General features: G+C 49.3%; 1 protein-coding gene across 2 annotated transcripts; it reads left to right on the plus strand.

Moving 5' to 3' along the window:
- Positions 1 to 12,692: 12,692 nt before the first annotated feature.
- MUC4 (mucin 4, cell surface associated) lies at positions 12,693 to 60,588 on the plus strand. 2 transcript variants are annotated; one of them, XM_027587753.2, is made up of 24 exons: positions 12,693 to 12,774; positions 37,367 to 37,519; positions 38,817 to 38,950; positions 39,850 to 40,014; positions 40,255 to 40,410; positions 41,367 to 41,497; positions 43,088 to 43,176; positions 44,919 to 45,098; positions 45,286 to 45,411; positions 46,181 to 46,300; positions 46,618 to 46,826; positions 47,279 to 47,369; positions 47,805 to 47,972; positions 48,532 to 48,633; positions 49,016 to 49,246; positions 50,291 to 50,428; positions 51,879 to 52,060; positions 53,815 to 53,974; positions 54,895 to 55,074; positions 55,500 to 55,573; positions 56,739 to 56,803; positions 56,888 to 57,126; positions 58,945 to 59,107; positions 59,988 to 60,588. In XM_027587753.2, exons 1-24 carry the CDS (start codon positions 12,693 to 12,695, stop codon positions 60,181 to 60,183), a joined length of 3,534 nt encoding a protein of 1,177 aa, XP_027443554.2. In that variant the 3' UTR covers positions 60,184 to 60,588. The 2 variants fall into 2 exon arrangements, with proteins under 2 accessions (XP_027443554.2, XP_027443555.2); XM_027587754.2 differs by lacking the exon at positions 37,367 to 37,519.
- The last annotated feature ends 360 nt before the right edge of the window (positions 60,589 to 60,948 follow it).

The raw sequence follows: 60,948 nt of genomic DNA on the forward strand, positions 1-60,948 counted from the left end.
AAAAAGTCCAATGATTAAGGATAATATATCAAAATGCCAAACATAGTAGGCGCTCAATAAATGGTAGCTTAAAAAAATGACAAGACAAATGAGACAAGCAGCACGAAAGAGCAAGCACAGAGCCTTTCGGTGAGCAGCAGGTACACTTTCTCTCGGGGGGAACGTTCCCTTTAATTCTCCCCCCTGTGCACGAGGTGGCACAGGTCACCAGTCCTCAGGAGCCTTTGGCTGCCTCTGGGTGGGAGAGGGGGAGGGGAGAGGTTTGTGTGGCCTGGGGCTGCCTGCTGGAGAGACCTGCCCCACAGGAGCTGGCCGAGGCCCAGAGGAGCCAGAGGGCAGGGGGCAGGTGACAGGCCATGCCTGCACCGTGCACAGAGGCTGGCTTCCCTCTGCTCAAGTGGAATGGACGCTGCAGGCTGAGGCCTTCAGTGAATGTGAGTCCAGCTGGCCCTCAGCCTGCCCTGGTGGGCATTATAGCTTAATCACGGCTCCTCTCACCCCGCCAGACCAGGGTCTCCCCATGGCGGCAGCTGGGGCTTATCCTCTGGGTGTCTCTCCGGCACCCAGCACAGAGCCCAGCACACAGTGGTGCTCACTGAATGACCACTGAATGAATTTATAGATTGATTAATGAGCAAGGTGGCCCAGCATGGTGGCCTCTGTCCCGGGAGAGGGTTGTGTGTGTCACACTTTCATGAACCAGGGGGCTGGAGAGAGGATGACTTCAGAAGAGGCAGTAGAAAGTGAGGGCCTCAAAACCTGGAAGTAGAATGTGGCTAAGGAGTTGAGGAGGGGGCGGCCGCCTGGACTCAGGCGTGATGTGGAGCTGCCCTCAAACACCTGAAGTGCTGCCCGGGGAGGAGGGGGTCAGGGGTGACTGGGCATGATGAGAAGCCAGAGCTTGTTAAACATAAGGAAATCTGTCTAACAGTTTGTATTGCCAGGAACCAGCACCAAGGTAGCGAGCTCTCCATCACCAGGCTCAGTTAGGGCTGGGCAGCCCTTGATGGTGTTACTATAGAGTATTATGTCTCAAAAAACATTTTTTTTTTTTGAGAGAGAGAGTGAGCGGGGAGTAGGAGGAGGGGCAGAGGGAGAGAATCTTAAGCAGGTTCCATGCCCAGCGCGGAGCCCGATGAGGGCTTGATCTCAAGACCCTGAGATCGTGACCTGAGCAGATAACAAGAGTCAGATGCTTAACTGACTGAGCCACCCAGACGCCCCTCAAAAATTTTTTTTTGAACTACCACTTTTATAAAAATACAGTTCACGTTGCAGTCCTCTCTACACAGGCACACGCACAATTTTTTTAAGTGCTGGTGCTGCCCCACTCCACTGGCATGAGACCCCGCTGCCCCGCACTCAGCCTCAGCCTGGGGACAGCCCTGTGCTAGCTGGCCCGCTGGTCCTGGCAGGCCTGGAATCCTGTGGCTGTCTGCTCAAGGAAGTCAGACTCCTGTCAGCGCTCGCCTGACAACAGCTCATGGAGGAAGACAAATCTTCATTTAAGAAACGCACAAAATGTTATTATAAACAATACTTGTTGAAAATACCAACCACTGAGAAAATAAAAGGCACCCACTGCTCAGAGAATGCCAGTGTTATTAACATTTGCAGGTATTTCATTCCAGGCTCTTCGTCTTCTTCTTCTTCTTTTTAATTTGGCTCTTTTAAAAACTTTCGGGACATAGAAACTATTATAAACATATAAACCATTTTATAAACATTTTACTTCACAATGTTTTATTGACTTTTCCCTGATTGCTATATATTTTTCCACATGATCATTTATATTCCATTGTACTAACACATCATAAGAACTTAAGCAAATTTCAGTACTGATCCATTAGGCGGTCCCCAGCTTTTGCTACATACATACATCTGTGTAGACTTGGCCTGTGATTTCCTTTGGATGAATTCCTAGAAGGCATTTTTTTTTTTTTTTTTAAGAGAAGCGGTTTTGTTTTGTTTCTTAAAAGATTTTGTTTATTTGCTTTAGATGGGAGAGGGGGGAGTCACGTCAGTTCTGGTTACAGTAGAATTGCAAATACTCAACATAGCAAATACTCAACATATGTTAGTTGTCATTACTTCTGTGGTTTTTAAAAAAATGTTTTAGCCATTTTCAGGCTATAAAGCAGAAATTCTATAAAGACTCATTTATTCATCCATCCATTTGACAAACACTTATTGAGAATCTACTGGGGACTGGGCACTGTGCTGGACACAGAGACCTGGGGGAGGGGAGTATATGGTGCTAAATGAGTCACCCCAGCAAACCTAAGGCAGCAGAAAGAGCCAGTGGCCCTGGGTCTCCCCAGGTCTTGGATGTTGGGAGACAATTCCCCATCAGTCTCTTGCATTTTTTGTAAGTCTTGGGAGCAGAAATACAGACAGCCTTTTGTTCTAGACTATCTTTTCAAGAGTGTTTATATGGTGAACAGCTTCGAGAGACAGAGATAGCGTGTCCCTCTGGGAGAGAAGCAGATTTGGTTGCTCTCCAATATAATAAAGATAATGTTTACCTCTGGGGAAAGGGTGGGTAGGTTTGTTGGCAGCCTCTTAAAAAGATTGGAGTTTCCTAAGATCAGGGTTTCTCAGCTGGGACACAAGCCCACTGTGTCACAGAACCCATCTGGGCCTGCCTTTGTGTTGCCCCTCTGGGACTTAGGGGGCAAGGCAAGCCAGTGTGAACATGAAGTTCGTGCTGTCTGCTGTGTCTGGAGTAGTAAAGTCCTTTGTCTTTGACCCCGGAGTCTCATATCTTCTGCCAGCATCCATGATACTGTGGCAGGCCCTTCACAGTCCTTGACACCAGGTAGGTATGTCTTTTAAGCTCAGTAGATGGATCACGGAGCGATGGCGTTCAGGAGAGTCCGGGGGGAGCAAGAGAAAAGACAAAGCTGGGACTCCAGGCCCCTGGGGGGCCTCAGGCAGCCGCTGAGCAGGAGGGCAGGTGAGGAAGCTAAGGTTTGCCTGGGGGGGAGAATAAGCTTCAGCCTGTTGAATAAGCTTCAGCCGGACCTGAGGCACCGTACGGAGCCGCCAGGAAGGGTGGGAGACCGAAGAGCTGACTGCAGGGCGAAGCCAGCTGGGGCAAGAATCCCTGGGACAACATGAGGGCTGGCCCCCCCCCAGCAAGCAGGTGTAGGCGCTCTGGGGGCCTTGTCAGAGCTTTCTGAGGTGGGTGGGAGGTGGGCACAAAGCCAGAAAGGAAGGGCCTGAAAGTTTGAAGCATCTTTGGGTACCAGAGAGAAGCCAGAAGTCTCTGGCCAAAGCTATTCCTGCAGAAAACCCCTTCCCAAACTGAGGACTCTGTATTTTGGTTTCCACCCATCTTCTCTCTCTCACTCCCCTCCATGAACTCAGAGTCCTCCATCCCGGGTAGAAAAGAGAGACACCCACCCGTATAAAACCCCTAAACACAAGCGCCCTCTGCACAAAGCACCCCCCCACTCACCTCCCAGCATCGCAAGATGGATGCTGTTGTTTCTTACAAAGCAGGCCCCCCCCTGGCATGCTCCGCTGGCGCCTTGGGCTCTTCTGGCAATTTCCTCCTTTCTGGGGCTCCTCCACCCCAAGCAGGTATTCTGGATTCCAACCAGGTACCTAATAGATTTTACTCAACTTTGAAGGAATCCGGGTGAGTCAGCCACCGCTACTCTTCTCACATTGCTCATGGAACCACGCAGGTTGGCAGCATTAAGCTACTAATGCGCTGATGAAGATGAAGAGGCTCTGGTTTCCCCCCCCTCATTTATTCTTAACACCCCCTCCATCCGCACACCAGGGTTGCATCCCCAGGGGCTGGACTCCCTATCTGCCTCGATCAGAATGCCCCTCCTCCTGTGTCCCAGAGACCCTGCCCACAGCAGCCCTTTCCTGGCCTTGACCGGTCTGGCCTTGACCAGATGCCTGAATGGAAGCTGTAAGTTTGCTCAGCACTCCCCTCCTGGTCCTCCCATTTTCTTCTTGCCTTCCTCACCCCCTGTATTCATCTGATGAAAAGCCATACGTTAGACCCTGAGAAGGGTACAAGAAGTCGTCTTTTGTTTTTTGCTTTTTTTTGCAGTGCATTGGTCATTTATACAGAAACACAGACTCAGAGGTATGCACAAAATCAGCGAATTTTAAGCTTTCCTCTTTCTCCTACATGGGGCTGGTGGGAAGGAAGAAGAAGCTTGAACCAAACAGGGCTGGGTTCATGTTCTTAATACTTTGAGCAAACTGCAGTGATCTTTACTCTGATGGCATGGGGTTGGGGCGGGGGATTAGTCTTTTCCACAGCCAGGGTACTCAGAAAGCCAGGTCCTTGCAGTGGGTGCCTACCTCTTGGCACAACTAAACAAGGGACAAATTAAACAAGGGCGGGACCGATTGTCTCAGAGTGACCAGGGGTTTGGGGTTTGGCTGCGCACGCGTGCTAAAGGGAATCATATTCAGGGGCTCTCCAGGCAATAATAGTCAGGAAAACTTTTAAAGCATTTTTTAAAAACCAATCTCATATTTAACTTAGGCTAATGTAATAATTCTATACAATATATACTATTAAACCACGTATCGCAATATTTATTATACTACATATTCATTATTATAAGATACTGGAGCCTACATTTGAACTCCCAACAGAGGTTGCATCTAGGGCCAGCAGGTTTTCTATGAGATAGTCTAGTATCAGAATTAGAAGAAAAAAAAACCCTTTAAATCAAAATTATCCTTCCAGCACCCGCCTCTTCTTTGCCTTTGCATATTATGCTTTTTAGTAGATGGATTCAGTACCACTGGTTGTGATTCTCCAAACCTCATTCTTTCAAGCAGGCTCCTCTCTCCCAGCCTCTAAACCATAGTTCTTGACGAATTTACCAGCTTGCATGATCATTACATAAAATAAGCTAATCTGCATAGGATTAACATCAACTCACCTGATCTGGCCAAGCTGACCCCCTCCCACTTTACCAGGAGCCTGGTGAAGACAGTAGCCTCCTGAGCCCTATAGCCAGGCCTCCCCAACCTGTTTCCCTTCCTAAGCTAGCCACTCAGCACGAATTATACTGTAACCCCCTCAAAAAGCTAACCCTGCCACCCAGAACGACCCCAGGCTCTTGCTCCAAACAGCTCTTTGGGTCTTTTTCTGTGTCCACCTTCTCTAGGAGGTAGGGGGTAGGGAGAGGGAACATTGACACTTGTCCAGAATCTTCTATGTGTTAAGCTAATAGAAATTATTACCATTCCCATTGCGCAGATGGGGAAACTGAGGTTCAGCTGGGAAGCAGCTTGGCCATGGTGACTCCAAAGCCCCTGTTCTTTCCCCTGGAGCACTCCCTCAGTCTTCTGGGGCTTGACCGCAGCCCCTCTCAACATCCCCCCCACTTCCTCGGAAGGAGAACCAGCTGCTGACCCCTCCTGCAGGCTCACCCCTGGGACCTGGGACCTCACCGGCTAATGCAGTCTCTAGACCCCAGAACTTCATGCTCATCTCGGTGCAAACCTCATCTTGCAGTATTGCACCCCTATATGGGACATGGGACACAGGCTTAATGATCACAATCCTCCTGCCTCCTCCTCCCTCCTGAGCCCCAGCTCTCCAGGGCTCCAGGAAGTGTGGGTGGCAACTGAGGGCTAGGGGGAGACACCATTCCAGGCACACCTGAAGAAGTAATTTCAAAGGAGCAGAGCAAAGTGAGAAGTCACTTTTTCCCATAAAGAGAGAGTCTGGGATTGTGTGAGCAAAGGGGAAAATGTTTAGGTTCTTCCCCACCCTTGGAGAGCAGGGAGGGGTCTGGTGTGGGAGGTGGGGAGTTGGCTGCCATACCCGGCTGTGGAATTACCCCGGGGAACAGGGTAGGGTTTGTTTATGTTTTCACTGTCCTGTCCCTCTCCCCTTGCTTACACTTATTCTCTTCTCCTGGTTCAGAGGGAAACCAGGAAGTATGAGGCCTTCACTCAGCTATACTAAGTCCACCTTTGAAGGAGTGGGTTGAAATCACAGGTCAGGGGCAGGTGTGGTCAGCTCCAGCTGGGCCCTGCCCTCCTGTCTCCACCGCTTCTCTCTCGCCCTCCTGGGAAGTGAGGGGTGGTCTCAGCATGGACATAAGGAGGCAGGGTTGGGAGCTCCTGGGTTGGCTGCCTGCCCAGTCTCCTACCCCTGGGAAGTTTGATCAAGGGGTCAAGTATGGACATTTCCTTTGGTCACCCAGACTGGCTTGGTAGCTCAGCGGTGACTTGAGGCAGGTGTTTGGGACTTCCAGGGCCAGCCCAGGGTAATGAGGCTCACCGGCTAGGCTTCCCTGTAGAGGTCATCTATTGTAATGACTCTTACATTTACCCTTCCCAAACTTTCTTCAGAGGTTATGCTGGGTTGGATTAGTGTCCCTGCAAAATTCATGTCACCAAGAATCTCATTGTGACCTTACCTGGCTGGCAATAGACTCTTTTTTTTTAAATTTTATTTATTTATTTTTGAGAGAGAGAGAGAGAGAGAGAGAGAGAGTGCACGATCATGGGGAGGGGCTGAGGAAGAAGCAGTCTCCCCACTGAGCTCAATCCCAGGACCCCAGGATCACAACCTGAGCGGAAGGCAGATGCTCAACTGAATGAGCCACCCAGGCGCCCCTGGGGATAGAGTCTTTGCAGATATAATCAGTTATGTTAGACAGAGGTCATACTGGCTTAGCGTGGGCACTTCTCCAATGACTCATGTCCTTATAAGAAGAGCCAGCAGACAGACACATGGGGGAGAAGAGGACCACGTGAGGAGGAAAGCTGCAAGCTGTGGAACACCAGAGCTTCCAGCAACCACCAGTTAGAAGAGGCAAGGAAGGATTCTCCCCTAGCGCCTTTGGAGGCAGCATGTTCCTATCAGCACCTTGATTTAGGACTTCTGGCTTCCAGAACTGTGAGAGAATACATTTCTGTTGCTTTCAGCCACCTGGTTTGCAGTGCTTTGTTACAGCAGCCCTAGGAAACTAATACTGAGATCCTCTTGGATTGCCCTCCATGAGCTTCCTCCATTGCCCAACATAACCCCGAGCTCAGGGCCACAGACCCAGAGGGCCTGTCACTAAATGCCCCTTCACCCACATCTAGATCCCTCTAGACTGTGACCCTGTGAGGGCAGGGGCTGTGGCTTGCTCATCTCAGCATCCCCTGTGCCAGGCACAGTGCCTGGCCCACAGGCTCACAGATTAACTCGGCTGCTGGAGTGCCAGGCTAACGCTCCATCTGAGTTCTGTTGCCTCCATTGCACACTGGGGAGCAGGGCTTGCTGGGGCTCCCCTTCGCTCCCCTTGGCCTTCTCTGCCAGCTTTCTCCAGGGGAGCACCAGCCTGGTTCAGCTAGATTTTGTTTCAGGACTATTTCCATCTTCTGCTCTAACCCCTTGGCTAAGTACCACTCCTCCTGCCCCCAAACACACACACATTTCTCTTTCCAATTCCTTCTGAATCACTTTCTCTAGAATATTCTCCTGGGCTATGTATCAAGTCTCAGGTATTCAAATGAGAAGCCTGGCAGTTGGTCATGGATCATGGCTGGGAACCCACCCAGGAAGGCATCCTTAAGGGACTCTACCTGTCTCTCAACCCATCTGCTGTCCTTAATCCATCCGTCATTTTTAGCTCATCTGAGTAATGTCTGAGTAAGTCTCATTCTTTTGGTGTCACCGCTACCATTAGACTGTTAGCATTAGAGAGTTCATGGACCCCAAGTGTCCAAGGATACACCCCACATCCTGTAGACATAGCTAATTCATGTTCATTGACTTCCTGCTCTAGAAGGAAGGTCAGAGCAGTCTACAAAAACACGCAAGGCCTGATTCTAGCCTAAGGAAATGAGCCTAAATATGCAAGGAGCTCTAGGTGCAAGACTCTCAACTCTTCGTTACTTGTAATAGGACAACTGTAAATAACCCACGTCCAACATAATTAAATAAGATATAGTAGCAGTCCACTCAATGAAATTTTATGAAAAATATATGAATGAAATGTTTACAGTGACAGGAAGAAATGCTTGGGTTTAAAGTTACATGGTAAAAAGGGATCTGAATTTTATCTACAATGGGATAGATTAAGACTATGTATATGAACTCTTCGTGGGGAAGAGGCTAGGAAACTATCAGTGTATTAGGAGAGGTTTTTCTTGGTGGTGGATCATTGGGGATGGGTTTTTTTTCTCTCTACTTTTAAATATTTTCCCTATTTGCTATAATGGGCATGCATTACTTTTATAATGGGAAAAAACCCAACTGCTAAGCTTTATTTTAAAAGACTATTTTAGGCCTGGCCTGGACTCTGTCAGCACGCGGAGTTGGAGATGTCTGTTTGTTGGCTGTCCGGGCTGAGAGGACAGTTCGCCATTATTCAGTCCCCATGATGACAACACGTACCAAGTGTTGCCTGTGAATGTGGGTTTACATTAGGGGCAGGGATTCTGGTTGGGGGGCCAGGAATGTTCGAGAACAACTGGATAAACGTGGGAGGCAGGGCGGCAAAGCAGAATGAGCCCTGGAGCCATGGGGCCAAGGCCCATATCTGTCACTCACTAACTCTGTGAACTCAGACACTCCCTTCTCTCTGGGCCTGCACCTCTTCCCTGGTAGAACGGGGAGTGTGACTGCACCATCACCAAGGTCTCTTCCACTTCCAAAGTTAGGTTGAGTTCTCTTTCTCTTTCAGAATTTAGAAAGGGAAACCTAACTGTAGGACACAGAGAGCAAATCTGGGCCCCTGGGAGCTGGGCTTTTGACAGCACTGTGGCTAACTTCCTGGCCTTCGTTTTCTTCTCTTTAAATTTGAGTGAATGGGTAAATATAGATTTCCCGGTACTTCCCATCTGCCTCCGCCTGCACACTCAGGATGGGGCTTGCTGGGGCTCCATCCTTCTTCCTTCAGAGGGACCCCGGGCAGGAAGGTGCTGGTTGGGTAAGCATTATGCCCCCCTCTGCCTCAGAAGTAAAATGAGAAGGGAGATGAGCTAATAGGCGTGAAAATGCTCGTCACTTTTAAAGATATGGGCTGAGACACCCAATCTGGGGAGAATGACGGAGGCCTTTATGGAGCCCAAACGCCAGGGGCCCCGCTTTCACGGGGGTCTGGGAGCCAAGGCCTGGTTGGGGAGCAGAGCTTCCGCGTCTTCACTTCGGTGACCTCCTCGGCAATGACCTGACACCTGTTAGAGGAGTCCCACAGGTGGGGTGGAAATAGCCAAGACCTGGCACCACCCCTTGCTCAGAAGAGCATGAGGTTGGCTTGAAAGCTGAGGTGCACCAGGAAGGAGCTAGCTGCTGGAGCCTGCTAACTCACCTTGCCCCGTGCAGCTGGCACAGCTGTCCTTCCTGAAAGGCACGTTTCCATGTCTACCTGGGGGACTTAACAAATGGTTCAGCATAGAGTAAGCACTGAGCACATGTTTGATCCCTTCTTTTGCTCTGGAGGCAGGACAACCTAGGCTGGAGCTACAGCCTTGTGACTTACTGAGTGCTCTGGGCCGGGTGAGATCAGGGGAGCTATAGCATTCTCCAGTTTCACCTGATCACCCAACCTGGACCGTGACTCAGTGATAATGGGAGGACGTGTTCCTCTTCCTGAACCAGGGTTCTCTCCCATGCGAGAAAGGGGTGATATGCATCTCACAGGGTTATGGGGTCATACACAGGGCCTGGCACTCTAGTTACAAGTCTTTTTGTTCAGGGCCTCATAAGTCAGATTTAATAAACATCTGACTTCCTGCCCCATCTCAATCTAGGTGTCCTAAGTCTGATTAGAAGGAACTTTATTAGCAGCATGAGGGTCTATCAGGGCATATATTATAAGGATGTAAGCAATTTTAGCACTGCCCCCCAAAAAAATAAAACCTAGGACCTCCCACTCTGATTAGCTTAGAAGAGAAATCTCCCGTTAGGATCTTGACTTTGCTGCCTAGAATCCAGGCTGAGTCTGTTCAAGCCAAGTCTGTATCTTTCTTCCATGTGAAAAGGTCATAATCTTATCCTTGCTCCAATTTACTTATACCCCAAGTCCAGACCGAGCTTTCTAGGTGCCCCCACAAAATATCAGCTTAAAGTTCGTTTCAGCGGGGTACCTGGGTGGCTCCGTCGGTTAAGTGTCTGCCTTCGGCTCAGTAGTTATCCCAGGGTCTAGGGATTGAGCCCCACATCGGGCTCCCTGGTCGGTGGGGAGTCTGCTTCTCCCTCTGCCTCTCCCCCTGGCTTGTGCGCTCGCTCTCTCTCTCTCAAATAAATAAATAAAATCTTTAAAAATAAATAAATAAAGTTAGTTTCAGGTTCCTGCCAGTGGTCTGCAGCCTAGGAGGTCTCCACCAGACAGGACAGAGAGAAGCCACTCATTGCCTCCCCTCCTGCTCACCCCTCTGTGTCCCCATCAGATGCCTTGGGAGGGGAGAAGGAAAGACAAAGAGAGGGGCATTTGTTGCAGAGACAGAAGCATCCCAGCTCTGGAAAAGGGGCAAGTTGAGAAGGAGCCAGGCAGAAGGCGAGAGCGGGAGGGGAACTGGAGGTAGCCGGGGGGGAAAGATGAATGAGATGCATACACACCCGTGTCTAAAACCCGACAGGGACACAGCAAAGACCCTGGATGCAGAAAGGCCTGGAAATTCTTTTCCCAACTTCTCCCTGTCCCCCAGCTACACTCATTTGTCTCTACCTTTAAGGATGATGTTAGGATAGAACGAAGAGCCAAGTGCCCCTTCCAGGTGTCTTAACCTTTCTAAAACACGTTAACGTGTATGAGCTCACAACCTTTGAGGTGGGTGTTACTCGACAAAGATTCTTGGCTTGATTAGATCTTAAGCTCCTGAACCTCCTAGGCCCACCTATGCACTTCTTTGTAAAATCCAGTTTTAGCAAGAACCCTGCTGATTCAGTTCAGCAAGAGTGCGCCATTCTCACTATTCGATCACCTCAATGTCTGATCTGGTTCCTCACCCCCCATCACCCCCCAGGTGATGTCTGGTCACCCAGCCTGTCTTCAGCAAGAGCCCAGTTAGGTTGGTTTAGCTAGAATCCCACTTATCTCTTCATAGTTTTCCATCCACTGACCCCCTTCTGCGCTCCACTCCTTGGCTGTAAGTTTCCACTTGTCCATGCTGTATCCGGAGTTGAGCCTGGTGCGGAGCAGATATTCTGAGCCCAACACCCCTTTCCAAAAGTTGCATACAGGGTCTTTCTTTTTTCCTTTCTTTCTTTCTTTCTTTCTTTCTTTCTTTCTTTCTTTCTTTCTTTCTTTCTTTCTTTCTTTCTTTCTTTCTTTCTTTCTTTCTTCCTTTCTTTTTCTTTCTCTCTTTCTTTCTTTTCCTCTTTCTCTCTCTTTTTCTTTCTTTCTCTCTCTTTCTTTCTTTCTTTCTCTTTCTTTCTTTCTTTCTCTCTCTTTCTTTCTTTCTTCCTTCCTTCCTTCCTTCCTTTCTTTCTCTTTCTTTCTCTCTTTCTTTCTTTCTTTTCCTCTTTCTTTCTCTTTTTCTTTCTTTCTTTCTCTCTCTCTCTTTCTTTCTTTCTTTCTTTCTCTTTCTTTCTTTCTCTCTCTTTCTTTCTTCCTTCCTTTCTTTCTTTCTTCTTTCTTTCTTCTTTCTTTCTTTCTTTTCCTCTTTCTCTCTCTTTTTCTTTCTTTCTCTTTCTCTCTTTCTTTCTTTCTTTCTTTCTTTCTTTCTCTCTCTTTCTTTTCCTCTTTCTCTCTCTTTTTCTTTCTTTCTTTCTCTCTTTCTTTCTTTCTTTCTCTTTCTTTCTTTCTTTCTTTCTTTCTTTCTTTCTTTCTTTCTTTCTTTCTTTCTTTCTTTCTTCTTCCTTCCTTCCTTCCTTCCTTTCTTTCTTTCCTTCTTTCGTTCTTTCTTTCTTAAGATTTTATACATATTTATTTGAGAGAGAGAGCAAGAGCGCATGTGTTGGGGAGCAAAGGGGGAGGGAGAGAGAGAGAAAGAATCTCAAGCAGACTCTGTGCTGAGCACAGGGCTCAAAGTGGGGCTTGATGTGGGGCTCGATCTCACCACACTGAGATCATGACCCTGAAATCATGACCTGAGCTGAAACCAAGAGTTGGAGCCTTAACGACTGAGCCCCCCAGGACCCCTACATACAGGGTATTTCTGATTCCTACCTCTCACCCCATTGTTCCCCTCACTCTCTGTGTTTCTTAGGGTCTTCTGAAATCTCACTCTTCTCCAATTCATACAGCCCCCAACTCACTCCTTCTTGGCCCCTTTGTTTTCCATTCTCCCCTCCTCTTCCTCCTGAAACCACGCAGCTGCCTCCCACTGTAGCAGTCCAGAGCTCTGGCAGCACAGGGCAGCCCTTGGGGGAGGGAGGAGAGGGCCCAGGATTCCAGGCAGAAGGGTGGTTCGCTCATTCCCAGTGTGCCCTGCTTTCTACCCCCACGTCCCGCTTCCACCCCTCCCCCTAACTGGCTCGGGCTGACCAGGGCAAAGCAATAGGTGTATCAGTGTTTTCTTTGTTTTTTTTCCTGATGGGGGAAAGAGGTGGAGATTGAGAAAAGAAAAGACGTGGCAAGGATGACTGGCACGGGGCCCCACCTTCTTTTGTCTTACTCCCTCAGTACTCTGGCCCCTCAGGGAAATCCACCTGTTTCAGGCCAGCAGCCCGTTGGGACAAGTTCACCTCTGTTCCTCACACCGCTACTTCTGTGCTGAGGAGCTTCCCTGGGGGAGCCTGAGGGACTCTTTCTGGAGCCATGAGGGGGGCCCAGTGGGGAAGGGTCCCCTGGGTGTTCCTGAGCTGCTTATGTTCCTGCCTCCTTTGGCCGGCGGTCCCGGGTAAGTGAGGCAGCATTCCGGGGCAGGGGCAGGCTGACTTCAGGGAGCTGGGGCTGTCGTGGAGAGAGGGAGGGAGAGAGGGGAGGAGAATGAGAGAGGGAGAGGGAGGGAGAGGGCAGAGAGAGAAGGGATGGGACAAGGTGGGGGAGAGGTGGGAGAACAAGAGAGAGAGGAAAGACGAGATAGAGACGGCGTGAAGCAGAGAGGTGCTTAGGGGGCATGACTGGCCTGGTTTGGGGAAACCCACGGTCAGGGGAACGGGGCTTTATTTTGTGGGGAGGAGGAGACAGACAGGTGGAACTGTAGAAAGAGGGAGAGGGAGTTGAGGAGAGAGGGTGATGAAGAAAACAGAAAAGCTGGGTGACAGGACCTGAAGGAGAACTGACGTGAAGATGCAGAGTCAGAGGAACAGACAAGTGAGAAACAGGTGAATCGAAGTGAGCGTGCACGAGAGAGAACGAGAGAGAGAGAGAGAGAGAATGCGGAAAAGGGGAAAGTGGAGGAGACACGCAGACCTGGAAGAAAGGGGCTGAGGAAGAGTTGACGCAGACTGGCTTAGAAACAGGTGGGGACCAGAGGGCAACTGAGGCGTCAAGCCGTTGGCTTCTTGCCTCTGACCTGGGGTTGAAAAGCCTCCTCTTGGGCTAATGTCCTCAGGGCAGGGCTCACAGACCTGGTGTTGGCCTTGGCCTCCGCCACACACCCCCACTTCTCTTCTATGAATGGGGCTGGTGTGGGGCTGGAAGCAAGGCCTGTTGGAGAAGTCTGCCCTCCATCCTGCAGTCCTCTGCCTTCCAAGCTGCCCCTCTCTGGCTCTAGGACGGGGTTTCATTCTGTATTTCTGGGTGTCTGCATCTTCTGAGAGGCTCTGGGGGCCAGGAGAGGATGAGGGGTCTGAAGCCCAAACCAAAGAAATAATCATATCTCTTTCCCCTCCTTGACAGGCCTAGGGAAGCTTTCAGCCAAGGGATTACTTCTTGGGAGTGGGTCAGAAGGAATATACTCTCTTAAAGATAGTAAGGGACCCAGTACTGGTGAACTGGAATGTTCTGCCTTCCGTGAAACGTGTAAGGGCTTGGCTAAGAGCAAATGAAGCAATTATCTCCCCAAATCTCCAGCCCCCGCACACCCCCCCACCCCGACCCAACCTACTCCTCACATAGTAAGGAAATGGAGGCCAGAAGGAGCATCTAGAGCCTGCAGTGGCCAGCCACTTAGGAGTAAAAGAGAGGGGTGCAGAAGAAGGAGTGTCCATGGGAGTCATGACCGTAGGCAATGGAGACAAGGTGGCTTGCATTTAGGGGCCCTGGGGCCCAGACTTGGCTTTGGCGCTAACTGGTCTGGTCACTGTGTCCAGGTCCTCCTGTCCTTTCTCTGTCCGTGCCACGGGTCCCCTATATAAAGAGTGGGGTGGTGAATCGGATCCCAAGTTCTTAAGTTTTGATATTTTGTGATATAAAGTCAACAGAAAAAGTGTTCAGTACTAACTCTGCACTTAGCCCTGTCTTAGGGTCCTCTTGCCTGGGAGGAGCCAGAGAGTTTGTGGAGAGGAGCCCAGAGGGCAAGAACTGGGGTGGGGGTGGGCAGGAAAAGCCATGGGGAACCACAGGGTGTGAGCAAGAGAAAGAGCAAAGGACCATGAAAGTGAGGGCCTGGAAGAAGTACAGAGCTGTCCTGGAGTGCTGGGGCCCATGCATTGTTGAGGAGACAAGATGGAGCTGGGCTTGGAAAGGAGGTGGGTGTGGGGTGGGAAGTGGCGCCCCAAGCATCAGACTGAGCATTCCGAGGACATGGCGGGAAAGACAGTCTCCACAGGACAGGTAGTTAGCCCCCCACATGTGCCCCAGGGATCTTCTGGGCAAGCAGAAACTGGTCAGTCTCCTTCCCTTGGATCGCTGAGGATGACTGATGGGTGACCTGCCCGACAGAAGCTAGAGTCCGTTTCCACACTTGCTGCCAGCATCCTCACCCAGGCGAAGCCCCTGCGCCCAGCTGGAGGGAAAGCCCTGGGGTTTCCATGAAGATGTTGCAGTGGTAAGGACTTCCTTAAGGAAAAGCCCTGGCTGTCAAAAGTCAAAGGGCAAAAGGAAGGTGGACAGAGGTGGGCTGGACAGGGAGCCAATGCAGTCAGAGGTGACTAGTGGCTCCCGGCGAGAATGACTCAGAAAGAAGCCTGGCACCCCTGATTCCAGGCCCCATGGCAAGGAAACTGGGTCAAAATCAAACTCAGTCTCCAATCCTATCAGTGTCCCGGTAATTGAGGGGCCGCTGCCCTGCCCGGGGCCACCACTGGGAGGTTACAGGCTGCCGCCAGCGCAGGCCAGAGGGGGCCGTGTCACAGAGGACCCCAGACGGCTGGGTCTCTTGCTCTCCCTCTCAGAGAACCCCCAGTCTGTCTGGGAAAGGCCTACCCAACATGCCCCCAAGGCCACAGGCCATCAGCACCCCCCCCACGCCCCGCCCCAGGAAACTCTTGCCGCACTTGGGGACACCCAAAAGGAGAGAATCCCTGCACAAGAGATCCTAATAAGAAAATAGATCAAATTTAGGCCTGTGGCTCAGCAAAATGTACAGCAAAGAGCAGGAACTTCAAGTCAGAAAACCTTGAGTGAATGTTGCCTTTTAGCTAGCCCAGGGGACATGAGAAGAGCCTCTTTAGCTTGGTGGCTGTATTGGCAGAATGAGTTACATGCGAAAGGACTAGTTCATAGGGTTGTGGTGAGGATAAAATGAGGTCATCTCTGATATAAAGTAGAAGAGCCATAAAATCTCATTTGAGGGCGCCTGGGTGGCTCAGTCGGTTAAGCGACTGCCTTCGGCTCAGGTCATGATCCTGGAGTCCCGGGATCGTGTCCTGCATCGGGCTCCCTGCTCGGCGGGGAGTCGGCTTCTCCCTCTGACCCTCCCCCTTCTCATGTGCTCTCTCTCTCTCTCTCAAAATAAGTAAATAAAATCTTTAAAAAAAAATCTCATTTGAGAGAAGGGACTGCTCCCTTTTAGAGCTGGGGAGATTGGGGGCAAAGAGGGTGAAGCTGGGCATAGAATGGCCATCTCTGTCAGTACAGGCATTTTCATTCATCCAGGCATTCTCGAGCCTCGGCAAGGCCACCCCTGTCCTTCCTGTAGGCTTGCAAGGGCTGGCTTGGCTCATTTGGAATGTGGCTTATGGCCTGAGCTGCCCCTGAAGGCCAGTTCTGCCATTGGGCAGAGCCCCGCTAGAGCTGAGCCCACGGCTTCTTGAGGCCTCGCCCAGCGATCTCCTTCCCACCCTTGATTTCTGGGGCTCGGCTCCAGAGGCTGAGGCTGTCCTGGCCATGTCTGACGGACGAGAGATTTATGCCTTCGTGACCAGGAGAGGCCAAGAAGCAGTTGGCCTTCTATGGGCTCCAGCAAGTGGTTTTGCTGTCTATTGCCTCATTTTGTGGCACCCCTAAATGCTTCAGATAGGCCCCTACTGGGGCTCTCGGGGCCACTCCTTCAAAGGCCAAGACTGAAGACTTTATAGGCATCTCTCCTCCTACTTCCAAACGTTCTAGAATGTTCATCTTTCCTTCTACTGGGTTCAATTCATGGCAAGCAGATGCTTAGTCATCATTGTATGCCTATGGCCCAGCACAGCACTGAGGAGTGGAGTTGAAATGAACTCAACTTGTTGGCACTTTGTACAGGTCCAAATACTCAGCATCTTCCTTGAGACCCTGAAGAGGTCCCAGGAACTGGGTGTCTGTGCTTGCGCACAAGGCCTCTACAGTCATGGCCCTGCTCAAATAGAGGGCACTGGCTTACGCTGCAGGCAGCTCGGTGAGCATTTTTAAGGTCTGCATAGAAATCTACTCTCTACGTAAATGCCCGCAGTTAAAATGGAAACTTGAATCCCAAAAGACCTGTTGCCGATGGGCTTTGGGGACTTCAGGGTAAGAAAGAGCTTGGAGTTATTCATTCACTTGTTGAACTTCTACTCATTCCAAGTACTCTAGCCACAAAGATGAATAAGTCATGCATGGTTCCTGCCTCCAAAGCTTTTTAAATGTCACACAGCCACTAAGTAGGGCAGCTGGGACTAGAATCCAAATTTCCTTACTCCTCATTTACTGGGTTTGCACTGCATAACAAAACCTTTTACAAATGAATCTCCAAACCAGTCAAGCCCATCAATGAGGACGGACTGAAGCAATCACAACCCCTGTTGAGATATTCATTCATTCGTTCATTCATTCATTCACTCATTCATCTGTTCATACATGTGTTAATTTGTATGAACAACTATTTAAGGAGTGCCCGACATTGTTCTAAGGCAGAACTGTGTGTACACAGTGAGAGATGGAACAGACAGAGCCCAGCCTCCTGGAGCGAAGATCTAGTATGCAGAAAGAAAGAAAATAATTACAGAAAAATACCCAACTACAAATGTGGTTCTATGTTGAACAAGTATTCTGATAAGAGCAAAAGAGGGAGACTTCATTTAGATTAGTAAGTCCAGGAAGGCCTCTCTGACCAAGTGCTGCCCTCTGAGCTGAGACAAGAAGGAGGAGTAGTGAGCCAGGTGGAGGCAGGGGAGGGAAGGAGCACCAGCCAGGCGGGGGAAGACAGGCAGAGGCAGGAGAGAGCTTGACAGGGAAGGACTTGAAAGAGGTAGGCCTGTCTAGATCACGCAGGGCCTTATAAACCGTGGAAGGGATTACGGGTTTTAAGGAACTAGAATGGGCAGACAGTGAGGGGCTTCAGGTAGAGGAGTGACATAGTCAGATTTGAAATTTGGCATGATTACTCTGGATATAGTAGAGGAAAATGGATTGGAAGTAGACAAGGGTGAAATGGGAGACCGGTTAGTTGTTGGCGGCAGGAGTCCAGGCAGAAGGTTCTATGGCTTGCCCGATGATGGCCGTGGAGATCTGGGATGGGAACGGACAAGTGAAAACAGGAGCCAGTCACAAGGACTGCTGCCTTCACCAGGATATCAGACCTTTGTAATGGCCAAGATAACAGGCAGCACAAAGTGCCATTTATTGAGCTTAGGTACTGAGCTAAGCATTTTGCACGCAGCACACACATTGTTATTACTGTTATCTACCACCATCCCACTTCTACAGATAAGTACCTCAAGCCTCAGAGAGGTCAAGTAACTTGTCCAAGTCACACAGTGAATGTTGGTCAGTTTGACTCTAGAACCCACACTTTTAACCATTCCATGGCCTTGTCAGATTCTGCTGTTCATTGTCCATGTCGGGCTCAGAAAGAACCTAGTTAGGCGGGTCAGAAACACTGTGTCTGTGAGGAATTACGGCTAAAACAACCAAGCAACCACTAAATCACAGTAGTTACTACAATTTTGCTTTCTTGCTTCAGTTCCTTCTTCCCCGAGTCAAAGACTGGCCAGCCTGTGTTTTGAGGGAACTGAGGTATCGAAAAAGCCACCGGCATCATTATAGCTTCTTCAAGTATCTCCTTCCTTTTCCTCATTAGTAAATGGAGCCACCTCCTTTGAGCTGATCACAAACATTTAGGTCAATCACACTGTGGAAAAAAATTAAGAATCTGCCCTTCACAGTTGGCTCCTAGGCAAGAACTTTATCTTTCCTTTCCAACTATACCCGCTGAAGTCACATCACAAACAATGCCTATCAACTAGGCGTTTCTTCACCATGGATACCATCACAGGTCATTTGACTGAACTTCTGCCAGCATCTATGTAGCAGCACCAAGATTACCCTGGTGAAAACCCCAGAAGCTCCAGAACCTAGCCAAGAAGTGTCAAGATCCAGCTTCCACCAGATGCTCACAAGCACAGCTCCAACTTTCTTTTCCCCACCCCTTCCTCTCCTCAGAAGTTCGATCTCCAGCCTCCACCATTTGGTTTTGGAGCTCATCTCTCCCTGGCTCCCATCTGAGGCAGACACACCCTCCTAGCCTAGGGTTGCCCTCAGGAGTTTGACTACCTTCTGCTGCGGTGGTTGTCATACCTCCCAGGCTGCAGCCGTTGTATTGGCCTCCTCCTGGCCCTGGGACCACTGTGACAGTGACAGGAGAAACAGGTGCAACCTCACACTCTCTCCAAACCTCAGCTGAAGGAACCAAAGACCAGAGGATGGGGACACATGAATTTATTTATTCAACAGATATCTACAAAGCGATCCCTGTATGCCAGCCACCATTCTAAGTGCTGAAGATATCACAAGATCAGTAATCCTAAGGACATTCTAAGTTAGTGACTTTCCTCATCTTGAATTCTAGGAACAATGGAGGAAAAATACCCAACAGACACAATACTAGTCACAGTTCCTGTTTCCTCTAAGATGAAAGTAGAAACACAAACCATAGCTACCACCTCCATTGTCACCTGTCACAGTCCCTACAGCCATGGCTCCAACAGCCATTGTATTTATCATCTCGCACCAACATGAGGTCCCTAAGGGGCAGCTTTGGGAGCTTGCCAGCTCCCAAACCCTGACCACAGAGGGGCAGAAGCCTGAAATCACCCACAGCCCAGGAACTGCTCAGAAATCTCATTCTTTGGTCACCAAGAATTTCTGAGGGAACAGCAGTCTTCAATCCTGAGAAGCACAGACCCAGCTGTGTGTGAACAACAGTTTCCATGACCTAGTTCTTCTTCTGTGAGCGGGGCTGAGGCAGCACCCAAAACCTAGTTACTACCATGAGGATGAGAGCTGTGCCAATTCTGAGGCTGACACACACACAGATGGCCCTTGGGACTCCCAAATAGGGAGGCAAGACAGGTAGTCCTGCCTCCCTCTGCCAAACTCTTTATACCTTTCAGGGCACCTGCTGCCTATCCATGAGTCCATTTCCTCACAGTGCTTCCTTAGCTCTCTACTGCCCCAGGCACAGCCTGGCAAAGGCCCCACCAATCAGGAAACAGCAGAAAAGCAAAACTTGGTGGGTGATATGGCTTATGGCTTCCTCACCTCTAATTCCAGGAATAACTCAAGACAAACAGACCAGGCACTAAGAATAAACCTCTGTCCACAATGCACACACGTAAGACATAGGCTCTGTTTTTCTTCAAGGAGTGATTCACCACGCTGTGGGAATGTTATCTCCCACCAGCATCACCACTGCGGCCACCACTCCTTCAGCTGAGTCAACAACACACCCATCACCTCCTCATACCTGTGGCGTTACCAGAGGGCCACAAAAGAGAAACGATGCCTATCAACACCATCAACCTCTGCCATCCCTGTAGCCCCCAGAGGACTCAGACAAGTGTTAGATATACCTCCTACCAGATCCAACTTAATAACTGCCTTGATGAGAGCTCTCTCACTGCAGGGGTAGCCAAGAAACCCATGGAAGATTCCAGGTCTCTGAGGGTGGAACGCCCCTGGTGCCCTCACTGGCCCTTGATGCAGGCTCCTCCCCTGAGAAAACTTCTTTTAAACTATCCATTTTAGACAATATCATACTTGTGTCTTCGGACAGTCTTGCCACCCCAAGGGGTCAACAACCGTTTTAACTCACTGACATCATCACAGAAAAGGAGACACGAGGAAAATTGGCAGAAATAGCCCGGTGTCACATCATTTGCCCCTGAAAATGTGCTGAACTGCTCCCAGGGCTCAGAACACTCAGCTTGTGGCAGACTAAGAACTCAGGGAAAGTTAATCACCTTTTCTCCATCCCTTACTTCAGCTCTCCAGAGGAAGGGTTAGAAGAGCCCAAACTGTGGAGAAGCTGTGCCCTCAGTGACAGTCCCACAGCTGAACAACACTCACAATTTCCAAGCCTTGACTCTTACCTGTGAGCCCCCACCCCGTCACTTACAAGGCATGTAGTGTTGGGCAAGTCACTCAGCCTCTCCAAATATCAGTTTCCTCATCTGTGAAATGGGGGTACTATTAACTAAAAGAAGCTATAAAGCCCTACACAAATATGCAGTATCAACATTTTTATTATTTATAGTCAAAATGTACCTAGTGAGAGAAGTACAAAAGAAATCCCTATTCCCAACTATATGGACCAATTAACCACAGGTCAGTTGACATTCAAGAACTCCAAGAGGAGAAAATGTCTCTGACAGAAACATCTTGGTAATGGGCATTCCTTACAGAAACCACTCTGCAGTATAGACAGACCTATGGACAAGACTACTGAACACTCTTCTCAACCGCAGGATCATCCAGAACCAAATGGCCTCCCTCTAAGGACACATGCTTCAGGACCCTGATTTCCTTACCACAGTTGTGAGAGGATGACAGGAACAATTCCAGTCACCAGCCTCCATGACCCTGATAAGACAACTAGACCCATGCCCTCAGGATCCAATCAGCTGCCTTCCAGGGAGGGCAATACAGGCATTCTCTCAAAGATCCCTGCTAAGGAGTTGAGAGACTCTTCTTTGCAGTTCCCATAGCTGAAGATCGAGCCAGCAGTGGGGCAAGGTGGGGAGTAGAGCAATCAGGAGGAGCAGTTAGAGGCTGCTGCATTGGTCAGAGTAATGAGTGTAACACAGCAGAGTGAACCTAGAGACCATGATGGGAGTGATAATTTGGAGGAATAATAGTTGGTGCCAAATTGTGATGTTGGGGACAAGGAAGACAAAGGAATCAAAGATGACTCAGGGAGTTTCTGTCCTGAGTACCTGGGGGACTGATGTTACTATTAACATAGGAAGATAGAAAAGCAGTCTGAGGAAAAGTTTGGCTTGGACATGTTGCATTTGACAGGACAGCCAGGGAATCACTGAAAGGTGAGTCTGGAAAAATGGGTGCGAAGCCAGGGTAGAGTTATAGATTTGTAAGGTGTCAAAGTAGATGTAGTCTAGTCAGAAAGAAAGTGTAGAAAGAAAGGGAAGTGTTGGAGATGACACCTAGAAGACTGACTTCATCTGGAAGCTGAGAAGAGAAGAGAAATGGCCCAAGGAGCAGAAGGACTGGGGAGCATATTGGATGAGCAGAACCATTCAGTTTAAGGAGGGCAATGCTGTGCAGGTATTAAAGAGACACTGGCTGAGGAGAATCGTGATGTGGATGCTCAATAAATACTTGTTGACCGGATGTATGGATGGCGCCAGATTTCACAGAGACTAACAGGAACTGAAGAGAATTGGTTTTGGTGATTAGGAAGGAGGGGTTTTTTGGGTAACTTTTCAGGAAAGCGTTTTTGGTGAGGTGACTGGGGTGGAGAGTATGGACCTGACTTTTCTCGTGGGTGAAACAAAAGATAGGGGATAAGAAGAACACAAGACGGATGGAAGACTTATTTTAGGTCAAGAAAGACTTAAACACATTTGTTAGCAGAAGGGAAGGAAACTCTCAGACAGAGAGAGGTGATGGGCTAAGTCACCTGAGGAGAAGACAGGGCACCGGGTGTCTCTGTGTGTGTAGGCTTTGGTAGAGATTCAGCCCGTCTTCTGGGGGCAGGATGAGGGACCTGGAGAAGGCAGAGACATTTCCTGGTGGAGAGGGTTCTGGGACATAGGAGATCAAGTTAGATGGTCTTTTCAGTGAAGTAGAAGATGGATTGTCATAGAGAAAGGAGGGAGAGGAGAAGAGAGGAAAAAGCTGTTTCTCTCAAATATCAACTCTTTACATTCAAATCCCTAGCTCTCAGCTCTGCAAATACGTTACGTATTCGGCCAGGTCGAGAACGACAGGCTTCAGTTGTCTAACAGTCTGATAGCTGCTGAAGAGCTGGGCTTGCCTGCTGGTAAAAGACAAGGTCTGTTCATTCCAGCAAAATTTGAGCACCAAGAATAAGGCTGGGAATATTCTTGAGAATCAAGCTTGATCAAGCCCTGAAATTTCAGTGCCTTACCACTTCAGTAAGGTGGTTTTAGCTTACAAAAAAAAAAAAAAAAAAATCTTAAGAGCAGATACTATCATTTTATTTTAAGGGTGGTGTTCCTTAAAACGTGGTCCATAGATCACAGGTATCAAAATCATCCTGCGCATGTGTTAAAGGCGGATTCCTGGACCCCACCCCATGTAGGGAATCAGACTCTGGTGGTGGGCCCCAGAATCCATTTCTTCAAGTTCCCCCAGGGATTTGGATGCACTCTATCTTCTGAGAACCACTTTCTACCAAGAAGAACTCCTCTAAGACTCTCCCCCTTACCAGGATTTCCTCCGGAGGAATAACCCACTGGAGGTTAGCAAAGTGTTTTTCGAAATTGCTGACTAATCCATTGAAGGAGTGGCTTAAGATTTATTGTTTAAATGGTGGTGAAAGATATATTGATATAACTAATGCTAATCTCTTCCTCTTAACGACGAGCCCAACAGATTTAGAGACTTGTTAAGACTGCACCTACTCCCCTACAGGATAAAATGGAGTTATCAACCTGAAGGGGCTCACTTGCTTTCCTATTTACTGGTGCAGGAGATTCTAGTCAACTCAGCCCCGGACTGGCAAGCCTTTTAAACAAAGATTCAAAAGGAGGACACAGCCCTGTTTGACAAGATTTAAAATCGGTATTACCAAATACAAATGTTTTCCAAAGGGAGAGAGTAGGGGCACCTGGGTGGCTTAGTCGGTTACTCGGCTGCCTAGGGCTCAGGTCATGATCTCCGTGTCCTCAGCAGGGAGTCTCCTCGCGCCTCCCCTTTCCTTCCCCATGCTCACGCTCTCTCTCTCAAATAAATAAATAAAAATCTTTAAAAAAAACACCACATAGGGAGAGAGTATTGGGAAACAGGTATTCTCTCATATACTGCTAATGGGACTGTAAATTAGCATGACTTCTCTGTCAAGAAATTTGGTGGTATGAATTAATGACATGAAAGTTGTTATAACAGCATTAACCAGTATGTCCACTTACAGCAATTTATGTTAAGGAGATGAGCTGAAATAATGAAAACAAAACAAAATATTATACACAAAGATAGTCATCAAAGGCTTTATTTATGATAGCAACACATTGGAAACCACCTAAGTGCCCACCAGTGAGTAAATTAGGGGCTGTCCCTATGATGGAATATTATTTAATGTATAAAGGCAACATCCAATGTTCCATAGGGGCATGGAGACACACACACACACACACACACACACACACACACACACACACACACAAACACACACACTCTTATCACACAGACGTATGAGCGACACATGGAACAAGCATTAAGTGAGGTTTATCAGGGAAAAACTTACAAGCAAAGAACCAGTAGCGTGTACGTGATCCCTGACTCTCATTATCTCCAGAGGGGTGGTAAGAGCTAACTCAGCACACTGAATTAAGTGCTCTAGGAGAGACACCTTGCCCCCATGCTGCACCATTTGCAGGAAAATGGAAATGGGAATGGTACGATGAAAAGTTTTTGTGGAGGGAATGACTTAGTTGGGAAAAGGGGCCTCCAGAGCTCAGCAAGGGAACTTTGCATACAACACCCAAGATCTTGCTGTTGGGCTTAGCTGACTCAGTCCCCCTACCCCTCAGCCAGCACTGCCTTGCCTCCAGAAGGGAGAAGAGAAGGAACTACCACCCAAGGCATAAAAGATTTGTCTCCTCAGGCTATGTTTAGAAAGAATAATACACAAAGAGATGCTCATAATATCAGATAAAGTTTTAAAAAATGGATGCAAAATTATATATGCTGGGTAAGTTAAACTATATATTTATTTAAAAGAAAAAAATGCTGGAAGAACACACAATAATGTGGTTGTCTATTTCTTAAATTCCACATATGAGTGAAATCATGATCATTGTCTTTCCCTGATTGACTTATTCCGCTTAGCATAATACCCTCTAGTTCTATCCACGTCATTGCAAATGGCAAGATATCATTTTTTTGATGGCTGAGTAATATTCCATTCTATAACAGAGGATCATAGGGGAAAGGAGGGAAAAATAAAATAAGATAAAATCAGAGAGGGAGACAAACCATAACAGACTCTTAACTATAGGAAACAGACTGGAGGGGTGGAGGGTGGGGAAATGGGGTAAACGGGTGATGGGCATTAAGGAGGGCACTTGATATTAATGAGCACTGGGTGTTATATGCAGTTGATGAATTACTGAACTCTGCCTCTGAAACTAATAATGCACTATATGTTAATTAATTGAATTTAAGTAAATAAAAATAAAATAATAAAATAATGTGGTTGTCTGGGTAGTGACATTACGGGGTATGGATCTTTTAATTATCTCTATTTTGCAAATTTAAAATGATGAGTAGATCTTCTTTAATATATTGCAGTGAAGTGGTATAACTTTGTCCACAAAGATTAAGCACATCTTTTGTTAGATTTAGTCTTGAATATTTTATATTTGTCATTATCATAAATACTATCATTTAAAAATGTTTTCTTTTGCTGATGTATGGGAATACAGTTATTTTTACATTTTTGACCATATATGTAGAACTTTGCTAATAATTTGAAATTGGGGGGGCTTTACATGTAAACAATTATATCATCTGCAAATGATCACAGGGTGTTTCTTCCTTTCCATACCAAAAAGAACTTCTCTATACCTTCATATTCTTGTTTATTTTTATTTTTTTGTCTGGCTAGACCTCCAGCATAGTGTCAAATAGAAGTAGTTGACATGGACTCATTCCAAATTTTAAAGAAAATATTTCCAATATTTTATCTTCAAGTATGACGTTTAATAATGGTTTTTTATTGACATCATTTGTCAGATTAAGAGTTAACATTTATTTTTAGTTTGCTAGGAGTTTTAACAGGAATGAGTGTTGAATTTGGTCATATGCTTTTCCTGCAACTGTTGTGATGATTTTGTCTTCCCTTCCATTCTGTTTATACGGTGACTTATATTAATTTCATATTTTTGTACTTCTAGCTTAAACCCAGCTTGATCATGATGAATTTTTTTTTTAATAAATCCAATGTTGAACTTGGCTTGCTAATATTTTGTTTTGGACATTTCCATCTATATTATTGATCTATACTTTTCCTTTCTTACACTCTCTGTATTTGGTTTTGGTATTAAAGTTACAACAACCTTGCAAAATTAGTTGTAGGGCATTCCCTCTTCTACTAAGCTCTGGAAGAGTTTGTATAAAATTGGAATTATCTAATTGCCTATAATATAATCTTGACCTACATTTTGTGAGAGGTGGGTTTATTTTATCACTGCTAATTCAATTTAAAATAGTGTATATCAGGTTTCTATTTTTTCTCAATTCATCTTATTTTTTAATTATGGTAAAATACACATTTTAAGTATACAACCCTATGACGTTAAATATACTCATAATGTTTTGCTATTGTCACCACAACACATCTCCAGAACACTTTTTCATCTGTAAAACTGAAACTTTATACCCATTAAACAATAACTCCTTATTTCTTTTTTTCCTCCCAGCCTCTGGCAACCACCATTGTACTTTCTGTCTCTATGATTTTGACTATTCTAAGTGGTTCATGTAAGTGGAGTTTGTACAATATTTGTCTTTTTGTGACTGGCTTATTTCACTGAGCATAATGTCCTCAATATTCAGTCATGCTGTAGCATATGTCGGAATTGTGTTCCTTCTTTGAGGCTGAATCACGTTCCAGTGTATGTATTTTCCACATTTTGCTTGTCCATTCAATGGACACTTAGCAATGAACACTTGGGGTTCTTTCATGTTTTAGCTGTTGTAAATAATGCTGCTGTGAACATAGGTTACAAGTACCTCTTCAAGGGCCTGACTTCGTTCTTTTGCAGCTGGATACCCAGTTTTCCCAGCACTGTTTATTTAAAAACAAACTGTCCTTTTTTCATTGAATAGTCTGGTTTCCTTGTAAAAAATCATTTGACAATATATGCAAGGGTTTATTTCTGGGTCTCTATTCTATTTCACTGATCTGTAAGTCTGTCTTTATGCCAGTACCACAGTGTTTTGATTACTGTAGATTTGTAGTAAGTTTTGAAATCAGAAGTGTGAGCCCTCCAGCTTTGTTCTTCTTTTTCATTATTGCTTTGGCTGTTTGGGGTCCTTTGAGATTCCACATGAATTTTAGGATGAGTTTTTCTATTTCTGCAAAAAATATCATTGGGATTTTGACAGGGATGGCTGCATCGAATCTGCAGGTCACATTGGATAGTTCTGACATCCTAACAATATTAAGTCTATTAAACTTGGGATCTGTTTTTATTCATTTATGCCTTCTTTAATGTCTTTCAGCAATATTTTGCCATTTTTATTGTACAAGGCTTTCACCTCCTTTGTTAATTCCTAGGTATTTTTTTTCTTTTTGATGCTATTATAAACAAAATTGTTTTCTTAATTTCCTTTTTGGATTGTTCATTATTAGCATATAGAAATACAACTGATTTTTGTGTGTTGACCTTGTATCCTACTACTGCGCTGAATTCACTTAGTAGTTTTACAAGTTTTTTGTATGGAAACTTTAGAGTTTTGTACATATAAGATCATATCATTTGTAAACAGATAATTATGCTTCCTCCTTTCTAATTTGGATGTCTTTTATTTATTTTTTTCTTTTCTTTTTTCTTCTTCTTCTTCTTTTTTTTTTTTCCCATAATTGATCTGGCTAGAACTTCCAGTACTATGTTGAATACAAGTGGTGAAAGCAAGCATCCTTGCTTTGTTCCTGATGTTAGAGAAACAGCTTTCAGTCTTTCACCATTGAGTATGATGTTCATTGTGGGATTTTAATATATGATTTGCATTATATTGAGGTAGTTTCCTTCTGCTCCTACTTTGAAGAGCAGTTTTATCATGAAAGAGTGTTGAATTTTGTCAAATGCTTTTTTTACATCAATTGAGATGAGCATGTTGTTTCCCACCTTCATTCTATTAGTGTGATGTATTGCGTTGACTAAGTTTTTTATGTTGAATCATCCTTGCATTCCAGGAATAAAACTCATTTAGTCATGGAGAATAATCCCTTTAATATGCTGCTGAATGCAGTTAGCTTCTATTTTGTTGAAGATTTTTCCTCAATGCTTGTAAGAAATATTGGTCCTAAGGCATATATATATATATATATATATTTTTTTTTTTTTTTTCCTTGTAGTGTATTTGTCTGGGTTTGGTATCAGAGTAATGCTGGCCTAAAAGAATGAGTTAGGGCAAGTTCCTTCCTCTTCAATTTATTGGAAAAATGTGAAAAGTATGGTGTTAGTTCTTCTTTGAGTGTTTGGTAGAATTCCCCTGAAGCCATTAAGCCCAGGGCTTTTCTTTGTTGGGAGAATTTTGATTGTGGAGTCAATCTCCTTACAAGTTATAGATCTATTCAGATTTTCTATTTCTTTATGATTTGGTCTTGACAGCTTTTGTGTTTCTAGGAAACACATTGACCATTTCGTGGAGGTTATCCAATCTGTTGGTGTATAACTGCTCACACTCCTTGCTTATAATCCTTTTATTTTTGTAGAATTGCTGGTAATGTCCACACTTTCATTTCTCATGTTAGTAATTCGAGTCTTCGCTCTTTTCTTCTTAGTCCACCTAGTGATATTTTATCAATTTTGCTCATCTTCTCAAAGAAGCAACTTTTGGTTTTATCTATTTTCTCATGGTTTTGAAATTCCATATTCATGTATCTCTGTTTTAATCTTTGTTTATTCCTTCTTACTGCTGGCTTTGAGTTTAGTTTGTTCCTCTTTTTCTAGGTCTTTAAGATGCAAAGTTAAGTTAATTCCTAACAACACACTCTTCCTTCACCTCTGCTCCAGAGACAACAGCATCTGAGAACCACACCAGTCAGAACACGGAGCCCAGCACGGAATCTCAAACCAGCACTCTCTCACTAGAGACCACCTCAAGTCCTGCATCCTCTGTAGGTGGATACACTCATAATGACCACATTTCCCAGGACACAGCCACCTCTGGGGCAGCAAGCACTTTATCTCCTTCCAGTGTCCGCCTTAAGCCTTCCACAATGTCAGAAAGGCCCAAGTCATCAGCCTCCACAGGTGAGGTTTCATCCTCTTCTAGTGGAAGCAACTCACCTCGCATGACCTCAGAGGTCCCCACAACACCCATTTCATCAGACATTACAGGAGGAAACACAAATCACACACGACAACCTGAAAGGAAAAGTTCTACTCCAGTCACCTCAACAATCTCAGTAACAACTGGACAAAAGTCACTGTCAACAGCACACTCTTCCTTCACTTCTGCTGCAGAGAAAACAGCATCATCTCACCACCACACCAGTCAGACCACGGTGACCAGCAGAGAATCTCAAACCAGCACTCTGTCACGAGTGACCACCTCAACATCTTCATCCTCTGTAAGTGGATATACTCCGACAGACCACATTTCCCAGGACACAGCCACCTCTGGGGCAGCAAGCACTTTATCTCCTTCCAGTGTCAGCCTTATGCGTTCCACAATGTCAGAAGGGCGCACGTCATCGGCCCTCACAGGTGAGATTTCATCCTCTTCAACTGTAGGTAACACACCTCCCATGACCTCAGAGGTCCCCACAACACCCATTTCATCAGACGTTACAGGACGAAAGACAAATTACACGCCACAACCGGATGCACGAAGCTCTACTCCATTCACCTCAACAATCTCAGTGACAACTGGACACAAGTCACCATCAACAGCACACTCTTCCTTCACTTCTGCTCCAGAGACAACAGCATCATCTCAGGACCACACCAGTCAGACGACGGAGACCAGCAGAGAATTTCAACCCAGCACTCTCTCACTAGTGACCACCTCAACATCTTCATCCACTGTAAGCGGATATATTCCTACGGACCACATTTCCCAGGACACAGCCACCTCTGGGGCAGCAAGCACTTTATCTCCTTCCAGTGTCAGCCTTATGCGTTCCACAATGTCAGAAGGGCCCACGTCGTCGGCCCTCACAGGTGCGATTTCATCCTCTTCAAATGTAGGTAACACACCTCCCATGACCTCAGAGGTCCCCACAACACCCATTTCAGCAGACATTACAGGAGGAAACACCAAACACATGCTACAAGCTGAAACTGAAACTTTTACTACAGTCACCTCAGCAATCTCTGTGACAACTGGACAAAAGTCGCTGTCAACAGCAGGCTCTTCCTTCATCTCTTCTCCGGAGACAACAGCATCATCTCAGCACCACAGCAGTCAGATCTCGGAGACCAGCAGAGATACTCAAGCCAGCACTCTGTCACCAGTGACCACCTCAACATCTTCATCCTCTTTAAGTGGATATACTCCTACGGACCACATTTCCCAGGAAACAGCCACCTCTGGGGCAGCAAGCACTTTATCTCCTTCCAGTGTCAGCCATAAGCCTTCCACTCCGTCGGAAATGCCCACGTCATCGGCCTCCAAAGGTGAGATTTTATCCTCTTCTACTGTAAGCAACACACCTCATATGATCTCAGAGGTCCATACAACACCCATTTCAGCAGACATTACAGGAGGAAACACAAATCACATGCAACATCCTGAAACTGGAACTTTTACTACAGTCACCTCAGCAATCTCCATGACAACTGGACAAAAGTCACTGTCAACAGCACACTCTTCCTTCACCTCTGCTCCAGAGACAACAGCATCTGAGAACCACACCAGTCAGACCACGGAGCCCAGCAAGGAATCTCAAACCAGCACTCTCTCACTAGAGACCACCTCAAGTCCTGCATCCTCTGTAGGTGGATACACTCATAATGACCACATTTCCCAGGACACAGCCACCTCTGGGGCAGCAAGCACTTTATCTCCTTCCAGTGTCCGCCTTAAGCCTTCCACAATGTCAGAAAGGCCCAAGTCATCGGCCTCCACAGGTGAGGTTTCATCCTCTTCTAGTGGAAGCAACTCACCTCGCATGACCTCAGAGGTCCCCACAACACCCATTTCATCAGACATTACAGGAGGAAACACAAATCACACACGACAACCTGAAAGGAAAAGTTCTACTCCAGTCACCTCAACAATCTCAGTAACAACTGGACAAAAGTCACTGTCAACAGCACACTCTTCCTTCACTTCTGCTCCAGAGAAAACAGCATCATCTCACCACCACACCAGTCAGACCACGGTGACCAGCAGAGAATCTCAAACCAGCACTCTGTCACGAGTGACCACCTCAACATCTTCATCCTCTGTAAGTGGATATACTCCTACAGACCACATTTCCCAGGACACAGCCACCTCTGGGGCAGCAAGCACTTTATCTCCTTCCAGTGTCAGCCTTATGCGTTCCACAATGTCCGAAGGGCGCACGTCATCGGCCCTCACAGGTGAGATTTCATCCTCTTCAACTGTAGGTAACACACCTCCCATGACCTCAGAGGTCCCCACAACACCCATTTCATCAGACGTTACAGGACGAAAGACAAATTACACGCCACAACCGGATGCACGAAGCTCTACTCCATTCACCTCAACAATCTCAGTGACAACTGGACACAAGTCACCATCAACAGCACACTCTTCCTTCACTTCTGCTCCAGAGACAACAGCATCATCTCAGGACCACACCAGTCAGACGACGGAGACCAGCAGAGAATTTCAACCCAGCACTCTCTCACTAGTGACCACCTCAACATCTTCATCCGCTGTAAGCGGATATATTCCTACGGACCACATTTCCCAGGACACAGCCACCTCTGGGGCAGCAAGCACTTTATCTCCTTCCAGTGTCAGCCTTATGCGTTCCACAATGTCAGAAGGGCCCACGTCATCGGCCCTCACAGGTGCGATTTCATCCTCTTCAACTGTAGGTAACACACCTCCCATGACCTCAGAGGTCCCCACAACACCCATTTCAGCAGACATTACAGGAGGAAACACCAAACACATGCTACAAGCTGAAACTGAAACTTTTACTACAGTCACCTCAGCAATCTCTGTGACAACTGGACAAAAGTCGCTGTCAACAGCAGGCTCTTCCTTCATCTCTTCTCCGGAGACAACAGCATCATCTCAGCACCACAGCAGTCAGATCTCGGAGACCAGCAGAGAAACTCAAGCCAGCACTCTGTCACCAGTGACCACCTCAACATCTTCATCCTCTTTAAGTGGATATACTCCTACGGACCACATTTCCCAGGAAACAGCCACCTCTGGGGCAGCAAGCACTTTATCTCCTTCCAGTGTCAGCCATAAGCCTTCCACTCCGTCGGAAATGCCCACGTCATCGGCCTCCAAAGGTGAGATTTCATCCTCTTCTACTGTAAGCAACACACCTCATATGATCTCAGAGGTCCATACAACACCCATTTCAGCAGACATTACAGGAGGAAACACAAATCACATGCAACATCCTGAAACTGGAACTTTTACTACAGTCACCTCAGCAATCTCCATGACAACTGGACAAAAGTCACTGTCAACAGCACACTCTTCCTTCACCTCTGCTCCAGAGACAACAGCATCTGAGAACCACACCAGTCAGACCACGGAGCCCAGCAAGGAATCTCAAACCAGCACTCTCTCACTAGAGACCACCTCAAGTCCTGCATCCTCTGTAGGTGGATACACTCATAATGACCACATTTCCCAGGACACAGCCACCTCTGGGGCAGCAAGCACTTTATCTCCTTCCAGTGTCCGCCTTAAGCCTTCCACAATGTCAGAAAGGCCCAAGTCATCGGCCTCCACAGGTGAGGTTTCATCCTCTTCTAGTGGAAGCAACTCACCTCGCATGACCTCAGAGGTCCCCACAACACCCATTTCATCAGACATTACAGGAGGAAACACAAATCACACACGACAACCTGAAAGGAAAAGTTCTACTCCAGTCACCTCAACAATCTCAGTAACAACTGGACAAAAGTCACTGTCAACAGCACACTCTTCCTTCACTTCTGCTCCAGAGAAAACAGCATCATCTCACCACCACACCAGTCCGAACATGGAGACCAGCAGAGAATCTCAAACCAGCACTCTGTCACGAGTGACCACCTCAACATCTTCATCCGCTGTAAGTGGATATACTCCTACAGACCACATTTCCCAGGACACAGCCACCTCTGGGGCAGCAAGCACTTTATCTCCTTCCAGTGTCAGCCTTATGCGTTCCACAATGTCAGAAGGGCCCACGTCATCGGCCCTCACAGGTGCGATTTCATCCTCTTCAACTGTAGGTAACACACCTCCCATGACCTCAGAGGTCCCCACAACACCCATTTCATCAGACGTTATAGGACGAAACACAAATTACACGCGACAACCAGACGCACAAAGCTCTACTCTATTCACCTCAACAATCTCAGTGACAATTGGACAAAAGTCACCATCAACAGCACACTCTTCCTTCACTTCTGCTCCAGAGACAACAGCATCATCTCAGGACCACACCAGTCAGACCACGGAGACCAGCAGAGATTCTCAACCCAGCACTCTCTCACTAGTGACCACCTCAACATCTTCATCTGCTGTAAGTGGATATACTCCTACGGACCACATTTCCCAGGACACAGCCACCTCGGGGGCAGCAAGCACTTTATCTCCCTCCAGTGTCCGCCTTAAGCCTTCCACAATGTTAGAAAGGCCCAAGTCATCGGCCACCACAGGTGAGGTTTCATCCTCTTCTAGTGGAAGCAACTCACCTCGCATGACCTCAGAGGTCCCCACAACACCCACTTCATCAGACATTACAGGAGGAAACACAAATCACACAAGACAACCTGAAAGGAAAAGTTCTTCTCCAGTCACCTCAACAATCTCAGTAACAACTAGACAAAAGTCACTGTCAACACCACAGTCTTCCTTCACTTCTGCTCCAGAGACAACAGCATCATCTCAGGACCACACCAGTCAGACCACGGAGACCAGCAGAGAATCTCAAGCCAGCACTCTCTCACCAGTGACCACCTCAACACCGTCATCTGCTGTAAGTGGATATACTGCTACGGACCACATTTCCCAGGACACAGCCACCTCTGGGGCAGCAAGCACTTTATCTCCTTCCAGTGTTAGCCATAAGCCTTCCAATCCGTCAGAAATGCCCACGTCATCGGCCTCCGCAGGTGAGATTTCATCCTCTTCTACTGTAAGCAACACACCTCATATGATCTCAGAGGTCCACACAACACCCATTTCAGCAGACATTACAGGAGGAAACACAAATCACATGCAACATCCTGAAACTGGAACTTTTACTACAGTCACCTCAGCAATCTCCGTGACAACTGGACAAAAGTCACTGTCAACAGCACACTCTTCCTTCACCTCTGCTCCAGAGACAACAGCATCTGAGAACCACACCAGTCAGACCACGGTGACCAGCAGAGAATCTCAAACCAGCACTCTGTCACGAGTGACCACCTCAACATCTTCATCCTCTGTAAGTGGATATTCTCCTACGGACCACATTTCCCAGGACACAGCCACCTCTGGGGCAGCAAGCACTTTATCTCCTTCCAGTGTCAGCCTTATGCGTTCCACAATGACAGAAGGGCCCACGTCATCGGCCCTCACAGGTGCGATTTCATCCTCTTCAACTGTAGGTAACACACCTCCCATGACCTCAGAGGTCCCCACAACACCCATTTCAGCAGACATTACAGGAGGAAACACCAATCACATGCTACAAGCTGAAACTGAAACTTTTACTACAGTCACCTCAGCAATCTCCGTGACAACTGGACAAAAGTCGCTGTCAACAGCACACTCTTCCTTCACCTCTGCTCCAGAGACAACAGCATCTGAGAACCACACCAGTCAGACCACGGAGCCCAGCAAGGAATCTCAAACCAGCACTCTCTCACCAGAGACCACCTCAAGTCCTGCATCCTCTGTAGGTGGATACACTCATAATGACCACATTTCCCAGGACACAGCCACCTCTGGGGCAGCAAGCACTTTATCTCCTTCCAGTGTCCGCCTTAAGCCTTCCACAATGTCAGAAAGGCCCAAGTCATCGGCCACCACAGGTGAGGTTTCATCCTCTTCTAGTGGAAGCAACTCACCTCGCATGACCTCAGAGGTCCCCACAACACCCATTTCATCAGACATTACAGGAGGAAACACAAATCACACACGACAACCTGAAAGGAAAAGTTCTACTCCAGTCACCTCAACAATCTCAGTAACAACTGGACAAAAGTCACTGTCAACAGCACACTATTCCTTCACCTCTGCTCCAGAGACAACAGCATCTGAGAACCACACCAGTCAGACTACGGTGACCAGCAGAGAATCTCAAACCAGCACTCTGTCACGAGTGACCACCTCAACATCTTCATCCTCTGTAAGTGGATATTCTCCTACGGACCACATTTCCCAGGACACAGCCACCTCTGGGGCAGCAAGCACTTTATCTCCTTCCAGTGTCAGCCTTATGCGTTCCACAATGTCAGAAGGGCCCACGTCATCGGCCCTCACAGGTGCGATTTCATCCTCTTCAACTGTAGGTAACACACCTCCCATGACCTCAGAGGTCCCCACAACACCCATTTCAGCAGACATTACAGGAGGAAACACCAATCACATGCTACAAGCTGAAACTGAAACTTTTACTACAGTCACCTCAGCAATCTCTGTGACAACTGGACAAAAGTCGCTGTCAACAGCAGGCTCTTCCTTCATCTCTTCTCCGGAGACAACAGCATCATCTCAGCACCACAGAAGTCAGATCTCGGAGACCAGCAGAGAAACTCAAGCCAGCACTCTGTCACCAGTGACCACCTCAACATCTTCATCCTCTTTAAGTGGATATACTCCTACGGACCACATTTCCCAGGACACAGCCACCTCTGGGGCAGCAAGCACTTTATCTCCTTCCAGTGTCAGCCATAAGCCTTCCACTCCGTCGGAAATGCCCACGTCATCGGCCTCCAAAGGTGAGATTTCATCCTCTTCTACTGTAAGCAACACACCTCATATGATCTCAGAGGTCCATACAACACCCATTTCAGCAGACATTACAGGAGGAAACACAAATCACATGCAACATCCTGAAACTGGAACTTTTACTACAGTCACCTCAGCAATCTCCATGACAACTGGACAAAAGTCACTGTCAACAGCACACTCTTCCTTCACCTCTGCTCCAGAGACAACAGCATCTGAGAACCACACCAGTCAGACCACGGAGCCCAGCAAGGAATCTCAAACCAGCACTCTCTCACTAGAGACCACCTCAAGTCCTGCATCCTCTGTAGGTGGATACACTCATAATGACCACATTTCCCAGGACACAGCCACCTCTGGGGCAGCAAGCACTTTATCTCCTTCCAGTGTCCGCCTTAAGCCTTCCACAATGTCAGAAAGGCCCAAGTCATCGGCCTCCACAGGTGAGGTTTCATCCTCTTCTAGTGGAAGCAACTCACCTCGCATGACCTCAGAGGTCCCCACAACACCCATTTCATCAGACATTACAGGAGGAAACACAAATCACACACGACAACCTGAAAGGAAAAGTTCTACTCCAGTCACCTCAACAATCTCAGTAACAACTGGACAAAAGTCACTGTCAACAGCACACTCTTCCTTCACTTCTGCTCCAGAGAAAACAGCATCATCTCACCACCACACCAGTCAGACCACGGTGACCAGCAGAGAATCTCAAACCAGCACTCTGTCACGAGTGACCACCTCAACATCTTCATCCGCTGTAAGTGGATATACTCCTACGGACCACATTACCCAGGACACAGCCACCTCTGGGGCAGCAAGCACTTTATCTCCTTCCAGTGTCAACCCTAAGCCTTCCACTCCGTCAGAAATGCCCACGTCATCGGCCTCCAAAGGTGAGATTTCATATTCTTCTACTGTAAGTAACACACCTCCCATGACCTCAGAGGTCCACACAACACCCATTTCAGCAGACATTACAGGAGGCAACACAAATCACATGCCAGTTCCTGAAACCGGAACTTTTAGTACAGTCATCTCAACAATCCCCGTGACAACTGGAGAAAAGTCACTGTCAACAGCACACTCTTCCTGCCCCTCTGCTCCAGAGACAGCAGCATCATCTCAGGACCACAGCAGTCAGACCATGGAGACCAGCAGAGAATCTCAAACCAGCACTTTGTCACCAATGATAACCTCAAGTCCTTCTTCCTCAATAAGTGAACACCCTGCTACAGAGGGCATTTCCCAGCACACAGCCAGCTCTGTGTCGTCCTCCAGTATGAGGCACAAACATTCATCTGTGCCAGGTGTCATGCATCCATTCACAGTCCATGCTTTCTCTGAGTCTACTCCCTTTGGTAATAGGGACACAGTTCAGGCCATATCAAATTTCTATAGTTCAACTAATAATTCTTCATTTTCTCAATCAGCCCCTGGCTTTGCAGGCATCAGGAGCTCCACCACACTATTCACTGGTCCCTCTACTCCTCTGTCTATTACCAGCACTTTCCCACCGTCCATAGCATCCTCAAGTTCCTCTGTAAAGACTCAGACATCAGGTATGTGGGGTCTCCAGCATTTTGGTCTCTCAGGGTGGCCCTATTGCCTCAGTTCAGGCAGTTTCACCTCAGTTCAGGGTGTTTGAGAGAGGATGGTGTATTAGCATTACCAGGCTAGCGGAGGTCCTCAAGAAGGCGAAGTGAGTGGGAGGGAGGTGAGTGACGGGTCACCATTCCCTCTACCCCAGAAGACTGTTGCTTATGTGCAGGGAGCAGTTTGAGTGTGGCCAGAAGATAGGAGAGTTTCTAGCTATCTCCCCCAGCTCCTGAATTCTGTGACTCTCTTTGATTCTGCTCCTTTCTGAGTATAAGACCCACTCAAGTTTTCTCTCCCTGCATGCCCAGGAACAATCACAACCTCACTGAGGATAGGCAGCCAGAGAAGGACGACACCATCACTAGTGTCAACAACCTCCCAGACCCGTACAACCTTGTCTCCTAGAACGTCCACAGGCACAAACTCAACCGCTGCTCCAGTCCCTATCAAGCCCATGAAAGGTTAAGTGATTCTTTAGGTCTGGGGTCCCTCCACTCTGGGATGGAAAGTATTGGGCTAGATGTGGATGCTGTAGTTATGGCAGCTTAATTAGATCTACTAGTGAGGGCCCTTTTGGGTAGCTGGGGGAGCTGGTTCTGTGGATATCTCTACTGCCTCATCTGGGCCACAGGAAGTCCAGCTGCTCCCATATCCCCTTTAGAAGGGTGATGTAACTGAATACTCATTCTTAGCCTGCTTGCTCATAGACTGCTCTCTCAGGTCGTAAGCTCTCATAGGGGACTATGAAACAACATCAGAGTTGGGTGCTGAGGGCTGGCTTTGTACATGGCATTGGGCTAGGAGGTAGAGATAAGAAATGATCAAGGTGCTATTTAGTAGGACACAGATCTCCAGCCTTGATAGGTGCAATTAGAGGAATAAATGTAAGGTGTTAGGCACGCACAGTGGAAGGCCTGTAGGGGATGCAAGGTGTGCTCAAGGTGAAGAGGAGGCTTCCTGGAAAGAATGAATAGGAGCTAGGGAAGGGGAAGCATGCCAAGCAGGCAGGAGAACTTGAAGAGCAGAAATAAAGGTGTAGACATGAAAAGTAGTCCCAGTATTGCATGGGGAGGATATCCCCAAAGCGCTTGGGGGTGCTGGAAACAAGGTGAAGAGTATTGAGAAATGAGGCTGTCATGTGAGGAAACCAGGGAGGACATGGTTAGATCTGTATTTATGAGTGGCCCTACGGTGTTTGGGGTGTTAGTGAATTTGCAGGAGGCCGGGAGAGCTGTATACAGACCACTGTGGTATTCTAAGCAAACCAGGGGAGCGATATCAGGAGAGAAAGGAGGAGACCCATTTGAGAAATATTTAGGACAAGCTTTCTCGAACGAGAGCCCGTGGACTTCTAAGGGGTCCAAGGACAAATTCTGGGGGATCCTCCAGTGTATCTAGAGGAATACCATCTTAGGAAACAAGTCTCATTCTATGAAATGGTATTTCAATTACTGATCTTCACAACATTGGAGTTTTGTCTTCGAACCCTTGAGAGAATTACGAGCATCATAACAGGTGCAGAATAACTTGTTGGTATTCTGACAGCAGGACCTGTTTTTCTTCAAAATGGTAAAGGATGAGAGTTCCCACTGAAGGGATCAAAAATGAAGAGATGGGTTAAATGCAAGTGGAGAGGGGGACAGAGGAGTCCTTCAGGGCTCCCAGTTGGGTGGAGGAGCAGCTTGGGGGAAGCTCTCTGCCAGCCCTAAGGAAGTCAGGACCCATGAGAATTTCCTGCCCTTCTTTGTACTGGCCCAGGTGTTCCCCTCTTTCCCTATGGGCCACATGTCGGAGACCGTGAGTTCGTCAAGAGGACTGTGGACTTCACCTCGCCGCTCTTCAAGCCCCAGATTGGCTTCCCTCTTGGCTCCTCTCTCAGGGACTACCTCTATGTGAGTCCCCAGCTGCAACCCAAAGGGCAGGACCCGTGACCTTCGATCCCCAGACTCTGCTTCTCTTTCCAGGGCTTGGACATGGCCCCGTGACCATGACCATGGCCCAGAGGAAGGGAGAATGAAACAAGCAACACTTGTTAGGCACCTACTGCCTCCCTGCCCCTGGCACAGTTTGCATTTATGCTCTTTGACTCCAGGGTACCAGCCGAGGATGACTGGGAGCTAGGCAAGGCCCCCTACCCTCATGGACAAGAGTGTCTTTACCTCAGTAGAGAGGTCTGGGGACCCAGTAAGCTCTCCACTGTTTTCAGGGCCTTTTTATGAGTAGGAAGCTCTACTTGGGAAACTGCTTTTTAATGCTGTTTACATTTTCTATGAATATATCCTGGCTCATCCTGGAGGAGAGTTGGAATGGCAGTTGTGGCCCCTGCAGGCCTCAGTAGCAGGGCTGGGGGGCTGGGGCAGGACACACTATGATAGGGCAACACAGCGATGGGACTGAGGGTAGCAATCCTCTTAACGCCCTCTGATGTGGAGGGAGCCTCAGGTTGGCTCTGCGGGGACTCACCCAGAGGGCTCTGCTCTGTGATCGGCCTGTCTATAGATGGGGTTGGCCACGGAAGCAGGGCAAAACCTATCATGTCAGGAAGGACTTAAAAGAGAGGAGTGTCCTGCAGCTGAAGAGCATTTGTGTGAGAACTACGTAAAAGGGGCTCTCCCAGCAGGCAGGGAGATGAATGAGATAACCTTGCCAAAGTTGTTGACATCTCTACAGTTCTACCCAGAGAGGTCCTTGGGGGTCACACTTCTGAAAAGCTGGCCCAAGGCTGGGATGTTTTCTCCCTGCCTCCCTCCCTCCCTCTCTAAACACTAACCAGAAGAACCTTTGTGCCCAGTTCACAGATAATGGCCAGATCATTTTCCCGGAGTCCGAGTACCAGATTTTCTCCTACCCCAATCCCCCTGCTAGAGGCTTCACGGGCTGGGACTCTGTGGCCCTGGTGGCTCCATTCTGGGACGATGCTGATTTTTCCAGTGGCCAGGGAACCATATTTTACCAGGTGAGCCTTTCCGAGTCCGGCCTTCAGGATCCCCCAGCAGCCAGCAAGGAGAGACAAAGGGCTATGTGGGGGGTATGCAAGTGTTACTGCTGTCAGAGCCTGGGCTCCGTGTGGGCAGCGGGTGATGTTTAAATATGGGGGGGAGCAAACAGGGTAGGACGGTTACATAGACTCGGGAATACGCATTCATAACCATGAGAAGACCCTCATTTCCTTATCTTATCTGCCTTCCCTTCCTAGGAATATGAGACGCTTTATGATGAACACAACCAGCTACTATGGCAAGTGGAGTCTTGGATTAAAAAGTTCATGTACACCTGGAACTACAAAGCTAGGTGGACCCTAAAGGTCACGTGGGTCAATGCCCCTGCCTATCCCGCCCAGCGGACCTTCGGGGTGAGTGGACCCATGGACAGCTCCCTGTGAACCATCTGGAAGTCAGACATCCTAGAGCCCTAGGCAGGGGCCACTCTTCTAACATGTGCTCTGATTCAGGGACAGGTTGCAGGTTATAGCACCTCCTCACCCCCACCCTGTTTGCTGAGCACTCACCTAGTACTCATTGGGTTGAAACATAGGAAATGGAATTTTTTGGAAGTCAAAAATGGCTGGCTGTTGGCAATTTTATACGGCTCAACCTGGTATTATTAGCCACATTTTAGAGATGAGGAAGACAATGATTAGAGAGGTTAAGCCATCTGCTCAAGGTCACCCAGCTAGCAAATGACAAAGCCAGGCTTGGAACTGAGGCTTTGTGACTCCCACCTTTGGCTCTCAGCTGCAAAGCCATCCAATGGCAATGGTCACCCCACACAGTGTCCTCAGTCTTCCCTCTGGGGACGCTTATAGCCCTTGTGTGTGGTCTAAAGCCACTTCTTCATTGGTTCAACAAGTTCATTGGTTACCTGCTTTGTACAAGCAGTGCTTGGCATCTGCCTTTAGAGAACCTCCAGTGTCACCTCTGTGGTCCATCCACAATATTCAGGTTGAGGGGACATTTGAACAATGTCCTTAAAAATATTCCCGAGGGAGCCAAATAGGCCTCTGTTGGCTCTCTGGGGTGGTGGGTAATCTTTCCAAGTCCTGAAGCTTTTTCACACAAACTCTCTTCTCACTGGATCCAAAACCAGAGCCCTTTATCACCTCTCTCTGGACAGAAGTCACAAAGAAGGCAAAAGTACCATGGTAGGTGTTTTGACCTCCAGGGTGAAAGCTGCCCTGCACAATCCCAGACTTGCTCTGGGGAAGCCAGGAAAAGATGATGTGTGTGTCTGCGTAGGTGATGGGACATCAGGGAGAAGACCCCAGATCTCTCACAGGCAACCCTATGTTTGTCTCCAACCGACCTCCAGACCAACACCTACCAGGTCATCCTCTCCACAGATGGGAGCAGGTCCTATGCCCTGTTTCTTTACCAAAGTGGTGGTATGCAGTGGGATGTGACCCAGCGCCCAGGCAACCCGGTCCTCATGGGCTTCTCCAGGTAGGACGGGGACGGATGGTCAACACTGAGTAGATACTAGGAAGTGGTGCAGGGTGGGGTTTCTGCTGCACACCCACTCCCACCCCCCAGGACAGGGTATGAGTCCCTCTTGCTGATGTTTCTAACTCACACCAACTCCGGTTCCCACTTCTTGCTGTTTCAAATTAAAAGATGCCCATTCACCTGGCCATTCTGTCTCCCAATCTAATCCCCATGCTTCATAATAATTCCCAGAGCTCTGACTTCTCTGATTTCTACTGACATTAGCCAACCTCTCTTGACATCTCAAGTATCATAATAACAGCCAACAGTTATTACACTAACTACTTAACTTGCATTACTTCATTTAATTATCACAACAACCCATGAAGGAGATACCCTTTTCTACCCATTCTACAGATAAGAAAACTGAGGTAAAAATAGATCCATAATTGCCCAAAGTCACAGAGATGGAAGTGGCAAAACAGGAACTTGCACCCGGATATTTGAGGCTGGAATCTGCCTTCCTGACTTCTGCTGAGCATTAGCCCCTCACCCAGGGGCACCAACAGCTTGTGTAGGGTCAGTGGGAAAGACAGAGAGTGGAGGGAGGGAGCCGCAGACGGGGCCTTGGATTCCTGTGTGTGAAGGTGACTCAGTCTCTGACAAACAGTTCTCAACCACAGTATTTCCAGATGCTGGTGTGTGTAATCAGTTGTGAAGGTCACACGTAATTTGTTATTGGTCATTGCTGTAAATTCTCTTAGATGGTGTTCAGGGTTGTCCCTATAATTCCATTGCTTTCCCTTGCTTTTTGATGTGCTGTGAAAGAGAAAGGAGTGGAATTATCCAACTAGCTAGGGATTTCCCACCCTCCGGAGTAGCCCTCGGAAGGTGTCACACCTGTGTGCCTTGCCTATCCTGTGGCAGAGAGGAGGAAAGGTCAGGAGTCACTGCTCAGAGGCACATGCCCAGATTTCCCTTTTCCTGGAGCAGAGCCATGACCCTCAACACCGAGGGGTGTGCACCCATTGTATCAGGTCCTCACTCAGTTCTGAGGGGTCTACAAATGTTACTGCATTTAATCCCCACCACACTGTGCAGCGGTTGCTACTGTTTTCTCTTTTCTACCATTGTGAAAACTGAGAACCAAAGAGATGAAGCAGTTTGCTCATGGCTACCGTGCTACTCAGTGCTGGAATCAGGCGTGGAATCCATGCCCATCTAAATGCAGAGACTGGCTCTTAGCATCACGACATACGGTCCCCTATGTCCTGTCCAATCCCCTGTTGAAGGGAAACTCATCAGAAGGAGGCCTGAACTCTGTTGTGTCCACACCCCTGTCTCATGACCAGTTTCTTGCAGTTAGCGGTCAGATGTAGAGTAAATCAGAGCCTTCCCACCCTTCGCCCCCATCTCTGCCCTCTCCTGCTGGCTGCTGGGAGTCAGAGATGCTGGCTGGCTGATGAACTGACTCTGTAACTGACTGGGATCTGATGACTACCGGGACTGAGTGACCGTCTGTCCAACTGGCTGGATGAATGTATAGCTCCCCGACCGAGAGGAAAGACTCCGTGTGTGACAGGCCTGCAATTCTTTCTTTGCTCGCAGTGGAGATGGGCATTTTGAAAACAGCCCACTGACATCCCAGCCAATGTGGCAGAAGTATCTACCAGATCAATTCCTGAATTCCAACTCAGGTAAAAGCACCACCTCCTCACACGTGAGCTGGACTCAAATCCTCTCTGTCCTCAACTCCATGAGCCATGAGAGTCCTAGCGAGGTAGCTCTCTAGCATCTCCACCACTCCAGAGGGTGTCCCCGCACAATCTGACCCCCAGGTGTAACCCGGACTTGGCACTACCCGGGTGCATCTGGTACCTTCTGCACCCTCACAACAGTACAGTCCCAGCTGGGGCTATGTCTCCTCCCTGGGATGAGCCAAGCCCAGGTTTCTTGGTGGGGGCCCAGATCCTGGAATTGAGGACAGGAGGTGGGGATATGAATGGGCAGTTAGGACAGTGCTCCAGGTGTCCTGTCCCAGAGCTGGAATGAGAACCCAGATGAGATCCCCGAAGGCAATCTACCAAGGGGAGGTCCAGAAGTCTGACATTCAGCCAAGCATCATTTTTTATTGAGCATCTGCTGTGTGCTAAAAGCCAGAAATATGAAGGGGGGAAAATAAAGGGAAAAGACTGACTATATTTGCTCTCAAATAGCTCTCACTCTGTTAAGAAAGCCAGTGCTTCAGTATCAGGAGAACCCATGGGACATGACTCAATCTATTGTCCACAGGCCCAACACGACAGAAATTATAGTTCCCAAAATGTGAGCAGAATGAAGGACAGTTTAGCATTAGAAATCAGCCATGTAGATTGTGAAGCATAAATTGACTTCTATTTGCTCTGTGACAAGAACATTTGGCAAACAGAAGCTAAGTCAAATCATGGGTGCCATCTTGTGGAGAGAACTGCCCTGTCAGATCTATCAAGATACATCTGCTTGTGACTTAGGGGGCATAGTGTGTGTGTGTGTGTGTGTGTGTGTGTGTGTGTGTGTGTGTGTGTGTGTGTATTTGTATGTGTTTGGGGAAGAATATCTGAATTGTTTCCCATAATATCAGGCCATTGTAGAGAAGATATGTGAACAAATAATCATAAACAATAATTACTTTTTCAAAACCTTAACAAATTATAGTTATCTTGATAATTTCTTCTTTTGTGTGGGAACAGGGCCAAAATCTAATACGTTATGTCCTGTTGTGTCTTTTTGGACTCTGAAGCCCCCTTTTCACTCCTGGCCATCGGGGTGGGCAGTATGTAACTTACAGTTAAAAATCAATTTAAATTCAAACCCCCATCAGGGTTTCTTCTCCCAGTTACTTCTCCCTTCCAAGGATGGCCTCCAGGCACAGAGGACTCTTCCTCAGCCTCACAGTGCTGGAGCAAGCACCCAGCTGACTTCTGGGCATCGGCCTCTGTCCTGGCTACTTTGGCCACTGACACATCTGTGCAGGGGGAAGGGGAGGGTCAGGGATGCAAGCCAAGTGTCTGAGCTGGTGGCTGGTGGCATCCCTTAGTGAGGTAGAGGATGCATGAGGAAGAACTGGTTTGGGGAGACTGGAAGGTACTGGAGTTTAATGTGGCAGACGGGAGGGTGGAGGATCGATGGACAGAAGCTCAGGACTACAGTCAGGCTCTCAGTGGGTGCCGGTGAGGCCTCTCTGCCCAGCTCTTGTTCGAGGGTTTCCCCCTAAGATCCAAGCTTTAAGGGCCTCTGGAGGTCACATAAAAGGGGCCAGTCCGAACTGAGTCCCATCCCCGGAGATGCCGTCCAGAGTGGGGGAGGTGGCATACAGAAGGTGCGTTTATGGGTTGGGTTGCTAAAGCAGAGTTTGTGGCCCTAGGCCCTGGGATAACCCCTTCTTCCTTTGCTCCTCTAGGCCTCCGGGGCCTGCAGGTCTATAGCCTACACAGGGAAGAAAGGCCCAACTACCGTCTCCAGTGCCTGCAGTGGTTGAAGAGACAGCCTCCTTGGCCCACATGGGGCTGGAACCAGATCGCCTGCCCTTGCTCCTGGCAGCAGGGACTATGGGACTTACGATTCCAGCCCATCAGTATGGGTAACACCTCCTTCCTGTCTCTTGGGGCTTCCCCACCGGGCCCCATAAGCCTGCCCACCCACCCTTTGCTCACACCTGACCTGTCCCTTCTAGGACACCCTCGGCCCCTCCCCAGAAACGCCCGCCCATTCCCGCCCTCCCCTGCCCCCCAGGCCTCGGGGCCTGAGTACGTCTGTCCTTGTCGCAGGCTGGTGGGGCCTCGGCAGCAAGCAGCTGTGCAGCTTCTCCTCCTGGCGCGGGGGCGTGTGTTGCAGCTACGGGCCCTGGGGCGAGCTTCTCCAAGGCTGGAGAGTGCAAGCTCCTTGGCAGTTTGGTACGTGTGTCCGTGTGTCCGCAGAGTTCTCACCCCCACCTTCTCTGGAGCTCCCTCTACTCTTCTCTGTCAGAGGCCAGGCCTGGGCTCCAAGTCAAGCAGTGGGACCCGAAGAAAGAAGCCCTTTTGTCCCCATTCCCTCCCAGCAGCCTCCCCTCTCTGGCCATTAATTTCCTGACCCTGTACCTTTGGGAAGCTTCCAACATCCCTTCCAGCTGACATCCCGGAGGTTTATGGTCCAGTGCCTCTTGCCCCATCTTCACTTGGCCCCATAGCCCCAGACAAGAGTGGGGGCATCTTTCCAGGGAAGGAGAGGGGACCGAGTCTGTCCAGATTATCTGGCTGTCCTCTCCCGCAGAGACCCTCCAGAGGAGCTAGAGGGCACAGGGTTGGGGGACCAGGGTAATGTGCATCCTCCCTCCACCCTCTGCCACCTCGCTACTCCCGACAATCACAGCAGCCTCCGTGGTTCCCCAGACCAGGAGTCACGGCCTCCCCACTCCCGTACTTTGAGAGCAGGGGGACTCAGCCCCACGCTTCAGGCAAGAAAGCAGTTGGGCCACAGCCATGAGCCCGGGGAGCTTTGCTGCACACAGCTGCAGCAAGCCTGCCGAGGGAGACAGTGACCGGTCAGTGGCCTGAGGCCACGGAGCAGGGCAAGATTCCCCCCCCCCCCGAGGTGCTCCCCGGGTCATCCTGCCCCACCAAACCTTCTGGCCAGGCTCTGCAGGTCCTCGGTCTCCCTGCAACGTGCCGCTCTTCTCCACAGACCAGGAACTAGAGCCACAGAGCTGGTGCTGCCACTGGAACGACAAGCCGTCCTTCTGTGCCCTGTACCAGCAAAGGCGGCCGCGCATCGGCTGTGCCGGGTACCGGCCCCCACGGCCCGGTGAGGCTGCTGGGGCCCGGCGGGGCTGAGGCGGAGCGGCTGGGGAGGGATAGCGAGCTTCCTGGGGCAGGGCTGTGGCCACGACGGGGAGATGGTCTGGTGTGCGGCCAATGGCTTTGTACATGGCACTGGGGAAAGGGTGGGAGAGCGGAGATAATGACGTGAATTTGGGCAGGGGCACAAAAGTGCAAGAGGGCCTCCCGGGGATGGTTCTATACTCCCCGAACGTCTCCCAGCCTTGAGCTGGCCTCAAGGGGATGGGGGATCTCAGATCCTTCCCTGGTCTACCATGCCATGCGATCTCTCCTTTTTTCCAGCCTGGATGTTTGGGGACCCCCACATCACCACCTTGGATGGTGCCAATTTCACCTTCAATGGGCTGGGGGACTTCCAGCTCGTCCGGGCCTGGGACGGAAACTCCTCGTTCCTGCTGCAGGGTCGCACCGCCCAGACCGGCTCGGCCCAGGCCACAAACTTCATTGCCTTTGCGGCTGAGTATGACACCAGCCTCCTGAGCCCCATCACAGTGAGTGAGGCAGGGCCCTCAAGGAGGAGAGAAAGAAGGAGGAAGAGAATGGGGCGGCAGGGAGGGAGGACACATCCGGCCAGTGTAGTGGTTCGAGAGTCAACCCTAGAGACAGTGGGATTCAGGTCAGGGCTCCATCAGCCTTGTGATCCTGAAGAGACGACTGAAATTCCAGTGCCTCAGTTTTCTTACAGTAAAATGAGGATAGTAGTATTACCTACCTCACAGGGCCGTTGTGAAATTTAAAATGAGATCATCTGAGAAATGTGCCTAGCTCCAGCCCGGTCCCTGCTGAGCACTCTAAAGCCATTAGCTAGCACAACCTCATCATCACCCCCACCTCCCCCTCCACCCCCCCACCGGGGCTCAGGTGCAAACTCTCTGCAGCCTCCTTTCTCAGCCTCTGGGCCCACCTGCAGGTCAGGCTTAGACCTCCTCCAATTCCCTTCCAGGTCCGATGGCTCCTTAAGCCCAATGACACAATCCATGTGCAGGTCAATAACCAGACTGTGACATTTGAGACTAACCGTGAAGACCCAGAAGGTAGGCTGGGGACAGCCGTCAGCCACCTTCTCCTGCTTCCCTGGGTCAGGCTTCAGCGGGGCGCCTAGCGCCTGGGAGTAAGGCAGAGGCAGCAGCATGGGGGGTGGAGGGGGGTGTCGGCACCCTTGCTTCACCCCCTCTTCTTTCAGCAGCTGGGTCTGAGCAGCTTCTTCACCCAGGAGCCAGGCATTAGGCTTCCCCTCCTCACTTCTCTCCTTCCTCCAGGGCAGTGATAGCCTCGCCCGTCTCCAGTCCCCAGGAAGGAGGGGGTGTCCTGTGAGTTTGGCTTTGGGACAGTGGACAAGGCACCCCCAGGCCACCCCAGAGCTGCTCTCAAAGTCTCCCCTCTGCACCTTGACCCTTCATTACTGCCAAGTCTTGGACCCACAGGGTTCCGATGCTAGTTTCTTCCTCCTCTGTCTCCCAACCTTCCAGGCCTGGAGATATTCAACACCACCGGCATCATCATGACCCGCAATGGCTCCCTGGTGTCAGCCACCTTCGATGGGACCGTGACCATCTCAGTGACCGCCCTCGCGAACATCCTCCACACCTCCTGCAGCCTCCCAGAGGAGTATCGAAACCGCACAGAAGGCCTCCTGGGTGAGAAGCAGACAGGACTCGGCGTCTGAGGCAGCGGCAGCCACCAGAGCTTGGGCCCCAGACCACAGGCAGCTCCCCGTCCAGTTGGCCTGTGGGCGTCCCAGGCTGAGCTTCCCTTCCTCAGCCCCCTGGGAACAGAACCCCAAGGGCACGGAGAGGTGGGGCTTGACGAGGGACCTCTTCAGCTTCCTTCGAGCCTCACTTCTTGTCATCCTAAGGCTCCAGTTCCAGGGCAGCCCAGGGGTCTTTGAGGATGGGCTCTTGGGAGGGTAGAGTCAGCAGCTGCTCTTCCCCTCCCTCCAGCCCCCACTCCCCCTCCCTTCTTCCTCCATTTCCTCCTTCATTTTCCCCTCCTCCATCCCTGAGACAGAGGGGTGGGCTATGAGGTGTGGTCCTCCCGCCTCCCCCTGGAAGGACTGAACCGAGAACAGATGCAACTGGAAGAGGCTTCCCAGGCCCCCTCGTCCCCCTCACACCTTGAGCGTGCCCCATTGGATGCTCCCCAGGGAAGGGGAGAGTCACAGTTCCAGGGTGACCGACCTCCTACTCTGTCCCTCAGGAGTCTGGAATGACAATCCAGATGACGACTTCAGGATGCCCAATGGCTCCACCATTCCCAGCAATAGCACTGAGGAATCGCTTTTTCAATATGGAATGACCTGTAAGTCTGGGCCTCAGAGTCCTCGGGGTAGACTCAGCCGGGCGGGGATGAAGGAAGCATTGTCTCTCTCAGCCTATGGGAGCCAGACCTCCATCCTTTGTGAGGGAGAGGTGGAAAGGCCAGGAGGACATGCTGAGGATTCGGGTGTCACCCCAGATTTGTCCCCTCCACCCCCATCCTGGAAGATGAAGACGAGGGAAGTGGTGGCCCTCACTCACTAGAGGAGGGATTTCCAGCCTCAAAAGTCGGAAGTCACTCCATCCCTCCAGATCTCCCTCCCTCGCCCCAAGGCATATAAAGTGAGGGTAAGGGGTGGACACGGCAGAAGTATAGCTGGAGACCCATCGCTGGTACCACCACCATTGTCTCCCTTGCGTTATAGGGGAAATCAATGATACAAGACTCCTTGGCAAGAGAGATGACCATCTGCCTTCCAACTTCACCCCTATCCTCCTTTCCCAACTGCGAAACAAAACCTGGGATGAAAACCTGGTCGCCAAGTGTGACGGAGACAAACAGTGCATCTATGACAGCCTGGCCACACGAAACACAGACATCGGCCTGAGCACTAAAATGTTCTTCAGAAGACACCAGCAGATGAACGCCACCCTCAGTAAGAGGCACAAAGAGCAGGGAGGCGTTTGCAGAGTCAGGTGGCAGATGAAGAGCAGCCCCCTTTCATGACGTTCCTTTAAGCTGCACATTTAAAAAATTTAACAGTCTCTTCTGCTCATGTTATTCCCGCATGACTCCCCAGCTCACTCTGTGATGCCCTTTCCAGCCTGATCCCAGTACCTTTCAAACGCTTCCTCTGCTTCTCCCTGCCCTGCTCCCTCCACTCCAGCCCCACTGGCTTCTCTGTGTTCTTCAAACATACCAGGCTCCCTCCCAACTCCAGACTCCACGCATGCTGTTCTCTGTCCAACTCCCTTCCCCCAGACAGCCCCACGCTCACCGCTCACCTCCTGCAAGGCTCTACGCAGAGTCACCTTCACAGTAATGCCTTTCTTGGCTCTCCTGTCTAAAATTTCACATTTACCCATACTTCCTATTCGCCTTCCCTGCTTTGTTTTTTTCTCCTTAGCACTTAGAACTATCTAGCATATTTTCTAATTTTCATAGGTATCTTTTTTTATTATTTGTTTACTGCCTCACTACCTAGAACAGTGCCAGCCATATGGTAGGGGCTCAATAAATGTGTTAAGTGACTGACTGAATGAATGAACGATGAAATGGAAATAGCATTTCCACTGTATCGCTCTATTTCCTGACAAATGCAATGCCCATCTGGAGATTAGCCTCACGGTTTCCAGCCCTCTTTCCAAAAGTAAAACTCGGTGACAGTCTGAACAACTCTGTCCTCTGATTCACGTTGTACTATGCCGAGCATAGCACTCTGATCAGGAAAGAACTTGACCTGAATCCTGTCTGGGGGGAAGATAAAGAGAAGCTAAGGATTTGGCCAGGTGGGCAATAGAACCCCAACCTACTCTACAGAGATCTGAAAGCAGGTACATAGAATAATTCTGGTTTCCAGAGGTGGGTCACAGCCCTGAGAATGCCTCACATAAACCAGAGGACTAGACAAAGAGAGAGGAGGCCCGTGAGGCCAGAAACTGTCTTGCCCCAAACCCCAAATCCCCTCTTTGTGTTTCAGATAAGTACCCACCCTCCATCGAGGGTCAGCGTGTGGTGGAAGCCTACGTGGGGCAGACCACGCGGATTCAGTACACCAGCCACTCTGAGAAGGTCACATTCACTCTGAGGAACAACAGCACTGACTTCAGGCTCTTTGGTAAGAGTGCTTGGCTGCAGGTGGAAGGGATGAGGTCAGAGTCAAGCTTTAGGTAATTTTGCATCATTATACGCTGGGCGACTTCATGTTATTTTTCCATCGGAATATCCAGGACCAGCAATTCTTAGAATGACCCGTATGATTCAGATAGGTGCCCCCAGTGAATCACCGTGATGGCCTTACGGCAATCTGGCCAGCTAGCTTCACTGACTCGGGGCCCATACAAGGGATTCAAAGGTCATTTCACCTCAAATCCAATAACATGCAATCATCTTAAACCACCTTCATGCAATCACCAAATCATTAGAATAAAGTATAACAACTAAAACAATACTAATCTAAAGCATTTTCAAATCTCTTAAAAGAAGGATATAATGTGGAACAGGATTTAAAGATACAAATACCTTTATTTGGTATGTTTCTCATTATTTTTATGTTGGCCAACCATGTTTGCCTAACTTTGTCTCTCCTTGTTGCTTTTCTGGGCTGGGACCAAGCAAAGCCTCATCTCTCCCTGTCAGTAACGGTGTGGCAACCCCCAGTCCTAGAACCGTGATCTGGGTCAAAAAGTCAAAGCTCACAGGACACAACTTGCCTTCTGTGGCCGGCACCAGTTATGCTAGTAACTGATCTTTGCTAAACCAAAGCCATTAGGGACTTTATTTTGAGCTCAGAGCACCTCTCTCTGCCTCATTTTCTTTCTCTGTGCATAAGAAGGAACTTCTTTGTGTGTACCCTTCTGCTCCATGTGGCACCCTCCCAGGTGCTAGCCAATGGCATCAGGAGATTTTTCTCCTCCCCTGGGCTCCTTTCCTGAAGAGGGATAGCCTGGAAGTTACTCTCTTCTGTCCCCTACTATCAACAACTCTCAACCCGCTATGTTAAGGAGACTTGCTTATTTTCTTGGACACTGTAAGACAGGTTTGGATCAGAAGAGTCCTTGCTGATACGTAGCAATGTTTTCACTGTAGTCTGGTTGTTTGAAGGTCAAAGGTCCACAAAGTGAAAAGGGTGGGCAAGAAATCAGGGCAAGGCATGAGGCTGCTGTGAGGGGGAAGCCAGTTTCATCTGCAGTGTAGCCTGGGGAAGCGTCCAGAAGATACTGACCTTATGACCTTATTCTCTGTCCCTCCTGGATGTCCCATCCTGGTGCAGGTGCAGGCAGAGTTGCCCTTTGGGGTCTCTTCAGGGGGCAACTCTTTTCCCCTCTGTGGAGTTTCACCCTACAATCACTTAGTGGGGCTCATGCTACCTCCAGCTTGGGGTGTGACTGGGATCATTCCAGGAAACCAGCCAAGCTCAAGGAAATGCCTGATGACGTTTGAGGGGTGGTCTGAGAGAGGTGCAGGAAGGCCAATATCAGCACTCTGGGTGTTAGATCCAGGATGTGTCAGACTGCACAAACAGTCAAGGCTCCCAGCTCTCCATGGTCTTTTCTTCCCTGGGGCAGAGAACGGGACATTGCTATGGACACCAAAGTCATTGGAACCATTCGCTCTGGAGATTCTAGCAAGAAATGTCGAAGACAACCTGTCATCTGTACTCCAGCCAAAGACAGTGGTCTGTGCTTGCAGGGAAGAGAGCCAGTGTTTATACAATCAGACCAGCTGGGTGGACAACTCCACCCTGGAGGTGAGTGCTGGGAGGAGGGTGGGTGGGAGGTTTCCTTGTTAAGGGGAAAGGCAGAGGGAACGGAAGGGATGTCATACTTCAGTCCCTGCGTGGTAATGTGTGTGTTGGGAGCTGTGGTAGGTGAGGAGAGTCAACATCAATTTCGGGCCATAAACTTACATGTATAAGAAACAGAACTTTCTTCACTGCTTATAGCTCAACTGAATTTTTATCTCCTAGCTCCCATTCTGCCAGGCTGACAGGAAACATTCACCTCAGTGTCCCTTAAAACTCCCCAGGGGTTCCCAGCTTCACAGTTCTAAAGACTTATTTGTTTATTTGAGAGAGAGAGAGAGAGAGAAAGCAAGTAGGGGGAGGAGCAGAAGGAGAGGGAAAGAATCTCAAGCAGACTCCCTGCTGAGCAGGGAGCCCAACGGGGGCCTCAGTCTCATGACCCTGAGATCATGACCTGAGCCAAAATCAAGTCAGGTACTTAACCAACTGAGCCACCCAGGCGCCACCCCCCCACCCCCCCGCCCACCCAGCTCCATGGTTCTAGAACAAGGCATGGAGAGATGTGGGCAGGAAGGCATCCCTGTGGTCCCTGGGCATGAGCCTACACAGATCACAGGCTCCATGCTCCCTCCTCCTTGGTCCCAGGGAGGTGCTTTGCGGCTTCTGTGCCTTGCTTAGACACAGGAAGCCTAAGTTCCCAGGTGCCCAGAAGCACCACACAGCCATTTCTCTCTCGGGTCTCATCATTGTGGTGTTGGGAAGAGAAGGGCAGGTCCCCTACGACGTTGACACTCCCAAACCCCTTTGTTATCTCTTTTACTGTCGCCTTCCAGCTAAAAGAAGGGTCTCTTTATTTTGGAGACAATCTTTGTTCATGCAAGTTTTAACCAAGACTGTTAGCCTTAGTCTATGAATCTTGCCCCATTTCTTTTTTAAATATTTTGTTTTGTTTTTGTTTTATTTTGTTTTGGTTGTAGAGCAGGAGCCATAAAGGAAAGTGTTTGGCTGGCAATACCCCAGCACCCCCTTCACCCTTTAGACACACCCCCTTCTCCCGAAGCATGAACAAAGAATTCCTACTTGAAAGGGGTAGTGGTAGAGGAGCCCAGGGGGTAGAAGACAGAAAAAAAGATACTAACTGGGAGAAACAGAGATTAAAATCAATATATTATTTTAGGTATCCCAAAATATCCAGTCTTGGAAGTAGAAAGTGTTGGAAGGGATTCATTTTAGGGAGATTTCCAGAGTCATCTCCATAGGCGTGTCAGAATAGAGAGACCAGGGGGCTGGACGAGGTCTGGGGAATCGGTACCTCCCTGTGCTGTTTTTCTGGCTGCTGTGTGTTCTCACTGTGCTTAGCACTGCAGCTCTGTCTTCTTGGTCTGGGAGTCAGCAAGGGAAGATTGAGCAGGAAACTGAGCTTACGTTAAGATCCAGTTTTCAAGGGATAGTAGAATATTTAGCCCCTGTCTTAACTCTAAAAAGGGTTTCCGGCAAGGAAATGTGGTGTGGTTGAGATCCCAGGGCTGGCACCAGGCAGAGGGGTCGGGGGGAAAGAACTGCCCAGGAGGCCCAGTGAGCTTGGCAAGGATGTACAGGGCCACAGCCTGGTCAAGAAGGTGCTCGCGTAGATGCTGGAGGAATTAAGACAAGGGCTTGAGGTCCACGGGTTCTCAGACCAGAGGGGTCAGTACGGAAACACCCAGAAGCCTTTAATGGTTCAGCCTCCTGGCTACCCAGTAATCAGCAACCTGTTCCAGGTGGCTGGTTGCAAGTGTGACAGGAACACCTTTGGCCACTACTGTAAACACTCCAAAGACCTCTGTGAGGAGCCGTGCTTCGGGAGTGTGCAGTGCATTCCTGGGAAGGGCTGCGAGGCCTGCCCCCCAAACCTGACTGGAGATGGGCGTCACTGTTCAGGTGAGCCAGGGTCAGGGCCCCAGCAGGAGGAGGCTTGGGGACAGTTGGCACCGGGAGGGCCTGGGGCCTGGGACAAACCATTTCTCTCCCTTTTCCAGCAAGTCCTTAGAATACTCAATACAGATGGCTATGGTAAGGAGGCCAGGACATCCAGGGAGGAGTGGGGCTGCAGGAGAAGACTGTGTAAGCATGGGGAAGTGGCCAGGGCAGGGCAGGCTGAGGCCCTGAGGGGGAAAGCCCAGGGCAAGAATCTGAAGATGGCCTGGGGCGGGAGGCAGACGTCCGGCAGCCGCCAGGGAGCCAGGGGCAAGCTGGGGCCCTCAGGCTCCTCATGCGTCTTCAGAGGCACAAAGCTCAGGGTCTCCACATCTCAGTTGGGACATCTGGGGGGCTGCCACGGGCATCTGGTGGCAGGGGTGAGTCCTCCCTTTGAGTCCTCCTCCCACCATCTGCTCTTGACCTCTGAGCCACTGGAGTCACGATGAGGGAGACCACAGGGAGGCCTTCACTCGGCCTCCTAGAGCACCCAAAGGAAACCTAGAGGCCCCCATGTCTTCTGAGCAGAGGCCAGAGCAGGAAGAACCCCAGCTTTACAAGGCAGGAAAAGGGATGGAAGCGCGGAAAGCAGGCTGGCGGGCCCTTCTCCTGCCAGCCTTCTGGGTCCTTTCCTGATGCAGGGGGTCTGGTAAACATGCCATTCCTCCAGCAGAAGTGGGAGCATACCGACCGGGCAGAGGAACTATCTGGAAAAGGGAGAAGGGTAGTTTGGGGTTCAGAGCAACTCAGAAGCAGAACGCAGACTGAGTGAGCTTTTGTGGGGAAAAAAACCAAGCCCATCCTAGCAGCAGCTTTCGGTGGGCTGCCCCCCACCCCCCACCGCTGCCCGACCTGGTCTGCTGACCCCCCTGCTCCCTCTGCAGCTCTGGAGACCTCTCCCCTCTGTCAGAACCAGTCCTGCCCTGTGAACTACTGCTACAACCAGGGCCACTGCTCCATCTCCCAGGCTCTGGGCTGCCAGCCGGCCTGCACCTGCCCCCCGGCCTTCACCGACACCCGCTGCATCGTGGCCGGGAACGACTTCACTCCAACCCTCCGTCAAGGTGCCGTCAGATGCCCTCTGCCTCTGCATTTCTCTCACCTTGAGGGGAGACGAGGGGCTCAGAGGGGGGCAGAGCTAAGTTCCTCCAACTTACAGGGCAGAACTTTGAACCTCTCTCAGGTGATGGTTAAGTTGCCAGCTCTGGGAGCTGGTGGGGGGGCAGTACCACAGCACGAACCCCAGGCCTGAGCAGTCCGCCGAGGAAAGAGTGAAGGTGGCCTCATGGCCCAGAGAGACAGGAAAGTCTTGATTCAGTGGAACGGGCGCTAGGGTGAGGGTCAGCGGACTCAGCTCCTTCTCCTGATTTGTCTGGTGACTTTCTGTCACCGTAGAATGGGGCAGTCTCCCTGAGCTGGCCCAACGACCTTCTTGGGTAAGTCTATGTAAACTGTGAGGTGATTGTGAATCTGCTTCTCCCATTTCCAGAGCTTCCCTTAAGAGTCATCCAGCTCTGGCTCAGTGAAGAAGAAAATGCCTCTGCGGCAGATGTCGATGCCTCGGTCAGTGCTGCAGGCCCACTCTGGGTGGTGGCGGGGGGGGGGGGGGGGGGGGGGCGGGGTCTTGGTAGGTTTAGGTCGCGGCCTTCGTCCTCACTTATGTGTTCTGCAACTAGTCACCCATCCACATTCAGTTGCCAGAGGAGGCCGGAGCCTCCTGCTCCGGCAAAGGCTGGGGGTGAGGAAGGCAAGAAGCCCCAGGACGGAGATCTCCAAGGGAACTGGAATAACCAAACTAGGGTCTAGGGGGGGCCAAGTCAGCCCAGCCTCTCCTCCTGAGTGTCCTAGAGACCCGCACTTGGGTAGGGTATGGTAGAAATACGAAAAGGCATTTCACCTCCAGGAAGCCTTCCCTGACTTCCCAGAGGGAACTGGCAGCTCCCTCTTCTTGGCTCCTATGCCCTTGTCCCTTCCTCAACCACACAGTCGTCGAATTACTGAGGCTCTAGAATCCCACACACCCAGGTTCAAATCCTTGCTCTACCATTCCCTAGAGCAGGTGTAATCATTAGACAAATCATTCGATGTCTCATCTGCAAAACAGAAATAATAATAGTACCTATGTCAGTGGGTTGTGTCAAGGTTTAAATGATAATGTATGTAAAGCACTCACCATGGTGCCTAAAGTACAAGTGTTCAGAAATTATAATAAGAAGTATTATTAGTACCGCTACTACCACAGCACTCCGCACTCTGTAAGGTGAAGTCTGCTGATGCTTGTCTACTTCACCAGACTATGGATGTTTGAGGATGGACTATTCCTGAGTCAGCTTGACCCCCCCAGCACCTGACCATCCCGGAGGTCTGGCTACACATAATCAGTGTTCACTCTCCATGTGGGGAGAGAATGAGTGGGTGAACCAGGGAACAGAGGCAAAGGTAGGGGCCATTCATCTCAGATTCTCCCCTTGTCATTGGAGGCAGGGAGGTAGGTCAAGTCCTTCACTCACCAACCAGCTCTGATTAAGCAGGGACCCACGCCGGTCACCAGGCTAGGCTGGGGTGTGGGTATGCAGAAAGGGTTGAGAAGCATTCAGCAGGTCCTGGCGCTTGTGTGCAAAGAAGGAGCCAGGTGGGGGTAAATAAATGCATTACAGTGGGAGGGGTCTCCTCTTTGGACTGGGCCTCACTCCCACTCCCACTCCCCCACCCCCGTCCTCTGCCCTAGGTGGCCTACAGACTGCGGAACCTGAATGTGCGGGCCTTTCTCCGGAACCGCCTAGTGGCACCAAGGTAGGTGTGACTGTCCCCACTGGGTCCCTAGGTCTCGCCCCTCTGCTTCCACCCTTCGTGCCTCACTATACCCCTCCCACACAGCGAATCCGGGACAGCGCTGGCCTCCGGAAGCTTACTTAGACGCTGGAAGGTCATCTCGGAGTTCCGGTACCTCCCTTGGGGTCCTGTCATCGACTTCCTGAACACCCAGCTGCTAGATGCAGTGCTGGAAGCATTCTTACCCCAGGCCTCGTGGAGGCGGTGGAGCAGAAGTGAGGGGCCCAGGACCAACGTGAACTTCCACCCCATCTCCAGGGAGGACGTGGACAGTTTGTTAGCTCGTGAGTCACTATTTTGGGGATGGTCACAGGGATAGCTGAAGAAGGGGGTAAATGGGGAACCTATTCCGGGTCTTCAGCCCGCACAAACCAGTGGTGGAACAGTTTTCTATGGAGGGCCAGAGAGAAGCCAGAAGCAAGTAATTTAGGTTTTTGGATGGTCATTTTTGAGAGAGAGATTGTTAAACGTTTTACCCACCAGCTTTCTAGATTCAAGAGCAGAGCACAAAGTACTGCTTGATGAATCCCCCAGGCAGTTTTCACAGAGCTGTTACTCTAATTGCCGCCTTCCTGATCACCGCTGCTGACAGTTTTCTTTCTTTCAATAAAATTGTTAATGATTTTGTTAAAATACCATTGCACTTTATAAACCTAAACAGGGACATCCCTTTTGCCTTTACCCTCCAGCCAGAGCCTATGAAGCAGAAGGCTGGAGGCCTGGCCGAAGGGCAGAGATTTCCCCTCCTTGCAAGGTGTGACCCTGGGCAAAAGCCAACCCTAATCCAAGGCTAAACACCCCCATCTGGAAAATGAGATGGGATTTCTGAGGTCCCTTTTCGTAATGATCATCCCTGATTATCCTGGAACAAGAATGAGACCAGCTGGTAAGCACACCAAGGAAAGAAAGGAATAGACCACCCTATTTGGGCAGTGAGGCAGAGAACAGGGCAGTGACCACGCCAAACCCAACAGAAGCCTCTGTGTGTGACTCGAGGGTGGGACCAAGCAAGAGCTTCTGCTCAGATCCAGCCTGTGCCTCCTCCCTCCTCGGGGCAACAAGGTGAAATCCTCCAAACTACTTCGTGTATGTGTGGTAGGGCATTAGGGGTGGGGATAAGGGAACAACCACTCTGGACCTGACTATGCCTTTTATTAAAGAAAAAAAAACAACAACAAAAAAACCCCCACAATTTTTATTATACAAGTACAATGTTTATTGTAGAAACTTGAAGAAACACAAATTAACAAAAAGAAGAGAAAAAAAAAATCACCTGTAATTCCAATCCCCAAAGACAAGTCCATTTTGCACATATCCTTCTGGATTTTCTTTTATGCATAGGAATCTTCACACATACCAATATTTTTTATCATAAAGGGATCAAGTAGGGCAACCTCTTGGGTCCCCTCCCTCTTTGGGAGTTTTGTGCTATCACTCAATAAACTGCTTTGCTGCGTACCAAAAAAAAAAAAAAAGGATCAAGTAGTACCTAATGTTTAATAACCTCATTACTTAAGCAATTGTGAACATATTATCTTGAATATTGTGTACGTATTCCCATTTGATATATTATTTTATCATAGGTGCCTCTAGTGTGCTATATTTTAAACAGAATGTTATACCAATAATGACCACGTATTGAGTGCTCACTGTGTTAGGCAATGTAATGAATACTCGGTATATATTATCTCCTTTAAAATTCGCAGCAAGGTAGGTACAATGATTACCATTTCCTTTCAAAGATAAGGAAACTGAGGCTGAAGGAGTTAAGGAATTTCCCCCAAAGCACACAACTAGTTAGTAGTAGAGTTTGAATTTCAACACAGGTCTCGTTTACTTCAAAGCATTTGCTCCTAACCAATGTGTTTTCCATCCCATGGTGCTTACTGGTTGCAGGGTATTCCTTGTTTAACAAAACCCCGCCTATTAAACATTGTTGCCATTATAAACGATACTGCTCTGGACTTCCATGAACATACGTATTTGTGTGCTTTTCCAATGATTGCTCAGGATAAATGCCTGAAAACAGAAATCTTGATGGAAGAGGTACAGATTTGATGTTATTGATTGCTCTCCATCTTCATCTGTGTCCTTCCTGACAGTGAACGTGAGCACGCTGAAGAACTACTTCATTTGCAACAGCTACAAGGACTACCATCTGGTCTACAGCCCCCAGAGCGGCCTCACGTGTGTGTCCCCGTGCAGCGAGGGCTACTGTGAGCACGGAGGCCAATGCCAGCACTGGCCCCAAGGCCCCCGCTGCATGTGAGTCCGGGAGAGGGCAGGAAGAGCAGAGAGGGCAAAGCCAACTAGGCAGAGATACTGCAAGGGGCCCAGAAAAGCCACAAAAGTTAGGACGGTGGGTTGTGTATTTTTTTTTTTTATAACTGAGAGAACAGGGATCATGGAAAAGACGTGTGAGTGCTTACTCTGTATGGAGAATAAAGATGCTATATTACCTCTAAAACTCAACCCTAATTAGCTCCTGGTTAGGTATTAGGACCATTTTAAAGAAGAGACAAGTAAAGAACCTGCCCAAGGTCACCAGTAAGTTAAGTAGGGGGATGTGGGTTCCAATGGCAAACTGTTCCACCCAGTTTTGCTTCTGGGGTGAACATTCTGCTGTCTCTTTGTGGGAAAGGCACCCAGTGCCTTGTGTCTAGGCCCAGCCCTGCCCCTCTGTAAGAGTACCAGTCAGCGCAGGCCCTCTCACACCCGTGTCTTATGGCCCTGTGGTTCATCGGCAGTCTGAGGGGCTCCCGTGGGGGGAGTGCACAGAGTCTACAGGCCTGCTAAGAAGGAGAAGAGCAGGACCACCCCAGGGCCCTCAAGGCACCTCAGTGCCCTGTGTCTACCCTTGTGCCCACTGCAGTCCCAGATCCGCCCAGCCGTCTCCCCTCCCAGGTCCAAGGACGGCTGGGAGGAGCCTGGACTTCTGCCTGCCCCCCCCCCCCCCCCTCACCGGCAGCCAGCCCCGCCCCACTGGCCAGGTGGAGCTGGGCCCAGGTGAAGTCACCTGCGCCAGCCTCTCCTACCCAGGAGCCATGCTTCAGCTCCGCCTTGGTCCCTAGAGGGGAGCCGAGACTGTCGTGGAAAACCTCCTGGGGCCCCCGCACTGCTGACCATGTCTCCTCTCTGTCCGCAGCTGTGTGCCCTTCTCCATCTACACGCCCTGGGGTGAGCACTGTGAGCACCTGGGCATGAACCTGGGTGCCTTCTTCGGAATCCTCTTTGGAGCCCTGGGCTTCCTCCTGCTGCTGGGGGCCGTGGTGTTTGTGGTCCTGCGCTTTTGGTGCTACCGTAAGAACCACTGGTCCTACCCCCTGGACTCAGAAAGCTGAGGCCCAGCCCCAGAGGGGCAGCCCCGTGGCCTAGGATACCTCAGGACCTACCCCAACCTTACCCACACACCTGCCGGCGGCGCTGTTCCTTTGAGGAGGCTGGAAAAACGAAGGTGCTTGAAGGAGACTCAGGATTCTTCAAGGGAATGAATAATAATAAAGATAAGACCACACCTTGTCAGTAGAAACAGACAGACAGGAAGGGGCCATAAAGACTTAAAGGATGGGCTCTCTCACAAATGTACCCAAGCCAAAGCCTGGCCTTCTGAGGAGGATGGTAGAGCCCTCCCCCCCCCGCCCCCCACCCATGGAGTAGGCCAGACTCACCCAGGAACCCTCACTGCTTTGCTGGTCTCTGTCCAGCAGTTCCAAGAGGATAAATACGCAGTGCCTTTACCTATCTGGTTCTTGTCCCCACTGCCTGTATTCCCTGGAGGAAGGAATAAACCATTCCAGCTTCTTTTCCAAGAACCAATTTGAGAAGCATGCCACCCACCCCCTCCTTTGACCTCAAGTAGCCAATCCCTAATATACTTCCTCTGTCCTTTCCTGAGCACCACTGGAGTCTTCTGAGCCTCTCCACCCGGCAGTCCCTTGGCCCCGCTCTGCCCCTTCCCAGCAACCTGACCAGTTTCCACCTCATCTTCTCTCCTAGCAGGCAGAACTTCACACCTCTCTGGTGTAACAAGTCCAACAAAAAACTGGCCCACAACTCTTGGGTCAAAGACCCCATCAACAAGGAGAGTTACAGACCAATATCCTTGA

This window comes from Zalophus californianus, chromosome 1 (assembly GCF_009762305.2).
Source record: "Zalophus californianus isolate mZalCal1 chromosome 1, mZalCal1.pri.v2, whole genome shotgun sequence".
Taxonomy (NCBI): domain Eukaryota; kingdom Metazoa; phylum Chordata; class Mammalia; order Carnivora; family Otariidae; genus Zalophus; species Zalophus californianus.

Excerpts from the sequence above, each read along its gene's own strand:
- MUC4 (XM_027587753.2), top strand. The coding sequence starts at position 12,693 with ATGAGGGGGGCCCAGTGGGGAAGGGTCCCCTGGGTGTTCCTGAGCTGC. Across the intron at positions 40,411-41,366 it reads CCGCCCAGCGGACCTTCGGG|ACCAACACCTACCAGGTCAT; the intron begins GTGAGTGGACCC and ends ACCGACCTCCAG. Across the intron at positions 46,301-46,617 it reads GTACCGGCCCCCACGGCCCG|CCTGGATGTTTGGGGACCCC; the intron begins GTGAGGCTGCTG and ends CCTTTTTTCCAG.